Source organism: Bidens hawaiensis, unplaced genomic scaffold, assembly GCF_021521415.1.
Source record: "Bidens hawaiensis isolate Kalapana, Puna unplaced genomic scaffold, B.hawaiensis_p1.1 tig00012639_1, whole genome shotgun sequence".
NCBI lineage: Eukaryota > Viridiplantae > Streptophyta > Magnoliopsida > Asterales > Asteraceae > Bidens > Bidens hawaiensis.
Genome location: NW_027492043.1, coordinates 202,180 through 274,268, shown reverse-complemented (window position 1 = coordinate 274,268; position 72,089 = coordinate 202,180). Strand labels below are relative to the sequence as shown.

Genomic DNA, 72,089 nt, shown 5'->3' with positions numbered 1-72,089 from the left:
ATTGTTCCTCCAAATAAGATCGAATGAGATCTTCAGGGACTTCTTCAACCGTTGAAATAAACGAATTAAATAATCCATCATAATCAAACATCCAGTCAGGACCAATACCAGTTGGTGGAGTGGTATAACTTTGGCAATCAACGTGATACCATTCTTCCACACAACCCGAAGAGATATTGAAGACCCGTTTCTTAGGAGAATTGTATCCAAGAAATACCCCTCAAAGGCTTTTTCGTCAAACTTTCCAGCCTCTCTCTTCAAAACAGTACATGGACACCCCGAACGGTTCCAAATATTTTAAGTTCGGTTTACGATTGTTTAGAAGCTCATAACTCGTTTTCTTGAGCTTCTTTACTGTTAGTACGCGATTCAGAGTATAGCACGCTGTGTTCACAGCTTCGTTCCAGAATTGAACGGGTAGCTTCGAATCCGCTAGCATCGTTCTTGCAGCTTCAATCAGCGTACGATTCTTTCTTTCAGAAACACCATTCTGTTGAGGAACATAAGGTGCACTGAATTCCCGATGAATTCCTTTCTGTATGCAGAAGAAATCCAATACATTATCCTGAATTCAGTTCCGTTGTCACTACGAATCCGTATCACTTTTAGTTTGTAAAGTGATTCGATCTTAGTAATTAGATTCTGAATTAAGAAAGGTGTTTGATCTTTCGATCCCATAAATAACACCCAAGAGTAACGTGAGAAGTTATCAGTCACCACCAAGCAGTACCAATCTACAGCAATACTAGTACGATTCACTGGACTAAAGAGATCCATATGAAGTCGTTCCAGAGGAGTAACAATCGTGTTAAGTGACTTGCTTGGATGTGATTTCTTCATTTGTTTCCCCTTCTTGCACGCGACGCAGTGATCATTGAACTTGAAATTCTTGAGGGACACACCATCCACTAAATCATTTGCAATAAGAAAGTTCATCTTTCGTAAGTGAATGTGTCCCATACGTCAATGCCAAAGATTAGAATCTTTTTCAGTCGCTTTTGACACGAAATAAGTCGCTGAGGGTGAAATAGATACATCATAACTCATATCCATTACATAAATATCATTCGATTGAGGAGATCGCATGACAACCATATCTTCAGGAATCGTATATCCTGGTTGAAGGATAACACATTCTTTGTCTGTGAAAACGGTGGTAAACTCTTTATCACATATCTGAGAAACACTCAGTAAATTGTGATCCACCTTCTCACAATAATTTACTTTTTCAAACGTTACTTTGCCGTTTGATACTTCTCCTTCTTTCGTAATCATTCCCCCATTGTTAAATGGGAACACGATATTTATTATTTTAAACTTATTATCGACGTGTTATCCATGCCATGATGAGATGTTAGAACCTTGGCCAACCGAACATTAACAAATCAGGGTAAAAATCAATGGGCCAATTGGTTTTACCAACATCTTCTACACGAAGCTCGTTGTGGTTTCAAGTTCTTCAAGCCACATGTGCCCACTCATAAGTATATCAACGAGATTGATACACGCAGTGGCTGGAGAAAAATGGTGTTGCAGGTAAAACCGCCAAAGATGATGAACAGGGTTCCAGTTAAAACTTTCTCTCACAGTTTATTTAATACGCTCAACCGTTGGTATTACAATAACCGAACGGGTGAAGCGGTAAAGTATTGGGATTGGGGTTGAAAACTGAGTTCATCCACGTGATCGATCCTATGTGATTGGTGAATTTATCTGAGATAGACAACGATGCTTTATATCACAACCTGATTCGTTTTGCAGAAATCAAGGACTACAATCTTGCAATGCAGTTTCAAAGAGTTGTACGTGTGTGTTATGCATTCAAGATTCATAGTTACAGCGATTGGAAGACGAGGATGTTCAAAAGTTAAAGTATTTTGAAGATTATAAAGAGCACGAGACGAGGGGGAGTTTGTTGATGCATGGTTCGACATCTCGGTCTTTATAATGTATTATTATATTAGTTTAATGTATTAAGGGCATTTTGGTCATTTAATGTAAAGCCCATTCGCCTAATGTAAGGCACATTCGTTAGGTTTAACAAATGTGTCCATTCGTATAATGTAAATCACATTCGTTAGTTAAGGAATGTGATAACGAATGAGCCTATTCGTTAATGTAAAAAGGTACGAATGACTTAGAGTCATTCGTGTTCATTTAATGAAACGAATGAAGATTCATTCGTATATCTTGTACATTATTCAAAAGTAATGAGAATTCCTGTTTTATTGAAATTGCAACGCTACTCTGCTCGATTCTCTCCAGACACACACTCATTCATCTTAACCGTATTCTCGTACTAATTGTATCAGTTAACCGTATTAACTCGAATGAACATGTTGTAATCATATGAACTAGATCCGTATTGGCGCAATTGATTTCTTAGAAAATAGGAAAACAAGCATATCTTTGCAGTTTCAAATCCACTTCTAGTACCTCTCTCATGTAGATCATCAATAATGTTTTCAAGTGGATAATCTCTATATATAGCAGTTTGCATTATTGTTCTTGTGGTAATTTCAGCATCAAGATTGGTAGTTTTCATATATGGTTCTTCATCTGAGTGATCTGAATTTGATGATCTTGAAGGAATCTCATTTTCAATAATTAGACCAATAACAACATCAGTAACATCTAGATTATTCTGAACAAGAACTTCATTAATAATTTCACAATTTTCTTTAGAGTTGTCAATTGTTACCTCTTTATCATCAAGATCACCTTGCTTCTTCTTAGCAACTCAAATTCTAAATCAACAACTTTGGACCATGTTTGGTGCAGATCCAAATTAAATTCTTGAGTTGCTTCAGGAAACATTGTTTGATAAGAACTTGGATCAATGTTTTTTGGATATATCTTGAAAGATTTGATGAGCTTCTCAAGGTCAAACAACTAGCTTGGGCCATCAAGAGTGTTGAACTGATTCTCATTGAAAACAATATCAGATAATTCAATCACACTCAAATGATCATTCACATAAACTTGTAAGCGTTGGAAAATATCCAACAAATAAGCATTCAAGAGATTTAGCTTGGAACTTATTAAATAGTCCTTAGTGTTCAGAAGTGAACATTACAGCAAAAGGGCTTTAAGAACTTGATGTTGGGATTCCTTTTCAACAAAATCTCATAAGGAGTTTTGTTATGATGCTTGTTGAGAAGTAGCCTATTTTGAACATAGCGGGCTTATTGATAGCTTCAGCCTAGAAAGAGACCAATAGGTTAGCATCAGCAATCATGGTTCTTGCAGCGTCAATTAAAGTTTTGTTCCTTCTTTCAGCCACACCCTTTTGTCCTGGAGTTCTAGAAGCACTGAGTTTCTGTAAAATACCCTTTTCATTACAAAATTCAAGCATTACTCCATATTTTAACTCAGTGCCATTGTCACTTCTCATAACCTTAACCCTCTTTTCTAGTTGATTTTCAATCCTTGTAACACGACTTTTGATTAGCTCATATGAAGCATCTTGGAAGTATACCCATGTGAATCTTGAAAAATCATCAATGACCACAAGAAAATAGAGCTTCTTTCCAATACTTAATCAATAGAGTTTATGAGCTTAGTCTTGTGTGATGATTTGTGTTGTTTCCCTTTCAAGCATGGGGAACAATTGACTTAAGTTTGGAATTCTCTAGTAGGTAAACCAATCACATGCTCACCTTTAACTAGTTTGTTCATATTCTTGAAGTTTACATGATAGAATTTCTTATGCCAAAGTCTTGTTTCATTCTTTGTAGCCTTGGAAACAAAACATACACCGCCTCTTGAAATGGCATCTTCCATTCTTAACTCATACAAATTACCATTCCTAGGTGCCATCATCATTATCATTTCAGGAGGTATAACAAACTCTTGTTTCAAGATATAACAATTATTATCATCAAATCTCCCTTTATGTCCTTTACAAACTTGTGAAATGATCAACAAGTTTGAATTCTTTAAACATAATACACATCGTCAAATAATACCTTGCCATTTTTCAGAATTCCTTAGCCTATAATCTTTCCTCCGTTCTCATCACTGCCAAATGCAACAGGACCGCTATATTATCTTCATAATTCACTAGTGACCTCGTGTCACATGTCATGTGCTGGAATAACCACTATCCATTTATCATTTATCTTCTACTCCATGGATTTTTCCTACACAAAAAAGGAAAATAATTAGTGTTTGAGAGAAACACAAGCTAATGAGGCGTATATCCGAAGCTAGAATAAATGAATCATCGGGCTTCACTTCTTCATAAACATGATCATCAATCTTCAAACTCTTTTCAAAATCTAAAGCAGATTATGGCCTTCTATCACCATTGATAATGTCATCCATCCTTTCTTCAAGTGTTTTCTTTCTCACCCAATTGAATCCCTTAGGATCCTTGCCGTAACACATCAGATAGTTATCATGCTTTCTGTCATTATTTGAATTGATAGACTCAATAACCTTATCACTCTTCTTAGCAATCTTTTTCTTCAAAACCTTCTTCTGTTTCTTAGGTTTCATAACATCTTCCCTTTTAAGAAATTTCAACTGTTCTTTTTTTGGTTCAATAGCAACAAACTTCTTTTCACTTTTATCATTACCCTTATCTATCATTTCTTGCCTTTATCAAGACATGCCATATACTTCTTCTTGTAAATCCAAAAATCCTGACCAAGCATCTTGGAATCAGGCAAATAAGATGATTTTGGTTCATTTTTATACTAGCAGGAATCTATGTGATGTCCATAAAGATCACAAAACTTACACCACACTTTCCCATAAATTCCCAACACATCATTGTTTGAACTTGTGCTTTACCCTCTCTTGTTCTTGATGTCCCTATGCCTAAAAGATTAAAAAACAGTGAAAGAGGGAAAGCCTCCTGTTAAGAAATTATATAAAAGAAGGGGGAAATGAAGATTGTTGAATCAAATGAACCCAGGATTGAGGCACCGGAAGGTATTGATGAGGATATAATTTTTGTTGAAGATGAGGAAGTGAGATCTCCTCAAGTTCATGTGTATGATGAACATAGAGAGAATATTCAAGCCTGTCATGATGAAAAGAGAAGATCATATCCAAGGATTATATTTCTTTTGAATTGTGGAGTAGACTTTGACACGGTCAAAAAGTAATCTGATGCTGATCTAGATTATTTTGCTGCTAAAAAGGGCAAGGAGAGAAGGGAAGTCAAGGAAAAGAAAATAAAAGAGTTACAAGAAAGTATAGAATTTTTAACGAGTTTGGAATATGACCCAAGGCATTTAGAACTGATGAAAGGAGAAGATGTTGTTAACCTAGCTGAAGGGTGGAAGAAGAGAACCTTTAAAAGGAAATACTTAATTGAGAATAAGTATGTCATTTCTTTTCTAAACAGACAAACATTTGAAGAGATAGGTAAACTTTACAAGAAAAAGGTTGACTTGGAAGAGGAAGATTTGTAAAAAGGGCTCAACAGACGAGTGAAGATATGAAGAAGAAGTATAAGGGTGAAGTGAGATTCTTAGTTGAACATGGATATGACTTTAATGCTATCAAAGATCTCTCAAAGACCATACTGAAAGAAAAAGTCAGATTAGTGAAAGAAGCTCATGAAGAACAAAAAGAAAAATTGAGGGCTGGAAGAGAAGCCAGAAGAAGATCGACAAAGAAAAAGCCAGGCTGATAAAAGAACAAAAGAAGGCTGAGGTTAAGGAATGGTTTGAAGATCCCGAAAGAGTTGAGATCTTGAAGAAGCTATTGTTAACAAAAGGCTTGACTGATGCTGAGATTGAAAATCTATCAAAAGAGGAGATGATTGAAGTTTACAACAGAGAGCTGAGATTATATAACGAGGAGAAGAATATATTGGAAGAAGAGAGAATAATGGAAAAGGTAATACAGCCTGTTTAGGCTAATCAAGAATGTGTAGAAGATCATTTAATGGATGTTGAAACAGCTGAAATGGTTAGTGTGTTATGCAAAAGAGGAACAAAGTACATGGAGCTGAACTTGAAAGCCAAATCAAGGATAAAAAGATTGTTTGATGAGTCAGAAAAGAAATATTCAAAGAAACCATCAACATCATCATCAAGAGCTCACATGCAGAAAGTGAGATCAGAAGTGCAAAAGCAACGGACTGAAAGGACAAAGTTTAATTTGCCTACCAATTTGTACTTTGACTCTAGATCCAAGACCCTGAAAGTTATTACTGAAGATGGTGTGGAAAATCTAATTGTGTTTAGAGATGATTTCTGAGAATTTAAAAGGGAACAACTAGAAGAAATGGCCAGGTTGGATCTGTATGACTATCTTCAGAAAGACAGACTAGCAAGCCAACAGAAGAATGACTTACCCAAATACTTGCATGAACGACATTCTAAAGGATTTCCTCTATTAGAAAAAAGCGAAAATGACATTATTCTGAGGCTGAAAAAGCAAGGAAGGAGAAAAGATTAAGAGAAGTAAGAATATCAGAATATTCATTTTTGAAGGAATAGAAAAGGGGGGCTACAAAGAAACAAGGACCATCATCAAGCTCCAGCACACAAATGAAAATATCTAGCTCTAGCTCTACTCAAAGAACACTCAGAGACAACCTTGCTATGAGGAGGGAGATGTTGGTACCAAATTCTCAAGTTAAGAAAAATGGAAGAATCACAAGCATCACGTTCAATAAGAAGAGTGAGACCGTGTCACTCAGAAACTCAGAAGGAAAGGTGATTGCCATTGTGGAACATGACTCACTATTGCAGTTCATACACATCCAAGATTTAACTGACATTATGGGAGTGGAGATACCACTGGACCCTCACTGGATGGTTGTAAGGCCCCGAACCCCGGGAACCCCACAGTTAGTAATCATACAAAACACTTATAAAATACTTAAACAAAAAGAAATCAATCGTTCCATTAAGCAACCATTTTCAAAGTAAAATTCAGCGGAAAAAGTAAATAATAAATAAGTTCCCAAAGCCCGGGAATTTTGTAACGCCCGTTAATTCCGGTTTCAAGAATTAAAGCTTGTGGAGTATGTATAATTCTCGAGATTTATCCGACGTTTCTCGGAAGCCTTTGCGTCATCTCGGTAAGTTAAACCATTTAACTTTCCTTCCATTTTGCCTTACACTTCAATTGGGAGAGGCCTGGATGTAAAATTTTTATATTATAATAATTAACAAAAAAAATCCTAACCCTAACTCTATTCTCCATCCCGATCGGCCAAGAGCAGCCCCCCCCTGCGAAAATCTTCTGTGCAGCCAAGATTAAACGGTAAAACTTCAATTCAAGGTCGGTTTTATGATTCCTCATGTCTTTTATACCTTAATTGATCATATTAACGCGCTTATTGGTCATTAAGGTTGAGTTTTGATGATAACAGTTTGCTGACAGATTCGTATACGTTTATTGTAGGGTATGTAACGTGATGATAATCAATTTTTTTTATCAATTCTTGATTCCATGATGTTCTACTTTGAGTCTAGTTTCCAGAAAGGTATAATAATACGTAATTTTTGGACGAGATTTGGATGGTTTTTATGAATTTGTAAAACCGAGTGTCAAAGCTGATGCGGGATGACGGATTCTGGTCTGTCTTCCCGATGTCATAACCCTTTTTCGACAGGTCCAAATTGGTTGGTTCCACTTCTGGAAGTTAGTATTTTGAGTTAGGAACCAAACCCAATTGGAATCATTTAATTTGGCAAGGTAATGATTTTTATAAAAATAAAACCATTTTCTTGCGTACTGAAATAGCTGCACATACCTTTCTGTGTTGGAGGAATTTTTATGAATTTTGTGTCCGCTAGAAAAATATAATAAAAATATTTTTATAAACCTAAGAAATTTACTAAAGTCTGGTAAAAATTTAATAATTTATTTCAATGGTTATCCTATGTAATTAAATGCATTTTCGCATGCTAAAAGCTACACGTTTTGCTCGTTATTAATCGATAAGTTCGTGTTACGCTTAACCGGTGGATTTGGTTAGTTGAAAGGTTTTTGGGGCTGAGGTAAAGTAATTGGGTATGGGTTGGGCCTTGGGCCAAGGTGTTGGGCCTTGGGCCAAAGTGTTGGGCTTGAACGGCCCATTAGGCAAGAGTGTTCTTACGGTCTAGTTTAGTAACACGTTGTGTACTATTTACAGGCCCTTACTTGTGAGTGTGCACTTAGGGGTTTCCTAGCTCGTTGCAGGTGTTCGATCGATTTCAGGTGAGTTCATGATGCCCATTTTACTCTTTTTACGTTTTGGGCTATCATACACACCGAAATCCAATTTTATACGATTTTACCCGTTACAACTATTTGAATGGTACTACATGGTCTCACTTGTGATTGTGCATTTTGAAAGTTATATTTGAATTATTTTATAGGCTTTAGGATATGTTAGACTCGTTTTTGGTCTTATATCCTTTAAGGTTACATACATTATTGATGGTCTAGACTCGAGGATGTTAATAGACTTGGTAGAAATTGAATACGAGTAGACCTATTTTCTTGGTTCACGTTGGGATGTTTATATATATATATGTGTGTGTGTGTGTGTGTGTATGAAGGTATGTATGTATGTATGTATGAGTATGTGTTACCTTATAGCCTACGGTTGTGCGATGATATTTAGTTCCTCGTGACTAAGAATGATGTGAGTAGGCTTATTGATGTGTGTGTGCATGGTGATCACGTCCGGGTCAAATACATTACTCGGGTTTTCAAATCCCGTGGTGGAGAGGCCCGTGTGGCGTGATCATCATTCTGGCGGGTCAAATATATTACTCGGGTTTTAAAATCCCGTGGTGAAGAGGCCCATTGAATGTTGAATGTTAAGCCGTGATCGGGTCAAATATATTACTCGGGATGTACCCGTGGTGGAGAGGGTTGTACCCGTGGTGGAGAGGCCCGTATCACGTGCTTGGATGTGTGAGCCGAGATCGGGTCAAATATATTACTCGGGTTGTACCCGTGGTGGAGAAGCCCGTATCATGTGCTTGGATGTGTAAGCTGTGACCGAGTTAAATATATTACTCGGGTTTAACCCGTGGTGGAGAGGCTCGTGTCACATGCTTAGGTCTTACCGCGTCCGGGTCAAATATATTACTCGAGTCTTGACTCGTGGTGGAGAGGCCCGTGTACGTGTGTTCGACGATGAATGTATTATTTGGTGAATTATATTAATTATTTTATTATTATCCTCTCTATTGTTTAGAACTATAATTTTGAGATAAAGTATGAAATATTGTTTATGAAAACTTAAACTCACTCAGCTCAAGCTAACTTTGTGTGTTTGTTAGTTTGACTTTCAGGTTAAGAAGTGGATGCTACCGCTTGGACGTGCTGGATGCTACTCGGGAAGTTGAAGGCATTTCTGGTCAAGGATTTCAAATAAAACGAATATTTTATTTATAATTGATTTTGGACACCTGTACCCGTGTTTTGGGATTTTTAATACGTAAACTTTTCCGCTGTTATTTACTCTGAACTGGTTTTAAATACAAAGAATTGTTGGGTTTTAAATTTTTGTGAAATTATGGTTGTGATTACCAACTGTAGGATTCCCGGAATTCGGGGTCTTACAAATTTTGCCCAAAACCAACTTAATTGTCTTTAATAAAAATCTTTAAAAGGAAATGTTTAATAATAAAGTCTTCAAATTCCGTATGCCCTTCACCGTCCAAATAGCTTCGTGCACGTCCAAGCGATAAGGCATCCTCTTCCTAACTTGAAACTCACGCTAACATGCACACAATGTCAGCTTAAGCTGAGTGAGTTCAAGTTTTAAATAAGTAACAAAAGTCTTAATAATCATTCCAACGGTTTTAAAACTGTAAACGGAATTACATCAGTTAGGTCATCACATTTAATAAATAATCATCCTTACGTATGAACATCTCTATACGTGCATTCCTATATATATAAATATATATATATATAACATTCAATATTAACATTCAAGGTCGAGCAAAAGTACAACCCAAACACGTAACATTCAACGCATGCAAACACAAAGTAAGCATACGCAACATTCAGTAGTCGAGACGTCTACAACATTCGCCAATATTGGCCATTCTATAATATATATACATACACACATTCTATAATATTCCAAGGCCTACTAATACTAGCAAGCCTATGCAAAATAGTTTAAAACGTTTCATCAAGCAAAATCGCTTAGGTGTGCATACTCGCCCAAAACTTAAAAAGAGTTAAACGGCGCATCAAGAACTCACCTGAGGTCAACCAAACACCAGCAACGAGCTAAGGACTCCCTAAGTGCTCACTCACAAGTAAAGGCCTGTAAATTGCACACAACGCGTCACTAAATTTGACCGTAAAAACACACTTGCCTAATGGGCAGTTCAAGCCCAACACTTTGGCCCGAGGCCCAACAACTTGGCCCGAGGCCCAACCCATACCCAATTACTTTACCTCAGCCCCTAAAACCTTCCAATTAACCAAATCCACCCTATGATCATGGTCGGGGCTAACCATGATGCACAACTCACCCGCCGGTAATCAAATCGAGTCGAATACGTGCGTAATAAATCTTAAAACCAATTGCCAAACAAATCAGCCCCAAATGAACCAAATTCCCATCTTAACCTTTTCATACATCATAATTATGTCACCCGAGTTGATAGGGTTGACGGTTCCTTTTTACAACTCTCAATTTAACATTTAAACGACAATTCGCGCACCGCCGACTCGATTGACCAATCACCAACCAAATCAGCCCCGAGTATCAAAAAAATAATTTTCCCACAGCCCTTAAGCTCCCCTAGGGCCATGCAAACTGATTTGGTTTGTCATTCAATCGATTAACGCATCAAACTCAACAATTGACAATTCTACACCCGATAAACCCTAGTTTTCGAACTAAAATCGATTGACATACGTAAACACCTCCAATGGCAATGAAATTTTAATATGATGTAAATGCCATACCTGGGACTCTTTCTACACCAGAAACTCTAATTTTTATCCATGGGAAATGGGTCAATTACACTTTGGCTGAAATCTGTCCAACGAAAAGTATCGGCAAAATTGAGCATCAAAACGATTAGGGGTGAATGAAAAGAGTGTTGGGGATTGTAGTACATACCTTGAACTACTTCTAGGAGCATGGAATTGATCAAAAAGTCGAAGCAAAGAAGGGGGGAGGGGCTGGTCTTGCGCCGATCGGACAGAAGCTAGGGTTAGGGTTTATTTTTTTTGTTTATTGATATAATACAAATATGTTTCATCCAAGTCCCTCGAATTTGTAAGATTTGGCAACTTGTATGGAAATTTAAGTGTTTTAACGTAGCGGGATGACGAACAGGTTTCCGGGAAACGTCGGTTAAGTCCCGAGTGTTATACATACTTTACATGCACTAAATCATTAAACCGGAAGTTGACAGGCGTTACAATGGTGTAGAACTGGATATGTTCAAGCAAAGAGCCGCGACTGTTAGAAATGTAAAAATGAACAGGGCTCGGAGGCTGGAGTAAGGATAATGAACTACAATGCTTGTGCTGAAAGGGAGTATTTTTGTGAATTTTTGTAGTTTTTATCTTTTTATGTACTTTGATTTGTATTTTGTAATTGATAAGTTAATGCCTTAAAGGCAGAATTCTAATTATGTAATGTAATGACTATTCATTTCATATGATTTGTGATTATATTTGGACAAATGTGTAACTAAATGCAGGTATGTTTTGGTGCATTTGAGCTTTTCCAATCTAGGGGGAGATTGTTGAGTTGGATATTTACAAAGGAAGATTGGAATCTTCTCAACGGGCACGTGACGTCATGAATATCATAAGCATATGATTATTACAAACATACTAGTATTAGGATACCATTAGTGTTCAAAAGAGTTTTACAAACCACGAGATGTTTTTAACAAGATACATATACATAATAAGAGATCTCTCGTATATGACCCAGATATCAATCGAGTTATACATCTGAGACTCTCCAAAATAGGTATCCTAATTAAGCATCAAGGTCCCAGTTCCATGATTTCCTTATAAGCTTGTTAATTCCCTGAAAGAAACATATATTTTAAAAGGTCAACACAATGGTTGGTGAGTCCACAAGTTTTAAGACTCGAAATAAAATCACGTTGTTTATAAAACGTTGAATCAGTTCACAAACTAGTATACGATAATATGCTGAAACAAATACGGTAATCCTCCGTAGAGTGTTCTAATTCTATTAATTAACATACGACCCATGAGCCTATAACCAAACCACGACTTATATCCTTTTTGCCCTGTTCAAATCTCGCAAATGGAATATACGCACCCCGATTCGATGCAATATCTGAGGTTAGCACGACTAACCTAAAATAGGGGGAATGTCAAGGCCAATAGTACTATTCGTATATTCATGTGGCTAACTGCATTAGCTAATGGCTATATTATGCAAGCAATGGACTTATAGCACTATATAGTTCAACTCAAGTTCGTATAAGGATCGTTTGTTTTGTTTCTAATTATCGTATAAATTTAGAAAAAAGTATAAGGTGGGTAATTGAAGAATCCACGAATTACGAGGAATCTCCCTTTTCCACAAAATCGTTATAAATATTATGAAATAAGTAAATTGAAGTATCCATGATTTATCATGGAACTAAGTAAATAGCGCATATTAAATTAATATTGAAAATGAAAATGAGATGGGAGATAATACAAAAAAAATAAGAGAAACGTAAGGCAAGAAATGCATGAACCATCATGACTATTCTAACAACTAACGAAGTTATCATTAAAACGTTCAAAATTTTCAAGATGTATTAAAAGTCAAAGTAGGGAGTCGAAATATTTACGAACCACCGTTTAATTTCAACTAAATAACGAAACTTAATCAATAAATAAAGTGAGTGATCAAGTTATACATGGATTTCCATGGAGATTCAATCAAAAAGTCAATTTAATGATAGAAGTTAAATTAATTAATGGATTATTTAATTTAATAATAGAAATTAAATTTGGAGGATGAAAAATTCAGTTTAATAATAAAATTACAATAATTAAATTTTAAATAACAAAGACTTATAAGATGAAGGATAAGTTGTGAAAAATAACATGAGATTGAGGAAAAACAAGAAGTAGTAAAATGTTTATAGTTAAAGTCGAGGGTAAAAATTGAAATGCACTTGATAATTTAATGAAAAAAATGGAGAGAAGATATTTTAAATAACATTTACAAAATAGTAATTGTAAAAGGAGCATGACGAGTGTGACTCAGTATAAGTTTTCTTGTTCGGGGCAGTTTGGTTTTGTTGAGGTTGGCGGTTGTTTGGTTAACGGCGATCGTGAGAAGCAGATGAATGACGTTGGTCACGATGATGGATTCTTAGGGAAAACATTCTATGAGGACCAAAAATGAAATTCCACGAGATGATGGGTAAGTTTGGAAATGAGTCAATGTGAGATAATAGAGAAGTGTATTAAAATGGTGCTAGTGATGACTCGAGGACGAGTCGGGATTTAAAATAATGTGAATATTTTTTAGGCATTTAATTAAATAAACAATGTTTATAAAAAATTTTCCAAAAGTAAAATGCTATTAGGTTGGGCTTTCCATGAGCTTCCCATGGTAGCTTGAGATCCTAAATAAAATAACAAACATATCTAATGAGTTGACCATCCATAAGTTTTCCATGGCAATTTGAATGGCCCGACTAAATAAAGCACCATAAATTTTGTGAATTGTGCCTCCCATGAGCGTTCCATGGCAATTTATTGGCCCAATTAAAATAACGAGTAACCAACAATTGAGTTGGTCAGCCCATGAACTTTACAGGGCATTTAACTTCCCAACTAATTAACGAATTATCAAATCAATGGAGTTAGTCGGCCCATGAGCGTTACATGGCATTTAACCGACCCAACTAAATATCGAATCAACGAATCAAATATGAGTAGTGGGAGAATCTCAAGAATCACCACGGACGATACGTTCCAACCAAAAATCAAATTGAAAACGGGTTGAGAAATGATAGTTGGAATGCCCATGGATTTACATGGATTTTTCACCCAACTAAGCATTTAAAATAATTAAAAATACAAATTTGGAAGTTTTCCCGAATTTAGCCACGAATCACCGTGAATTCGGTTTATAAAAGGAATGTAACCGTTTAGCCGGTTACGTTTAACCACTTAGGGTTCCGGTCGTATGGCACCTTGTTCTGTTTTGGCCTAGAGGCTCGAGTACTGTGGTCAGGTTATATTCCAGGCAAGGAATAGCGTCTTACCTTTAGTTCTTGGAACCGTTTTGCCAAGGCCCAACTCAAAGTTTCTCACACCCCCTACAGTTACTTACCAAACATGTCATACTCCCATGCCTTAAAGAGAGGGAGTAAAAACAAAACTCGGGAATTCTTAAGGAAATTTCCCAAAATAAAAGATAATCTACCAAAAATAAAATATTTAGAAAAATATTTTGAACGTGAGGCATAGCGTCGGAATTTGTGTGTGTGTGTGTGTGTGTGCAATAAATAAATAAGATAAAATAAAACAATTAACTTAAATAAGCTTTAAACAACTTTAATAACACATAAGGCAGTTCAGATAAGCATGTATAGGGTCCTATGCATATGACTAGGACAATTCCTAACGACCTATCTCAAAACATTTAGCTCTAATACCAATCTATCACACCCCAACCTAAGGCGGAAATGCCGGGGCGTGAGCATTATTGTTCACAGCTCAAAGGTACTATCATAATATAAAAATGACAATATCTATTAAGTTAATTATTTTATTTGAAAGAGTACACATAATATTCAAATATGACAAAACAATTCAAAGAAGTAAATATAATCCAACATAAATTTAAATAATGATTGTCTTCATTAAATCCTAAAGTCTTGTCTAGGTGTCCAAACTTCAATCTTCAGTTCATACGTTAACCTGCATATACGTAGAAAATAAAATAGAGTTTGTCAACATAAAGCTGAGTGAGATTATCACCAAATTTGCAATGATATGATATAGTATGATAAATAAGCATAACGTAGTAAATTGCGGCAAATGAATCAAACCATCAGCAAGTAGTTAGACCATTGCCAAGCGAATCGGGCATTGGTCAATAATATGATCACCCTATACATGAGAATATGTTGGACCCCTCCGAAATACAAATGAATGAATATTAGCACAAGTAAGCATGTAACAAGTATATTCGATTAATCACACACAATTACACATTTGCTATATTTGAGATATATATATATATATATATATATATATATATAATATGAAATGCGAATAATACGCATATGCCCCAAAAATGTTAGAAAACTTAGTAAAATAGGGGAATGATAAAACTCACCTTAGATTGAAAGGAAGTGAATAAAAATATGAATAAACAAGTTAATAATTAAGCGAGCCGTCCACTACGCGTCGAACAAGATAAAACAACAGAACCTGAAACTTTGAGATATGATAATATAAGTAAAAACGAACTCGTTGCCGTTGGAATCAATCCAAACGGATATTTAGAACTCCGGTTATCTATATCTATATTACATTATAATACATATAGGCAACCTTTCGCCATCCTACCTTCTCTATCCTGAGACGCCGTAATATTAATGACTACTTCACATGTCCGGCGACTTACAACTTTACATCTGCCGATACATATCTTCCGCCGGCGAGGTTTGATTGCTCCTTTAATTCATACTCTCAGCGTCACCCCTCATTAATAACAGCTTTGAATTTTTAGGTTTTTGAATCATCACCTTATTAAGTCAATGAATGGTTTCAATTGAACTCCCCAATCATCATTTTAATCATCTATGATTATCTATATTATCACCATTCAAACGTCCCTTCTCTCTCGCTCTCAGTTCAATGATCCTTCAGTTCACCACTAACGACTTCAATACTTTCGTTTCAGACGACTATCAACTTCACTCTAGCCTAGAACCACCCTTGTTTATTATTTGCTGATTTGCTCGGGTACATTCAATCTTTAATTGAATGCTTTCGATCAATTAACGGTTTCAACTGAGCTCCCTCAAAATTATCTTTCCAATCCTCTGTTCACAATTGTCGAAATCATCTGTGCCCATGCCAGCTCCGTATTCCCGACAAAAAATGAAAGATAATTATACGTCGGCAGCGCAACGCTCGTGAATTCACAAGATTTCGCCAAATTGAGTTTCATTTTTTCCCTATTTTAGTGTTATTGTAAGTTGTAACTACCTAATTTAGGTATTGTTGCATTTATGATATTTGGATGTGATTGCGGTCTTTATTTTGTTAATACATTTGCATGTTAAAATTTTGATTGTGATTTGTGTTTCATTAGATCATCCGGTGGGTTTTTGGAAGCAGTTTATCGGTACTGAATAATTTAACTGGTGAGGCGTAGGCGACGATTTGTGTATGGAGGTAGAGTTGGATTTGGTAACGAGTTGCAAGGTATTGTTTTGATTTTGTGCAGTTATGATTTTGGTGTATTTGATGTTTTTAATGTGTATTTGCTGTGGTATTATAGCAATAGGATATATGCTCAATTACTTCATCTTTGTGTTTATCAATGGCATTCAAATTAATTGTGACATGTTTAGTGCTTATTTGAACTTAATATGATTGGTACTAGATATTAATAGTTCTAACTTTTTTTGTTCTGATGCCCAAACTTATATGCTGCTACATTGATGATGTTCAACTATGATGCATAAAAAGTTTGGTGACAATTTTAATTATTCATAAGGCAGAAGCTGGTGGTTAACTTTTATTGCATGCGATTCACCTTTGTTATATTGTTTATTAGTTATGCTTCCATCTTACAGCATCCTGTGTATCTTTGAAGATGAAGATTTAGCTAAAATGTTCAATCATCGAGAGAAACAATAGCTTGCAACATCTACCACGGGCGAGTTAGTATATATTTTATATGGTCACAACTTACTGTTTTCTATAGCTGGATTCGGTCTGTTTTTGAATACTTAAATGTGTGTATAGTTGTGTGTGTTTTTTTGTTTTGATATTATGTTGTATGTAGCATTTTAAAGAGGCTGCATTCACAAAGATGGTTTGAATTAGTTCTAGAGGATGTTACAAGTTTAGTCGACTAGAAATGGTTAACTGGCCAGCTTTTAGACATTTACAAAAGGGTAATTTGGATGTTCTCTGTTCATTTGCAAGGTTCATTTTGTGTAAAAGAAGTTCAAATCCGAATTACAATATCATCCACTTGCTTTTCTTTGTGTGTATACTGATGAGAATTTGAAGACATAAGTAAGTTCGTCTTCTTTATTTAGTTTTCTGTTTATAATCTGAGCAGCCTTTTGAAGTTTATGTGCTTGTAATTTATTGTGTGCTCTCATTTGGTGCTTAAGCTTATCTGTAAATGTTTGACATAATGATCAAAATCGAAACCTAACATCATTGCTAATTGTTATTACAAGGGTTTTGATGATGAAATGAGAGCTTTGGTTGCAAGAAATCTTGAAGGAAAATGGCATAATGTTGCACCCACGGGCAAGTTTTGTTGGACTCAGTCTGCCCAATGCACATATTATAATTGATGTGGTTAGTACGTCATGATCCAAGTCGGGTCATACCCAATAACAAGCTAGACAAACACCTATTATATTTGTTTATATATGATATAATCATAAGCAAGTAAATGTTGACACTTATGTTATTTGGAAAGGGTTTCTAAATACAATGTACTTGTGAAATGAATAAAAATCATATGGATGATTTATACTTTAAGAGAGAGAGCATTCCATAGTGTTATTTAAGATGGTTAAGTAACAATATGTGAAAAAATGTTACCTAGCATGTTGCCTATATTGTGTTATATTTATAAAACAATGTAAGTTATACAACACAATATAAGTTATATAACACAATGTATAAATGGAAAATTGAAAAATAATAATAATATTAAGAAAGGAACCCCCCCCCCCCACCCCCTTCTCTCCTTCTTTTCCTCATTTTATTATTATTTCAAAACATAGCGGGTACATGCAAGGGATCCTATTGGGAGACTTGGGTGGTATATTGAAAGACCATTTTTCTCTCTTCTCTCTTACACACATAACACAACACAAGATACAAAACTCTTTTCCTCTCTTTTCTCTCTTGGAGATTTTCGGCCAAAGAAAGGAACGCAAGGAGGAAGATTTCAAGTGTAAAATCCTAGCTAAGAGGTGTATTGTCGGAGGCTTGGGGTATGCTAGCTTGAGGAGCTTTCATATTCAAGTTCTTGCCCTTCATTCTTCATCTACTTCATCTGGGTTTTGTTTACTTGAAAGATAGTTTAACATGCATGAACTTATAGTGACATGCATGTGCTTCTAAGTATGTTTTTTGTATTTGGATTCGGGCTTGGATTTTGCATGTGTAAAATCGGTTTTATATTCATCAAATTAACAAGATTTAAAACTTATTTCCGCTGCGTTTTTCATAAAAATGGTGTTTTATGACTTTGATAATCTTGTTAAAACCCAACAAGTTTGAAGTAGGTTCCTTGTACTTCTTTTAGTTTATTTTGTTATTGATTATATTTGTGACACTTTCTATCTTGCATCTCTAATTGATTTAAGTTAATGCATATGACTTTTACTTTTCCAGTAGTATAATCTTACTGTTTTCTTTACGCGTAGTCGTGCAGATTACTCAAGTTTATGGGTTTTATGACGAATCTTAGGAAGTGAGTTTGTTGGTCTTGTACAGTTTCCAACAATAAGTTCCTATATTTAATTTCATGTGCATGATTTAATTCTTGATTTGCAGGTAAGTCAATGCTAATGTTTGGAAGACTTTTACAAGTATGTTTGACTATTTCTCTTTGCCTGCTTTGGTTAGTGACAAATTTTAATGCAACATTTTATGCATCAACAAGCTGATGGTGGTTATTTTATTATGGTAGGTTGAATGTGAACTATTTTTTCATGGTGGGTTATCACCTTTGATTGAAACTCTAGATAATGTAAGAAACTTTGACCATGTTCTAGGGTCAATTCATGTTGTAAGAAACAAGCCCGAGCTCAAGCTTAAAAATAAGCTTGTTTAATAAACAAGCCTGAGCTCGAGCTCAAGCTCAAGCTTAAAAATAAGTTTGTCTAATAAATGAGCCCAAGCTTCACTTTTCGAGCTCAAGCTAATTCGCGAGGCTAAACGAGTTTATGGTTTTCGCAAAAGAGGAAGCAAACAAGTCATGGTTATATTATTGCTAAGTTGTGAGATGCTCTTTATCCATTATTGGTCATGAATTAAACAAGGGTTAATATTGCTAATTTGCAAGATGTTGATGTAGAAGATGGGTTTTGCCAAGGAAGAGTTGAAGTAACGGATGGATGTTATCAGGTTAGGAAATCATTCAACAATAGAGTTCAGTGATTGTTTGGTACTAGTTAGGACTTATAATTAAGGATTAGACTTCAATAAGCTATTATTATCATGAATATGCTCAACAATAAGCTATTATTGTATGATTTTTAATCCATTTTCAAATTCTTGTTGATGTTATGTGGATGGACGTTCCAAACTGTGTTGTTGCTTAATATCAAGTTGGTTATGTTGTTGTTAGCTCATCTATGCTTCGTTACGCTTGTGTTTTTGTATAACTATTTTCTCGTTATTAGAAACTTTTAGATGATTACCAAATGCTGATCATTGCAGAAACGACCAAGTAGAACGGGATATTCTCTATCATGAGTTAAGGTAATTTATCAAACGGGCCATGTTATGAACATTAGAAAGAGAATATTAACGTTTGTGTTAAGCTATATTTTTTAACGGGCCACATCGTGAACTTTTGGCAGATCATTACGCTTGCATACCTAATCGAGTCCGGATCTAAATCTAAAATAATTACTATTTGTTATCAATTTTCTATATTTTCTAAAAATAAAAATGTAACAAATTTCGAAGGTACTTTTTTTCTTGTATATATACTATAAATGTAATAGGCATCACTTAGGAAGTGAGTAACGCTTTGGTTTCGGTTTGGTTTTATGGTTTGGGCTTGTTGCGCTTTTATACAAAATGTACAAAGTAAAGATTACAATGTAAAGATATATATATATATACATCGTTTTTGCAGAATTTAAGTTTTTAAACACAAACTTGTAAAATTAACAATGCCGTCTAGAAACAAGCATAACACAAGCTGCCCAAAATTGTTAAAAATTGCAGAAGACCAGATTGAAATATTGATGGATTGAACCCATTTTTTTTCTTTACTGTTGTACTATTTGTACATATGCAAAATTTAATTTAATTATGCCTCGTAATATAATTGCATAGGTATATCATATAATACTTACAAAAAGTAAATATAACCAAATCATACGGCCCGGTTCGGTTTTAGACAGTTTGTTTTTGGTATAAATCGTAAACCAAATCGTTCGTCGCGATTCGAATTTTTAGAAACCGACTGACCGAAAGTTAAGAAAAAAAACCAACCGTGAAACCAAACCAATCACCGGTTTGGGCGGTTTTACGGTTTCGAACCGAACCATAAACACTCCTAACACGCGAGCATCCTACTTGTCAATTTACAATGCCCTAAATAAAAAAAAAATTTTCACAAGTACCAATCACTTTTATAAAACCATCTATCCAATATATATATGCATACGTCAGCATGCATGTGCACAATAAAAATCATGTATGCCCACCACTTTATATCCTTTGTACAATTCGTTGACCGACAATTTTATGACTTTAATTGAGCATTTCTTTCATCTTCAAATTAAATTTCCACTCTAACTACTCACAATTAACGCACATTCAATCCTTATGTTGATTAAAAATCACAAAACCGACAAACCTACGTTATTAATAAATATTTCACAAAACATTATGTACCCAATATATATGCATATATATGCCAATATTTAAGTAAGTACCCCCGCAGAAAAAACATCCAACAAACCATATGCATACGCGAGAAAAATTCACACGAACTCGCGGCAACGCACGGGTACATATGCTAGTGTTAAATTAAAGATTTAAGCGAGTTGATACTGACCAGAATCCGAACAGCGAGTTGGAAGTCGGGTTTTGATCAGTAGCCTCAAAATTTCGTTACAAGAATAAAAGTCTTCTGAACCAAACGTTGGTTTCGACCAGAAGTATGAGAAAACGAATAGTCAAACTTGTTGACTGTTTTGCCCTTTAATGGGTTTTAATGAATTGACCAGTCAACACCCTTCAATCTCATAAATCATTTGAAAGTTATTGACTAGGAAATATGTATGAACGATTTCTTAGTTTACAACTTACCCGGAAAGTGAAAGGATCAACCAAAACGAAGAGTCAAAGGTCCAAAAGTAAGCAAAGTCAAACGTTTATGCTTGTATCTTCAACAATAATGAAAAAACCGACGGATTTTATGAGCGACAAAGGAGGGTGACGGCTGAAGATGCTCTCTTAGGGTTTAGGTAAAGTTTGTGGCAGGTTATAATTAGTTGTTTAGATAGGGAACACTAAAACGAACCAATTATGGTTAATTTGCTCATTTAAGCAACCGAATATGCATTTAATGACTAAATTAGTAAAATAACCACAAGATTTTGTGCTTGATCAAGAGGTTAAGAACATAGACATGTATTTTAGTTATATTCCTTTACTTGTACCTTAATTTACTCGATTTATGCCAAAAATAAGCGATTTACATACTAAAAACGAACTAGGAAAGGATATCAAACAACAAACTGATCAGGATTACCATGGCGGTGTGCGGCGTTAAGAAGGGGGCTGTCCGTGCGGCGATCCAGGGGTAGGGAGGGTAATTTTTGGTTTTTGACACTTACGGTCCTTGAACTTTATAAAATGCTTAAAAATTGATTATTTAAAGTTTAAACAAAGAACTAACAGCTTTAAAAACATAAACGGTATAAAATGAAAATTCTAAATCTTAAATAAATATAATTATTTGATTTGATTACTAATAAAGATCCGAAAAAATGTTCCCCGACCGGGTTATGTGTATACGAATATAAGTTCGAAAAATCTGACATGCTACAGCTTCGACATGCCTTTCAGTAGCTGGCACCATCTCATTCTTGGCATCAGTTAAAAGCCACCGGAGAGTCTTCACCTCATGACGTCGCTCACCTTAAGTTTTTCTTTTTAGCTTGAAAGCTAACCCAGTCAAACTGCATTTTGTCCCACTTGCGAACAAGCTCTTGCCTTGATGAAACGACATTTGCTAAGCTGCTGATATAATGGTCAACTAGAAAACCGCGATCCCGATTCCGCCAATACACCCGCTCAGTGGGAGGAATCCCAATAGTCAAATAATCATGACTAATGTTGTAACATTTCAGATTTTTTGTATCTCATATTCGTTTACCCAAATCGTGAATGTAATTCGGATCTATCATATTAATAAAAACTAGTATTTATTAGTATTGAACTTAGTGTAACCTATTTTATATGCTCATAACTTTCAAGCTTGTCAAACTGTGCTTAAAAACCCTTAAATCTCTTAAAACGGCTAAAAGTCGCATTTATAGAAGTACAAGGACTATTTTTGCCAAAAATAAAGAAACTTAAGCCCCAAGTTACGTCTAATAATGTCATAATAAGTCCAAATTCGTTTTCTTGTTGTCATGGCCGAAATCTTGAAGTTATTTGGCTTGATTATGTAAGTAATTACTTATTTTGTTTCCTAATCGAGTTAATTACTTCATAAATGCATTATAACTCTCAATATTTAATCAAAACACATCTCTCTAAACCCTAAAAACTACTGATTTCCAGTCATCCTCTCCATATCCCATGAAATTCCCCTTCCCCATTGTCGGTTTCTTCAAGATTATTCAAGTTCTTCAAGCCTTCGTTGACTTTCAAGTTTCAAGACTCTTTGACCTCGTTTATCTCCTTGTTCCTTAATCTTTCTAGGTAAGTTGTCTTTTGATAAAACGTGTATTTTTATCTCTTCAACAAAAGCCCCCAATCAATTTCTAGTATTGAGGGAGTCTCGGTGGTCAAATTGATCTCGGCCCATTTTAGGGCGTAATAGTCAAAATATTTGACTATCCGATTTCTCTATGTTCTAGTCAAAACTAGCTTTCATACCAGAAGACTTTTATGTTTGTTTTGAAATATTGAGTGTACTGGTCAGAACCCAACTCCCAACTCGTAGTTCAGATTCTGAAAAGTACCAACTCACTTAAATATTAAAAACCTCATAACTTGAGTTATGCACATCCGTTTGATCTGATTCTAGCGGCTATGTTCACTTTTTTAATTCTGGTTTGATGTCTAAAAGTTCCAGTTCAGTTCATGTGGGATCAATCAGCGAGCTAAAAGCCCGGGATTCGTTTATTATACATATTTTATTGTTTAGCTCACAAATCATTAAGGTGAATAATCATTCCCCTATTTTACCGCTTTTAAAAATGTTTTAGGGACTCATGCGTACCTATTCATACTTTACATATTTTATTGGTATTTAACTTGGTGTAACCTATTTTATATCCTCATAACTTTCAAACTCGTCAAACTGTGCTTAAAAACCCTTAAAAACGTTTTAAACGGCTAAAAATCGCATTTATAAAAGTACATGGACTATTTATGCCAAAAATAAAGAACTTAAGCCCCAAGTTACGTCTTATAATGTCATAATAAGTCCAAATTCATTTTCATGCTGTCATTACCGAAATCTTGAAGTTATTTGGCTTGATTTTGTAATTAATTTCTTATTTTGTTTCCTAATCGAGTTGATTACTTTATAAATGCATTATAACTCTCAATATTTAACAAAACACATCTCTCTAAACCCTAAAATCTACTGATTTCCGGTCATCCTCCCCATATCCCATGAAATTCCCCTTCTTCATTGTCGGTTTCTTCAAGATTATTCAAGTTCTTCAAGCCTCCGTTAACTTTTAAGCTTCAAGACTCTTTGACCTCGTTTATCTCCTTGTTTCTTAATCTTTCCGGGTAAGTTGTCTCTTGATAAAAACGTGTATTTTCATCTTTTAAACAAAAGCCCTCAATCAATTTCTAGTATTGAGGGAGTCTTGGTGGTCAATTTGATCTCGGCCCGTTTTAGGGCGTAATGGTTAAAATATTTAACTATCCGATTTCTCTATGTTCCGGTCAAAACTAGCTTTCAGGCCAGAAAACTTTTATGTTTGTTTTGAAATTTTGAGTGCACTGGTCGGATTCCAACTCCCGACTCGAAGTTCGGATTCTGAACAGCACCAGCTCGCTTAAATATTAAAAACCTTATAACTTGAGTTCTGCACATCCGTTTGATCTGATTCCAGCGGCTATGTTCTCTTTCTTAATTCTAGTTTAATGTTTAAAAGTTCCAGGTCAGTTCATGTCATATCATTCAGCGTGTTAAGATCTCGGGATTTGTTTATTATATATTTTATTGTTTACACCAATCATTAAGGTGAGTACTCACTCCCTTATTTTACCGCTTTTAAAACTTTTTTGGGGACTTGTGTGTACCTATTCATACTTCATATACATACTATATACAACTAGGAAACTATGAATATTGTCTGTTGATCGATTAAATGATTATTCAAGTTCTTCAAGCCTCGTGATGTCGTTCGGTCTAACGAATGCTCCTACAGCATTTATGGACATGATGAATAGCGTATGTCAGCCAATGTTAGACAAGTCGGTTATTGTTTTCATTGATGATATACTGATTTATTCGAAGAGCGAGTTTGACCACGCTAAGCATCTGAGAGAAGTGTTAGATGTCTTGAAGGACGAGAAACTGTATGCCAAGTTCTTGAAATGCATGTTTTGGCTACGAGAAGTGCAGTTTCTAGGGCACATAATCAATCCCGATGGGATTACTGTGGACCCAGCTAACATTGAAGCGATAAAGAACTGGAAGACACCGCGAAACTCGACTCAGATACGCAGTTCCCTAGGGTTAGCTGGCTATTATAGGAGATTCGTTCTGGGCTTCTCCAAGATAGCCGCACCGTTGACTAGCATGACCCGGAATATTGTAGTGTTCAATTGGGGTAAGTATCAAAAAGAAGCGTTTGAAGAATTGAAGAAAAGACACACAGGATCCAATCCTTGTTCTGCCTAATGGTGAGGAGCATTTGGTAGTCTGTACTGATGCTTTGCATCAAGGGTTAAGTTGCGTGTTGATGCAACGAGAGAAGGCATGGCCTATGCGTCTAGACAGTTGAAAGTTCACGAAAGCACATACCCGACGCATGACCTAGAGTTAGCAGCTGTAGTGCATGCTCTCAAGAATTGGAGACATTACTTGTATGGTACTAAGTGTACTATTTATACAGACCATAAAAGTTTGATGTACTTCTTTGAGCATAATGAGCTAAACATGAGACAAAGAAGATAGTTAGAGTTGATTAAAGACTATGATTGTGATATCAAGTATTATCGGGGAAAGGCTAATGTAGTCGCTAAAGCCTTAAGCCGAAAGAATGAAGAAGATACCGCTACAGTGAAGTCTTATAAGTTGATCATCAACTCGGACTTCTTTGAAGAAATCGGTAGGGTACAGTCGGAGGTACTTAAGGATGAAGGGTTGATGAAGAAAGAAAGGATTTTTGAGCAGCAAACTAAGTTAATCGATAATACTCATGGCGTAAAGATCAGGTTCAATCGGATGTGGATTCCGCAACATGGGAATCTTAGAGGACGAATTCTGGACGAGGCTCATAAGTCTCGATACTCGATTCATCCAAGATCCACCAAGATGTATCAAGACTTGAAGAAAGACTATTGGTGGTCGGAAATGAAGAACGAAGTGGTAGATTATGTCGGCAAGTGCTTAACATGTTTACAGGTTAAGGCCGAGCACTAGAAACCGTATGGGAAGATGCAGCCTTTGGAAATACCTAAATGGAGATAGGAACACATCACCATGGATTTCATAACTAAGCTAGCGGTACAGCTAGAAATCATGATACCATCTGGGTAATTGTGGATCGTTTGATGAAAAGTATTCATTTTCTGCCTATACGAGAGGCTATCTCGTCAGAAACATTGGCAAACGTATTCATTAAGGAAGTTATAACAAAACATGGGGTGCCATTGTCTATCGTGTGCGACAGAGATACCCGCTTTACTTCAAGATTCTGGAAGAAATTCCATGAAGCTATGGCAACAAGACTGAACATCAGCACGACGTATCATCCTCAAACAGATGGGCAATCCGAGCGGACTATCCAAACCCTTGAGGTTATGCTACGTGCATGCGTGTTAGATTTTGGAGGAAGTTGGGATGATCATCTTCACTTGGCAGAATTCTCTTACAACAACAGCTACCACTCAAGTATCAGTATGCCTCCTTTCGAGATGTTATATGGTAGACGTTATAGATCTTCTGTATGTTGGGGAGAGATTGGTCAGAAAGAGATTGTTAGTTTGGAAGTCGTGTAGGAAACCTCATCGAGGTTTGATCAGATTAAGGCAAGAATGAAACTGATCAGGATCGTCAGAAGTCATATGCCGATAAGCGACGACGGCCGATTGGGTTTAACGTTAGCGACAATGTGATGCTCAAGGTCTCGCCTTGAAAAGGGATTATACGTTTTAGAAAGAGGGGAAAGTTGAGTCCAAGATACATAGGACCGTTCAGAATCATGGCTCGCGTGGGAGAAGTGGCTTATAAGTTGGATCTTTCTGAGGAACTGGAAGGAATCTACTCTACCTTCCATGTTTCTCATTTGAGAAAGTGCCTAGCTGATGATACGTCTCACATACCTCTTCTAGACATTGAGGTAGACGAGCAGCTGAATTACGTCAAGCAGCCTATTGAGATAGCTGACCGCAAGGAAAAGCAGCTTCGTCGTAAAGTTATTCTGCTAGTAAAAGTGATATGGAAGCACCGTAAAGTATTGGATGCTACTTGGGAAGTTGAGGAAGAGATGCGCAAGTTTTACCCATTTTTGTTTAAGTAATAGTTAGGTTTCAGGGACGAAACCTCTTTTAAGGATGGTAGACATGTAACATCCTACTTTTGTTAATAATAAATAAAGGATATTATGTTAATTTAGTGTGTTAGTGTTTGGTTAGGAAAGGGTTATGGGCCCTAGGGCCATGGACCCCCTATATAAACCTCCTTAACCATCAAAAAAATCCCATTTCTCTTTCCATCCCTTTTCTTCCACCCAAACACTCAAGAACACACACACATGTTCTCTCTCGAACCCGGATCCAAATCTGAGCCAAAGGGAGGTGAATCTCATGTTTAAACATCATAAAACAACAAGAAATTCGTTTAGACCTGCGGGTTGATCCAGATCCGAACCAAACCCGAGACCATAAGGAGAGATTTGTTAAAAAGGTTAGGTCTTTGAGGTCGGTTTTAACATGCAACCGGATATAATGATATCGGGCTGTAAGATGTAATAAAAATATAAACTTTATGTGTCGTTCGGGCTATGTAAAACGCAAGTAGACAAAGTCGTTACAACCCAAAACTTACCAAAACAGTAAAACGGGTCGCAAAGATGGGTTCTGGAGGTTATTAAACGAAAATATGGTCAAACGAAGAAATCGAGATTCTGATCGACGGAAAAGAATCACATCTCATAGCCATGCGATGCGATTCATTTGCTTCCATGCGATGCGATTCGTTTTGCTTCCATGCGATGCGATTCGTTTTGCTTCCATGCGATGCGATTCATTTTGCTCCATGCGATGCGATGCGATTCGTTTTGCTACCATGCGATGCAATTCATTTTGCTCCATGCGATGCAATTCATTTTGCTCCATGCGATGCAATTCGTTTTGCTACCATGCGATTCGTTTTGCTTCCACTAGAAACATGCTTGCCCACAGGGAATGGAAGGTTCGACTGATGGTGACAACCTGTTCAAATCATCTCTACCTCTTCCGCTATAAATAGGATGCAAAACCAACGGCAAAGGCATCGAATTTCCTCCACTATTATCCTTAACATCCGACACTGATTATCACACCAAAGGGTGGTTGCGAGAAAAACCCCCTATTCCCCTTCTCGTAACAGGTGTTTGTTAAAATTCAAATTAATTATTAATGCAATAACTTGCACTGAACTTCCAAAATCATTGATATAAATTACCAATAATAGTTGGTGCACTTTCAGTAGAGTATGGCGGAACCAAACGTCAAAAGAAAAGGAAAAAAACATAAATACCAAAATGCACATACAACACCCGGAAATAAATACAAATAACCAAGTAGAAGCATTTCGTATACCGAACAAAAGTTGTTCAACCAAGGTTTTCACGAGGAGATGAAGAACCCAATAGTTTTGGTCTCTAGGGGTGTGGTTCACCTAATTGCAGACCGAAAGAAATATCTTGGTCCTCAAATTTTAATGATGAAAGATTGCTTGCATTTGAGATTTCATTAACAGGAGATCTTGCCGAGAAGTTGTCTATAAACTGACGTTCTTCGTGCACAAACTCTCCTTTTGGGGCTTCCTCCAGATTTATAATTCCAAGTGGCTCGTGATCTTCGGTTTTTTCCTTTCGAGGTGATGACATAGTTATCAAATGCGTTAGGCGCACTCAATGCGCATAGCCCTCTCCGAGGGCCTAGGCGCTAGGCGCAGAAAAAGCGTGGGCCTCGAAAAAAAAAATCGCACTTAAATAAAAAAAATCAAAAATATTTAGTAACGAAAATACCACTTTTTTCATATATTCCAATATATTTCAAGCCATAATCCTCTAACATAAACAACCAAAATCATCTAAAATATCAAAATAACCAAACATATATCATCAAAGCAGACAGTTTATTCAAAAACGAATGATCTGAGCATTTTCAATCAAAATTCAGCAATCTAAATTAAATTAAAGTTTAAAAACATGTTAACATGTTGCATGATGCAAATTAGTAAATAAAACACACTGCATTAAACTTTTAATTATGAAAAGGATGCATCTTCAAATAATTAAAATAAAAATATAAGAGAGATTGAGAATCAATCACAAGCTCTGTTAATCGTGTTTTTTAATTATGTTAACCCAATCAATTTTAGGTAAGTTGTTTAAATGGGTTAAATGATAAAGTCAAAGAAAATCAAATCAAATCAAGCAGAAAAATGAAAATAAGATAAAATCAATCAGAAAAATAAGCAAGGGCCGACTTTTTTCCTAAATTAGCGCCTGTAATTAAGGAAGGCGGTGAACCACCGCTTCGCCCAAAAAAACGCCTAGGCGGCCAGGTGCTGCGATTTTAATAACTATGGGTGATGATTCAACAGTAGAATCAATAAAAGCTGCAGATGGATGTCTTTGCTCTTGTAGTGCAGCTATTTTTTGAGTAAATAAAGATAAACATGTCATTATCAAGTTATGAATGTTGATGTGCAGTTTAAAAGTAATTATGTGAGTTTAAATGATCATAATAGTTTGATAGTCAGTTGCAATAAATATGATATTTAGTAGTACGGGTTTCTAAACGGGTCGTCTTCGTGGGTTGTCAAACACGACAGGAACCTGAACACGGCATGAACCCGAAAATCATGTCGGACACATGAACCTGAACATGACGTAAATACTTGCAGGTTGACATTAGCACAAAGCGTTTAGCCCAAAATTTTTTTATTCTTTTCTTTTTAGTTTTTGCATATTAATACTCTAAAATTATAGTTTGCAACAGAATATAAAAATGTATATATAAAACAATTGCATTCAAACTATACAAGCGGATGTCAATTTCTCTTTTAATCTTCAACTTTTGCCATAAATACCCAACAGAGCATTTTCAATTATGACTATATATATATATATATATATATATATATATATATATATATATAATAAATGGGTCAACCTGTGAAACCTCTAGGCCAACCTGACCCGTTTAGCTAAACGTGTTTGAAGGTACCACCCAAAACTAACCGAACCTGATTAGTCTAAACCCAAACCCGTGAATTTCATGTTAGATTAATGTCGTGTCAAAAATCCGCACCCATAAACAAAAGCCTCTTAGATTAGGTTTGAAGAGGGGTATTTAGGTAATTTTATTTTGCTCTTTGATAATCAGTTACGTTGAAACCCTATAACTAATTATCAAAAATAACATTCTTAAATAAATAAATTATCAAAGATAAATATACTACTAATCCCCTCATTGAATCACACAATAAATCCCAAAAACATACCCAAACGCTCCTAAGTCCAAAACCATAGAGTCAGTTTTAGAGTAGTTCAATTCAGTTTATCTTGTATTATCAGTCCTGTAAACGAACCAAAAATTCAGTGAACCATTCGGCGGAAAGTAAAGTAATGTCTGTTTATTTATTAAATGAACGAACAACACCACATGTGTTCGTTCAATTATGTCCGTGAATGGCTACGTTAATTCATTTAAATTCATTTAGGGTCCGCTCATTTTTGTTTGTTATGTAAGTTTGTTTAAGTTCGTCCATTTAAATATTCATATAATTTTTAGATCCATTACAATTTAGTCCAGTTTTATAAAATTAAAAATCACCCTTTAACATTAATCTAGCTTCATGATTTTTTAGGTCCAACGGATAGTTCAGTCAGTTTTGGTTGTTTATGTTTTCATCTGTGTTCAGTTACGTTTGTTCGTGAATCGTTCGTTTATACTATTAACAAACAAACACAGGCAAGAAAATCATGTTCATTTAATTGTGCATGTTCGATCGTTTGTTCGGTTACAAGCTTATGTATTACAGGCATTTAAGAATAAACACGGGTACGCACCTTGTAAACTTTCGTTAGTTGTAATAATATCAAGTTCCAAATGATCAAGAAGGCGTCCAAGATCAACTCCACTGGTCCAATTCTTGGGAGGCTGGCCCACTTTGAGCTTTAACCGCCCACGATTGGCGGTCCCACCCCAAATGATCCCAATGGGCCGTGGCTTTTCATCCTTATTTTGCCCTGTTAAAAGGATTAGACTTCCACTATCACCTTCAAGGTCAAATGTTTCTTGGTTTTCACCAACAACCAAGAAATCAGTGAAAAAACAAATCCCTTTTTCATCATTGTATTCTAACGCGTACGCCAGTATCGTCCCGGTAGTTAAACCAGAACTTCTACCAACTTTAGCCACTTGTTTCCCAATTATACTGTTGATTGATGACTGCAAATCTATAACTTTAACATCACCAATTTCCCCAATGCCTTTTACAGATGTTGTCACGTTTGATACGTCTAAGTCATCATCAAATGCAATGAACGCCCCATCGGCTCTAACAAAGGTTTCTATAAAATAAAAATGTTATAATATGGACTTTGAAGAAAAGATAATAATATTGATTTTTAGTAGTTGTTGTTACTATTATTATTATTATTATTATTATTATTTATTGTTATTACCTGGGTTTGTCCCGGCAAATATCCCATACCAATGATCATCTGAGATGAATGATGTGGCCCTCTCAACAGCCCCTAGATACACCCCAGGTCCGAGGCTAGGTGGCAAAGGATGGAACATTTTTTGACTCGGGTAATCCAAGTTGACTGCCACGTGTCTGTTTGTGAGGAAACCCACCTGGCGGTTTCCTGTTCGGCTCCTTACAATGGCACCCAACGTTCCATATGTTTCCTGGTTTGCAACCTAAAAAAGCAACAAGTTACTTAAATGGTGTATCAATAAATTTTGGATATTTTAGATAAATTCCAGTATCCGAAATAATGTTTTTAATAAAAGTTATCATACAGTTTTCTTTTTTAAAAACTATTAAAAATAATTATCTTTTCCTGAATTCGGCATTCCATTTGGATATTCGAATATGAAATTTTCTATTTGGATATTGAAATTCACTATCCGAAAATTCTGGCCGAGTATCCGAATACCTGAATTTGAATACCCATAACTGACCTTGAAACCTCCAGGTCTACTTGAAGACCGCCCACTTAGCAAACATGTTCGAATTTACACTTGAAACTTATGTGAACCCACTTAAAAGAAATAGATCTGACATGTGTTTCATGTCATTTTTGAAATTCACACCCTAACGACAACTGGAGAACTAACACTAACAATTGTAGTAGCCGCACCATTGTGTGTGTGATTTAATTAATTTTAAATTTTATGTAGTAAGTGTTCATGTACATGATGATGCAGTCTAAAATGGGTCAAACTAGGACTTAGGACACCACGCTCTACGAGGGGCCATTAAACCAAGGAAAAAAAACATGCATAAAAACGTTAAATCACCAACGCGTTGCGAGTCCACACGAAATCAGCCTATATCAGGTTACGACATCGAAACTAAACAAAAGAAATAAACCTGTCAATGCCAAAATACAACAAAATATCGTATGTAGAACCAAAAAAACCGGCACGTTACAGCTGCGAACCAACGCAGTTAGTATCGACGGTACCAGCACAAATTTGTAAACATGAATTAGTAAGCCAAAAAACATACTTTAAAGGGGGGTTATCAAACGTCGAAAGGCGGATATAAAAACGTGTGACGATGGGATAATTTTAAATCATAAAAAAAGTTTCGGTCATTGTAAAGACGAACTATAACAAATACAAAAGCAAAGCTTAAGAAAATCATTTAACCGACAAATAAAACATGTAAAGCCGACACTTGCCCAAGTTTAAGGTTTAAAATATAGATTGTTAAATAAAGGGAATAAAAACTATCTGATAGTGTACCAATCTCTACCGTGTTTTTAGAACATATATAAATAACAAATAATAGAGTAAAGGTTAAGTAATAAGAAACTAAAATACAATATATGTGAATGGCAGTTCGAGTTGATGTAAATCTTTGAGAGAGAGAGAGTTTGTGTTTTATACTTTTATTTCTAGTCTACTGCTTTGGTCAGTAAAATATTAAAAAAATAAAAAGTAAATTGAATAGTAATTACATGAGAAGAAGGAAATCTCCTTTTTTCTATATATAATAATTAATCAAAATGATGTGTCAAAAGGGTTGAGAACCACCTACACTCCTACAGCATACGTTTAATGCATACAACCTCTTTTTATTGAAAGAGTGCGGTGAATACTATAACTTGTAGTCATGTTTCACACTTGACTAACTTATAAATGAAATTTCACAAGTGCTACAATGCACCCATACACACACACACACACACAAAAAAAAAAAAAAAAAAACATTTTGACCTTCTCCTCCTCTGAATGTAGACTTTGTGTCTTTAGATAAAATCATTAACAACCAGTATGGAGTTCATAGTTAATGAGCAAATGACATATAAATATATAACATTTTCTAAAATTTTGATACCACATGCTAGCAATTTATCAACACAAATTACAGATAGAGAAAAAGCAATAAACAAATACCTTGAAACACACACGCACACATAAATATGGTAACTGCAATTAGAAACACTTAGGGGGTGTTCAGCTCACCAAATTTCTTTGAGGGAATTTGAATTGGATTTTTTTGGAATTGGAATGGATTCTTTGCAAATCTCATCATGTGTTTGGTTAGTAAACTTATTGATGGAATTGGAATTCTCTATTCTCCCCACAATCTACAAACATTCAAATCACAAAATATACAAAAAAAAGTAAAAAATTAATAAAATAAAAGAATATATAAAAATCGAAAAATTAGTTAAATATAGCGGATGCAAGAAATCAAAAGAAAACTCAACGTTGGTGGAAATCCCAATATTAATAATCAAAATTAGCTGTAAAAAAGTATATTTGATGCAAGAAATCAAGCCAGAAACATAAATAAAACAAGTATTAAACCCAATCAAACATGAAATTCAAACAAAAGAACAGACCTTGAGAACGGTGGTGGAGCACGGCGGTAGAAGATCATGACAGAGGATGAGCACGATGGTGGTGGAGCGCGGTGGAGGAAGGCGGTAGAGAAGAAGTGAAGAACGATGAAAGCGTGGTTAGGGTTTAAAAGAATCCGGACTTTTTTATGACTTTCCTTTGAAAAGAGGTGGGATTCTTGAATTCCAGCAACGGTGGGATTTTACTGGAATTGTTCAAACGAACACCAACTCATGCGATTTACAATACCATTCCTTAGAATTCATTCCAATTCAGTGAAACAAACAGGACCTTAACAATTTAGTAAGGAATACAGGCACCCACTTTTTAGCCTTTGATTATGAGACATAAGAGAGATCTCAACCATCCATTAAAACATGATCCAAGGGCTAAACATGGTTCCTTTGATTCCTAATTATTTAACAATTCTAATTTAAACCTCAATATGTAACATGTTATGGGTCAGTCAGAAAGATTACCTGGGAGCCTGAACCAATGCACAAAGCACCGCCACGTAAGTCATCAACAAGCTCAGTGTACAATTGTTCTTTTGGAGTTGCTGCAGGTGCTCCATAATAAGAAAACTCCACAACATCCACATCACACCACACGCCTCCCGGTCCCTCAAGAGCAGATGGCAAACACCGAATGTGAGTCAGCCACTGCCTATTAACCTTTCGAGCCACAAACACAAGAATAGCAGGTATATCTGTCAGCACCCCGCGTCTAATTCTGAACCCAATTGCAGTCCCAAGACTCCACCTGCGCAAGATTTTGCTATGAAAAGCCCTGATTGTCATGAGTTCAAGCAATGTGGTGGCTTGTTGTCCGGTTGGAAGTCGGTTAAGAGTTTCAGGTAAAACTCCTTTTTGAAGGTTTCCAAAATAGTTAGCTCGGTCTTCAGCATCATCAATCAACCGGCTTGAAGTAGGCCATGAGAAATATGCAGCATTGCTCTCTGATAGTTGACCTGCAGACGTTGTGATAAACGATTGCACAGGTGGACTTTGCGATGTTAGGTTATGGTGATTACAACAAATTCTTTCCAAATCCATTGCTGATTCTTCTGATGGCGTCGAGCCCGAATGATGACACCTTGAATCCATGATAATAACAACAACAACAACAACAACAACAACAACAATAATAATAATAATAATAATAATCCACCTGAAAGAAAACACACAATTCAAATCAACTTGCAATTTCATCACCATTAATACCTAATGAATCAATTTATGTAGACACCAGGGTGAGCAATAACTGAGCCGAAATTAACCGATAACCAAAACTAACTGAAAATAGGTTATCGGTTATTTTTTGTACCATCGGTTAACCGAACCAAACCTTTCATATTTTCATATATTTCTAGCTTTTATACACCCATTTCATGTTTTAAGCCCCCATTTCATGTATTTATGCCTCCATTTCATGATTTTATGCATTCATTTCATTTCATGTATTTCTAAGTAAAAATTATAGCCCAAATTTAATTTCAGTTATTAACCAAACCGAACAGAACCAAAAACCAAAACTGGAAAATTAACCGAATAAACAGTTACAGAACTGAGTAACGGAAAATGGATTGGTTAGTTTGTCTGAGGCTAATAACCAAGCCGAAGCGTGCAGACCCGGCAAACAATTGCCCCAAATTCAAATTACAAATTTTGATCTAGGGCAATTGAACATGGCAATACCTTGATTTAAGCAAATAAACAGATGGGCATTCATGTTTTGTTAACAATTACAAGTTCCAGATATATAACTATTATATTAAACTATCAGTAAAATCAAAACCGTTAGAAAACAACAAATTAAATTAAATTAAATAAGAAGGCTTACAGCAGACTGGAATTTAGTTCCAATATTACGAGTGCGATGATGTTGAGATAAAATTGTAACTTATAGAATGCATATCGATCGGACGGCGGCTGGCAACGGTAATTTCGCGGCTGGTGGAAGGAGAAGCTAACTATAGAAAGCAAATAAAAGAAAAGCTGAAAAAAAACAATCTCTATGAGGGGGTGTTTGGATTGCTTATGTCTTCCCCATTTTTTTTACTACCCGTAGCTTTGATACATTTCGAAATCGAGAGATGTCTACCGGGGGTTCTATCAGACAACAATTAGCAAATCTAGATTTACGAATGACCCATGCATAGGTGCAATGCCATCTCATTTCTATCCTTACGTACCCACAAACCATAGATTCACCGACGGCACCTACCACACGTATTCTAGAACTTTTTATGTTTTTGTTTTTCGTAATAATAATTAATTACTCATTTATTTTTTCCAATTGTCACATATTCTTCATACCAAAGGTTTGCCATGAATTGCAATTTGACAATCTACCCATATAGGTAGGGATGGGATTGCTTTATGGCTTAGAACCCATAAAGCTTACCCTTGCATGTACCTCTTCCCCTAAAATAAGTTATAACTTTGTAATTTATAAGTTATTGTGACTTATATAAGTATAAGAGAATTTTGTTTCGGATTAAGTCAGAATGGTTTTTTCGATTGTTTTATACTACAAACTTTGTAAATTGTGATTTAAACTTTTTTGTGATTATGTTTCGATCTACAAAACCGATTCGTTGCTGCAAAGAAGGGAGCACGCGTAGATATCTTTGTCAAATTACAACTTTAATTTTTTGGGGTTTTTTTTTCGGGTACTTAACAAACCGAATCGACACCGAATGAATTCATGTCGCGTACCCGCCGCAACACGAGGGCTCATGACAAACTAGTTGATGTATAGCTAAAATCCTTTTTTAAACTTTCTCTGTAAAAGTTACTAGATTCGTTTGTGGCGACTTATATATTATACACTGGTTTGAGACCCGTGTATTACACGGGTAATTGATGAAAATTTAAACTTTAATCATTAGGTGAAACGCAGTCAACAAAAACAAAATGATCATATATTATTAATACAATTACGATTTACATTAAAATTACAGAAATTACGTAACTAAGATTACTCAAATATGTTATAATAAAATTGATGTATGCTTTATTAAAAATACGTCATTCGAGGAGATATATCATTTTATTAAAATATTTATTATACAATAAAGTGTATTCGTTTAACAACAAACTTTATTATACAAACTTTTACACACGAGTAAGGTTCATTTGCCAAGTCCAGGTACGTTCGTGAAGCTTCAGCCTTTTAAGGGTACTATTCCTGAAAATATTTTAAAAATATATTTTTATTAGCTGTCGTTAAGTACATATTTTTTATTTCAAAAAATATATTTTATTTGTATTAGAATTTAGTACCCAAATTTCTCCCGAAATCCTCATATTTAATCTTCATTACTTTTTGAAAATTCAACACCCGGATTATTTATAAGCTCATTTTTAATCCATGGGAGTTATTAATTCCCCCTTTTATTATATTTGGTGTTTAACACCCGAACTCTTATTTCAACGCCCAAAATCTTTCTATGCCAATAATCATAAGTTTTGGAGTTTCAACTACCGTAATTCTCAGGATTCGTAACACGTTAATTTTTATAAGGGGCTTATCATCATATTACTTTCAAAATTATATCCTCTTTTTAAGCCATCCTTTCACATACTTGGACCCATAATCTCAAATAATCATGTATTTGCATACTTAATAAGCACGCATGATGTGTTTAAAAATAACAAAATTACGGTTCCGTGTACTTACCTTTTGGTTTTAGTAACTTGAGTGTAAACGGGAACCAGTTATTTATTACAGTCAAAAGTCAAAACAGTCTCTGTAATACAACTAGAATACCTATGTTTTGTTGCGCCGAAACTTAAACCCACACGTATTCGTCTAGCCACTTTGTTTTCTTTTGTTTTTGGTTTACAAAACTTCTGTACTCATAGAGCTCATATATATATATATATATATTTAAAATTTTATTTTCAGTTTAAGGAATCTTCACAACTAAGATTTCCAATTCTATAATAATGATAACAAGTGATTTCTCGTGCGTTGTGGAATTCTGTTGGTAAAACTTAAGCGTTGCAGTGACAAACTAATGCAAACTCTGTCTGTACCAACTACGTTCATTACGTTACCGAATTAAAACTAAAACACAGATTCTTCAAATTAATATATTTAAAAAAAACAAAAAAGTGTAACTGCACTCATATAGCTTATTTTATAAAAATTTAATCAATATAAAACCAACATAATTTCAGTTGGTAAAACCCGAGCGTTGCGATAGTGACGCGACTTGTATTCAGCTGGTATCGATTACGTTTTACGGTACCATAACTAAAAGCAAAAGATAAGTTCGTGAAATTAACATATAAAATGACTATTAAGCATAACATATAAAAGAAATTAAAATATATAAAGTGGCGTATTCGGTCGGTAAAACCTGGACGTTGGTAAAACCCTAGTGTTAATCAGAGTGTTGTCGGTGAAGCTTGGGTGTTGGTAAACCTTGAGATTTGAAACATGGACATTGGTAAAACCTGAGCATTAGACGACAAGCAGACGCAAATATGATTAGCATTTGTTACATTCGTTGGGTACAAGCATAATTTAAAAAACAAACAAAAAAACACACATATTTTGAAAAGAAAAATAAATAAATAAATAAATAAATAACCAAAAATGAATCTTGTGGCACCGAAACGTGTCTTTACTCTATATCTATATAGATAAAGATAATGTGGAAATTTATAAACTTACAATTTCGTCTAATGTTGTGCACAATTTGGCTCTCTGCTTTATTGCCAGCTGTTCTGACCATTTCTCTTTGCTTTACACGTTTTCAATCGTGTGTTCTTCTTGCAGACACACATAACCTTCTGGTATCACAACATAACCACCTTCTCTCTCTGGTGCTTTCTCTTGCTACCACCGCTTACCTCACCACCTCCTGCCACCATCTTAATACATCTGGCATCTCCATTTTCAAACCCTGCTGCCGGGTTTTGTTTGGAAACCCTAGGCGGCAGTGGTGTTTTCCGCTGGGTGTACGCGGCCATCCTACTGCTGCCAGGTTTTACTTGCCCTAGGTGGCGGCGGTGGTCCAGTGATGTTTTACAGCGGCTGTAGTGGTCTGGTGGTTTGATACTTGAATTAGTGACAGCTAATAGAAAACCCACACCGTCTTATATAGTTGCTCTTATAGGTATGCATGTTAGCAATTTAACCGTGAAGACTATTTTTCAACATCTAACAGATTTGAATTAGTTTAGGGATTTTCATTTTACTGATGTCAGGTTTAAAGTTTATGTTAATCGTTGGAATTTTTTTAATTATAAATTTAGTTGTGGGTAGCTTCAAATCATTATGGGTTTGGGTCAGAAAGTGTAGAAAAGGTTCATGAAAGGACTTGAGTATGCGATTTTTGGATCATTAAAATGAAATGGGTTTTGAATCTGGATGTTATTCTCTACTCTACTTTGTTTGGTGGAGTTTATGAAGTTAGTTTCAATTTAATGTTAATGAATATTTAGTAGTAGTTACCTTTTATCTTAATGTTTTGACTTTATAGTGGATTTATGTCTGTTTGGTTTTGGTTAAAGATTATGAGTATTGTATTTGTTTATGGAATATCATCTGTGTTGGTCTGTGGTTGGCGGGTCACTGTTATGTGTTTTAGTTGATTCGTTTGTTACATTGTTGTTTGGTAGGTTTGTGTGACAGTTGCTACTATATTGTTGTGTATTGTTAATGGCTCAGTTTTCTTTTCTTTTTTTTTTTTTTTTTTTTGCTGTTTTTTTGATTGCGTTGTTCATGATGATGTTGCCTTATTCGTTTTGATATTTCAGTTTTTTGTTTTTTTTTTTTCAGGTTTTCATTTTAGCCACTAACCATCAAGCTCCCAATTAAACACTTGCCACCAACAACACCATCAACGGTTTCCCAAAAAAAAGGCAAACCCGGACGTGACAGGTAAAAATCTTTACGATACCAACATAAAAAGGTTTTAGTTCTGTGCACATTAACTTCTAAAAGTACTTATTTGATTTGTTGTTTAATTTGATTTGTTATCATTTTGTATGTTAACGATCAATATCATTACTTGCTGAAGCTTATCCGCCTTCTTCAGGTGAGGCTAGGCAGTGATGGTAACCAGGAGAAGTTAACTTTTCTTGGGCAACTTAAGGTAAGCATACACAAAACACATTCAATATGCCTACTGTCCAACACTAACAAAGATGCATATTTCAGGCTACACAACATAGAAGACCTAAGTTACCGGGCAGCTACATCCAAATAATAAGACCGACTGACAAAACAATGTAATTTGGTACCACATAACATAATCTTTTGGAAAAAAAGTCACCGAACGCAAGCAGCAGCATAGCTACAAGTCAACGTGCATCATCCTGTTTTTGAACAGCACCTCAATTGGCATATCTAATTCCACTTGCTAGGAAATCTGATAATATTGTTGTTGGCACCTAAAGGATGTCTATTGTTGTGTTTTGGAGAGTTGATACTAATGAATTGTTTTGTCATTGTGACACTAGGCTGGCAAATCAACTACGCCGCAACGCGGCGGGTGAGCCACCTAGTTCTATACTATTTGATACGGATCCAGACCTTGAAGCCGACACCATGGGCCTGCATCACATTGACCGAGCCAACGACCCGAATGTCAATGCTTGAGTCACGCTTGCATGATATCTTTAAACATTGAAGTTTATCTTTCTTTTTAGTAATTCAATAATACCCATTTAATGGTTGCTTGGGACTTGATTCCATTTAATGGTTGGTTGGGACTTGATTTATTAGTTAATGGTGAAGCAACCGTATAAGGTTTTATTTTTGCATGAGAAAATAACGAATATTTTGAATAAGAAATTTGAATACTCTTTTGAGTCCTTCCAATCCTCTTTGTTTGTGTTCTTTGCTCCAAGATCCCTATCAAGTGGTATCAGCTTTCAGGTCTGACGATCATGGCTGGCAGAGGACGACCACGCAACGCCGTCCGCGACGAGATCCGCATGATGTTGAAGAAATTGAACGCCTACAACAACGGATTCGAGACTTAGAACTACAATATCATGATGTTGAAGAAATTGAACGCCTACAACAACGGATTCGAGACTTAGAACTACAATACGAAGGACACCCATAGGAAACCGAGTCAGATACCATCGTCTCGTACGAGGTTGAAGATGGAGAGGAGAATCCTTTTGGTCGTCGTCAGCGTCCTTAATTCCAACCATAAAATCACAATGACCTACGTACTTTAGGAGTGCGCGTTGAGATTCCGGAATTTGAAGGGAAGGCACAACCAAACGAGTTCATAAATTGGTTGAGCACCGTCGAACGTGTTTTTGAACTCCACGATATCCCCGACCATCTTAAAGTGAAAGTCGTGGCCATCAAATTGCGCAAGTATGCTTCTTTGTGGTGGGATCATGTTAAGAAAAAGCGGGTTCAATAGGGTAAATCTCGAGTTGAAACGTGAGAAAAAATGAAGAAATTACTTCGAACAAAATTCTTACCCATCAATTACAAGCAAGATGCTTTTCTTGAATATCATAACTTAATACAACAAAACTCTTCTGTTGAGCAATTAAGAGCAGATTTTGATTGTTTACGAATGCGTTGCGGAGCTTATGAAGATGAAGAACAAGTTATAGCCTGTTTTTTGGGAGCTTTACGTCCCGAATTGACGGATATCGTACAGTTACAACAGTTTTGGACTCTCGATGACGTGTACCGCCTTGCTCTTAAGGTGGAGAAACAACTCAAAGGAAGAACACGTAGCCTACCAACCCATGTTCCACCGTCATCGCGACCTTCTGTGCATCTAGTACTTGACAGGGGATAATGCCTATAAGCCGGTCCGAGGGAACTTCTACAGTTGAGAAACACCAAACGGGGTCACAAGCCCCTCGTTATAAACACGTAGGGTATCGTCTGCCGTTTTTTCGACGAAAGCAGAGAGAACTCGTTGTACCACCAATGATTCTCCTCGATCTGGGTAAACGACTTCTGGAGTGTCATGGGTTGTTTCATCTTCCCCGTCGGTGTCATATGCACATGTTGTATCGTTCACGAAAGTAACAAGTTTTTTATTTGGACACTCACGGGGGCTACCAACCCATTACTTCGTGGTCCACTCCAAAAACGTTGCATGATGTTCGTAGTTTTCATGGCTTAGCTTCCTTTTACCGGCGATTTATTCGCAACTTTAGCACCAATCATAGAATGTATGAAAGGTGGCAAATTTATGTGGACAGAGGCTGCTCAAAAGGCCTTTGATAATCTCAAAACAACATGTTACTAGTGCTCCTGTATTGGCTCTTCCAAATTTTAATGAGGTTTTTCAAGTTGAGTGTGATGCATCGAGTTTGGGCATCGGTGGAGTTCTTAGCCACGGGAATCGCCCTATTGCATTTTTTAGCGAGAAACTCAATGAAACGAGGCGCAAATATAGCACTTATGATAAAGAATTCTATGCCATCATTCGAAGTCTCGAATACTGGTGTCATTACTTATTACCCGGGGAGTTTATTCTTTTTTCCGATCATCAAGCGTTGTGGTATATTCAGGGTCAGGCCAAACTCAATCCTCGCCATGCAAAATGGGTCGAGTTACTCCAAGAATTCTCTTTTGTTATTCGACACAAAGCTGGCTCATCGAACATTGTCGTGGATGCTTTAAGTCGCCGCCACTCTCTATTGACCTCTATACATCTTCAAGTGCATGGGTTTGACTTGTTTCGTCATCTGTACCAAGATGACCCAGACTTTACAGCCGCATGGAAGGACTGTCCGAACCGTCCTTATCATGAGTTTGCAAAACATGAAGGGTTTTTATTTAAAAATAATCGTTTATGTGTACCACGTTGTTCACTCCGAGAATCCATCATCTTGGAATGTCACCAAGGCGGTTTAGGAGGACATTTTGGTCGAAACAAGACAGTGGGCCTTGTACGAGATCGATTTTATTGGCCTCACGTAGTGAAGGATGTTTCCTGGATCTTGGAACGTTGTCGTGTATGTCATCTTGCAAAGACGCATCATACTAATGCTGGTCTCTACACTCCACTCCCGGTTCCGAATGGACCTTGGGAAGATGTTAGTCTCGATTTCGTTTTGGGCCTCCCACATACACAACGCCAGAAAGACTCAATCATGGTGGTCGTTGATCGGTTTTCCAAAATGGCCCATTTTGTGCCATGTGCAAAAACTTACGACGCTAGCCGAATAGCTCGCCTCTACTTTAGCGAGATCGTTCGACTGCATGGTATACCAAAAAGCATTACATCTGACAGAGATATGAAATTCGTTGATCACTTTTGGCGAACCTTGTGGAAACGATTGGGTTCACAGTTAAAATTTAGTAGTTCACACCATCCTCAAACGGACGGGCAAACCGAAGTTACTAATCGAAGTTTGGGCAATCTACTCCGTAGTCTTATTGGTGAAAACCCCAAACAGTGGGATCTTGTCTTAGCTCAAGCGGAGTTTGTATACAATAGGTCGAACCATGGATCAACCAGAAAAAGCCCCTTCTTTGTCGTTTATGGGCGGAACCCTTTTACTCCTCTTGACCTCACCCCATGTCCCGGGACTGATCATCATAATGCCGATGGGGAAGCACGAGCTGCTCAAATTCAGGACCTCCACATGCATGTGCGTGATAAGATCATTCAACATAATCTGCAATACCAACAAAGAGCAAATCAACATCGAAAACGTGTCGTCTTTAATGAAGGGGATCTCGTGTGGATACATTTACGTAAAGACCGTTTTCCGGGAGGTCGTTTTGGGAAACTTCAACCACGTGCGGATGGACTTTTAAAGTGCTCAAAGGTATTAATGATAATGCTTATAAAATTGAACTACCCGGTCACTATAACGTATCTGCTACTTTTAATGTTGGTGACTTAACTCCCTATGTTCCTGTTGATGATGATATTGTTGTGGACTTGAGGTCGAGTCCTTTTCAAGCCGGGGAGGATGATACGGATCCAGACCTTGAAGCCGACACCATGGGCCTGCATCACATTGACCGAGCCAACGACCCGAATGTCAATGCTTGAGTCACGCTTGCATGATATCTTTAAACATTGAAGTTTATCTTTCTTTTTAGTAATTCAATAATACCCATTTAATGGTTGCTTGGGACTTGATTCCATTTAATGGTTGGTTAGGACTTGATTTATTAGTTAACTAGATTATATCCCGTGTTTCATATGGGTGAAAATTATAATAAAAATAAAAAATAGTATATGTAATACGTAAATTCAGTTATTTCATATAATAATTTTTATTTATGACTGTTATTTTATATTCATTTAAATCAAATTATAACTTAAAGTATTAAAATTGAATTACATGTATATAAAAAAAATAATAGATTTGTCTTGATTTTCACCATTTAATAATTTTTCAAGATTTTCACCATTGTATTGATTTATATAGTCAAACCTTTATTTATTGATTTAAATGAATATAAAATAAAATTAATGAAGAATTTTTTATTGAATTGTAAAAGGTTAAATATTAGTCTTTATAAATTTATATGAATAGCTTAATATAATTTTAGATAATTAAATGAAAAACAATGGATAGAGGATTTTATGCATTTAATGAATTGTTATACATTTTAATGAATGCTAATTAAATGCTAATTAGGTGGAAAATGTATTTAAGAGAATTGCATATGTGGAATCCAATGTGGACACTCTATAATAATGACATGTGGAAAATTATCTTGCATTAATAATGTAGTTAGATTAGATTAGATGGTGAAACAACCATATAAGATTTCATTTTTGCATGAGAAAATAACGAATATTTTGAATAAAAAATTTGAATACTCTTTTGTGTCCTTCCAATCCTCTTTGTTTGTTTGTTTGTGTTCCTTGCTCCAAGATCCCTATCACTATTACTATATTTGTCTTACTACATTTGTCATAAATAAATTTGATCTGCTTCAAGATTATTAATTCCTCAAGTGACAGCTCATCTTCAACTTATTATTATTATTATACACTAGATCACACGAGAACTTTCATAAATTTTTTATTTCTTTTCTATAATAATAACAATAATAATAGCTCATTTTATATCTTTCAATCGATAGTCGATAACACAGAATGCTCGTTTAAACACCTCATATTTCAGTAAGTCATATTACTCACCAATGTTGTAAAAGTTGTTAGGCGGTCCTAGGCAGTCGACTGAAGAGTTGCGAGTACTCGGGAGTAGTTGGGGATTACTCAGAAAATACCTAAGGAGTACTCGGCCGAGGCGGGGAGTACTCGTTCTAGGCGGGGAGTAATCAGGGAGTACTCGACCGCCTACTCGGGAGTTTTACAACATTGTTACTTACTCCTCTAATTAGGCCGTCTCCGAGAATTTGAATACCTCGGCCAAGCCGAAATAAAAAGGCTCATAGCCTTAACGAGTAAATAAATATACAAGCTAATTTTTTTAAACGAGACTTAATGTTATAACAATAAACATTGAAAAATATATTATTAAAAAAATACCATAATAACTAACGATTAACCAATAATTTTTGAAACTCTCCTAACATTGGAAAAAAAAAAAGCTTGGTCCTTGGTGGCAAGCTTGGTCAACCGTGGAGAAGCCTGGTTGTTATCAACGAACTAACAGTGGAGATCGGCTAGGTTGGTCGTTGTTCAACATTCGTAAAGAAGGAAGGAACCAAAGAGAAATTTCAATCGACCGCCTTTTTCTTTTATTTTGCATTGGGTTTTTATATAATTTTTGTAGTTTTTAGTTTTAGTTTGGGCCCAAAAATTTAAACTTGATTAAATGGATTATGGGTAAAAAGAATTTAAACTTAGTTTTTAGTTTTAGTTTGCGCCTAATAATTATAAAATGGTAAAGAACAATTCATATTTTCTAAGTTTTATATTTTTAAATGTATATATAAAATTATAAATACAAAAAGTTTTGGTCCCTAAAAATTGCATGCCCCAGCCGGCGGTCCGACCGGTGCCACCCTTCAGCCGGCCATGCCTCTAATAATAATTGAAACTGAAACACAAATCTTAAATATTTTATTTTTATACACAAAACATGATGATGGTGGTGGTGACGGTGTCAGCGGCGGCCATGCCATTTTAATGGTGATCTGATAGAAAAAACACGCAAACCACTAGGGTGATATGAAAAAAAAAAAATTAATAATAATAATAAGAAAGAAAAAAGAAACCCACCGCAGGGTGCAACCATACAAAACGGTATTGACCACAATCATACAAAATAGTATTGACCACAAGGGTGATTTTTGCAATTAACTCAAAACATAAGTATGAAAAAATTTTACCTTTAAATGTGGATTGGTAATTTTAATAAAAATATGAAGTCTTAAAAAATGTAAACGAGTCTAAACTCTAAAATAGTAATGAGTAGGGATGTAAATAAACGAACCGTAATGGGCGAGAACTTGTCCGTGTTCCTTTCTTAAGCTTTTGTCGGGCAAACAAACGGTTCACAAACAATCTACCGAACCAAAAATCCATGCCAGTGTCCAATCTTTAAGAAATTGAGTTTATTTGTGTTTGTTTGCGTCCGTTTGTTAGTATTGTAAATGGATGCTAACAAACACAAATGGACAAACGAACACTAACACACACTAATGGACACACGAACACATTAAAACTAATGGACAAGCTAATACACAGACACTAATGGATACTTATAACAAACACTAACGGATACTTATGAACATCAATGGATAAAGGAATATAAACGACTCTTACGGACAAACGAACATAAAACATTACATTAACTCAAAGAATAATCAAAAATCCACAAGTTAACCCACAAATCCATAATTACACCACATGATATCCAAAAAACTTAACAGAGTAGTCGCAAATAAATAAAATATGTTAGCACACAATTTACCGGTTGATAGACATAAACGAACGTAACTAAACGAACGTAATCGGACGGATGTAAACGAACACATTACCGAACGTTCAAGAACACTATTAAACAAACGCGGCATCTATTCGTGTTCATTCTTAAGCCCGAACGAAATTTTTTGTTCATACATGGTTCATTTATTAAATAGACAAACATAAACAAACTTCTTACCGAATGATTCGCCGGACGTCCGGTTCACTTGCAGCTCCAGTGATGAGATTTTAAATGAATAGGTTAAATAGAATAAATAAATACAAATCCAGGCCCACCACATTCACAGGCTAAACAAGTGCGGCCACAAAGTCCGGTTCAAATACATTTGGATGCAGTATTTACTCGAAAAGGATTATAATAATAAGCGTGTGCAATATTAAACTTGAGACTGGTTTTGGTTTCACCATCGTTGACAGTAATCAGAACCAGTTTGTACACCACTACAAGTTATACACGTTTACTAGGTAAACAAAGAAGACCAAAACATGTTGTGTAGTCCCGGCGTAAGTTATAGAATTGTAGCAAGTTAGGAACATTTTTTCAAAAAGAAACATCCAACCGATGCGTCAAGGCGTCCACTAGATTGTGATTTTATTCGATCTTTACAAACATTCTAAGATCCTGCTATAAAGCATTAAAGCTCCAACGGTGAAATACTAGTTTTCTGATTCGCTGGTCATAAAGTAAAAGGTTACAGAATTTAGAACGAATTTAATAGAAAACATATCTGGAAAAATGTTGTGGAACCTAATATGTGTATAGTGCTGCTTCTAGATTTCTGGTAGTACGTTACACTAACTCTGCAAAATCAATTGAAACATAGGCTGAATAGTATGTGACCAGTGCTAGAGCCTAGAGGCTAGAGGTGCGCATCTAACCGGTTCTAAAACAGGTCCACTTTGGCCAAAATCTGTTTTTGTGCACCTTTAACCAATGCATAGCTGTTGCCCAGATCCTAGTACTTGATAAGGCTATCAAAACATGTCAAACACGACCTGTGGTGCTTAACACGACACTAATTATTCTATTCATTTTTTTTTCCAAACGCAAACACGAACATGTTTAGTAACAGGTTATCATGTAAGTTTGTAATGTAGGAGTGTAAGACCTGTTACCAGACATGTTTAAAGACAAAATGAATAACATGTGTAACAAAACAAAAAGTTTCAAAACAAGCATAAAAGTTTTACATTACACATAATACATCCCATATTTGAAACAAAAAACCACAAATCCATAACATACTTGAAACAAAAAACCATAAAACAAATCATAACATCCGCTAAAAATATAATATCAAGTTCTGACGGGTTAGGAGTGTATACTTATTTACTTTTTAAAAATTAAAAATTTACAAAAGTCACTAAGAGTTAACAGGCCTTTTAACCTGCTAGAACACAAAATTAAACATGTCTTAAACAAGTCGACTTGTTTAAGACACGAAACCTGTTTAAAACTTGTTTCGTGTCGTGTTAGCAGGTCTGTGCCTGAAATTCACAGCCCTAGTATTTGGTTACAGTTATTAAGCACACATTATAAATTATAGAAAAAATTAGAAGACGGGAAAGAAAAAAAGATGACAAAGCTTCTACAGATCAAAATTTGCTTAGGCCCAACTAGATGTGCAAAAATTGAGTTCTGGGCTCAAATGGGATCGGATTAAAACCAGTTCACGTTTGGCCAAAGAACCCAAACCGGTTCGATTCTGTTTATTAGATTAGAGTAAAAGGGCATTTCAATTCCAACCACAGGTTAGGTTCAAATTTACACAGTTTCACAGATGAGAGATGCAAGAGTTTGAAAAGTTCGACTTATGGTTAGAAAATAAAATGCTTTGATGGTGGTATTCAGGACTTAGGATTGAGTCGCACTAGACACTTCATTTAAACTAATAGAAGTTACCCAATAACATTGAAACTAAACCCAGCATAAATTTAAATAAATAAAATAGAATCAGTCGGATCTTATACGACCTGCTCTTAGTAAGCTCAAACCAAGCCATTTGCTACGGTTAAGAAGCCAACCGTGAAAGCAAACTAATGAGGGGTTTGGCTGTTTCACAACGGTGTTATGTATCAAAGTTGTCATTAAAGCTTAAAGAAAAGAACATACCAACATGTTAAGGTCAAACTGTTGACTTAGTTAACAAGCAGAAATAGTGCAGTAACATAAGTATTTAAGTGATGAAAATGCTGATAAAAGAAACTTAACTAAACATTCTTCTTCCTTATCTTGCCCTTGCCTCTGTACTTCTTTTTGCTTAGTTTGAGTTTCTTCTTCAACTTTCTCCCAATAGGTTTTAACGATTTTGCAGTTTGATTGCCTTCATCCATCTCCACATCTGCATAACCATGAATAACCCTTGTCGACAATATTCAGAACCAAAAATATTTCTATCCTGATTAATATTATCGTACAAAAATGAGTTTTACAAGCCCCATATCGAACAACAATTTCTTTTGAGCTTAATAATTTTCTTATAATAATAATAATAAAAGCAATAAAGAAGTACCCATATCTGCGGCGGTGGCATCCATGGACGTTGATTCGTGGCGGCTGGTACGAACAGGAAGTTTAGGGGCGTTAAGTGCAGCCTCGAGAGCGGCGAGCTTGGCTTCTTCTTTCTTCTCGTATAACGGAGCTACGATCTCTCGTTTAATGGCTCTCAATCGCTTTTCTCTCTTGCATCTCATTGATTTCGCCATTTTTTCCTTAGGGTTCGGCTTTGGCTTTCACGGAACGGCTAGGGTTTTATAAAGTGTTTTTCACAATTGCTCAAACTGCAATACTGGTCCCTGTATTTTGACGACTTTCGCTTTTTTTTTCCTTCTTTTATCAACTAAATGTTACACTTGTATTGAATCCTGGCCTCTTCTTCTTAGAGGCAGCAATTCTTGGCATGACACGAAAAAATATAGAATTTGAGTCCGCTGACATACCCCGTTTCTTAAATGGTCAACCCAAACATTACCTACTAAAAAGTGGGTTAACACGTTAACCCGTTTAAAAATTTTAAAGACGTTAACATTTCATTTTTAGAGATAAGAAGTGTTTGATTTTTTTGTTAATTTTTAGTTTTTTTAATTTTTCATATGTCTATTATTAACTTTTAAATGTAAAACTATGTCTTTTCAAAACTACTTTTATCTACTCTTTCACTTCCGGCAATTTTATTTTATTAGTTTGAACTGTTTATTTTCTTATTAATTCTATTCATTTGTTCTTATCTTGAGTTTTTTTAATAGACAATGAATCCTCCAAATAGGCTGCCGGCTAATTTCATCACATCAGGATACACTCGCCTTAAGTTATTGTCTTGAGTTAAATAAGTAAAACCAAGTTTCTTAATTAGGAATGAGAGGTAAATACACAAAAACAATTAGATTTATCACAGATTACCAAAATGGTTTATATGAATAAGAGCAATTATATGTTTAAATTGTTACACTAGATACTACTTATATTCGTAAATGAACGTAAAATGGGTTGGGTTGGGGTTGAAGAATCTTAGCACGCCAACCCAAAACCTATCAACCCGTCAACACACCAACCCGAAACGATTAACATTCCAACTATTCTACACCCTAACTACACTATCACCCTACCAAAGTGGGAATGACTTTGTGTTTATTTTCTGTAAAATTCTTGTTGAATTTTTCACATATTTTTCGATTTTAAAAGGAAGGAATGCACACTTTTGTTGATTGATTTTAATATTTTGTTAAACTTGTATTATTTCTAATGACAAGAACTAGAACAAAAACCTACTGATTTGTAAGGCTCCGTTCCCGGAAGCTCTACTTTGGCGTTGGATTTACTCATAAACACAGTTCTAAAATCAGAGTTAATTAAAAACTTTTCACGAAATACATAATATTAAACATTCTTACATAACATAAGTGCTTGTTTTTAAACAAAATACATTAAGTCTTAAAAGGTAACGTAAACGACACGTGAATCTTCTTTTCTTCGATGCCAGTCTTCACTTTGTTGCCACGTGTCTCCCCTCAAGCAACCCGTCGCATCCTATTCACCTGCGTGCATACTAAAAGTCAGTTACGCTGAGTGAGTTCTAGTTAATCAATTAACATACAATACATTCGTGTTCTTACTCATACGTGTCCGGAGATACGTATTTCGGACTTTACTTACTATTACTTCTTTCATACTTGCTTTACATACATACATACATACGTTCATTCGTGCTCTCATACTTTCTTTCTTAATCCCCTATGGTATAACATAGGCTACACCATCTCTACTATCACAGATATTTTAGGGTCTGGTCCCTTCTGTCTCAGATATTATTAGGGTCTGGTCCTTTTTGTTTCAGATATTATTAGGGCCTGGTCCCTTCTGTCTCAGATATTATTAGGGTCTGGTCCCTCTGTCTCAACTAACCATACAACCATACCTGTCTCTTCACCCTTTCATACATTCATTTCTATACGTGCATACTATACATATCTTCTAATCATGTATATAAATATATATACACACACACATACATATTCATTCGTATAAACATTCTATCATAACATTTAATACTTAATCATACATATGTCATACACATATCATATGCGTATTATACACTCACCACTTAAGGTAAGTGTATTAACAACTATCACATTGGGTATGCACACAGCCCCGAAAACATAACAGATAAGGGGCTAAAAACTCACCTGGAGTCGGTTTCTCTCGCCGTCAATGGTAATGCCCTTCCTTAGTTGTGCACAGCTAACTGCACAATACATTACGCGTGTCAATCATCTGTTACTTATATCTATGCTAATGAAATCCTCAACTAACGGGGGTCATGGAATTTCGCATGGAAGAATTTCTCATGGAAGAATTTCTCTTCTCATGGAATTTCTCTTCTCATGGAATTTCTCTTCTCATGGAAGAATTTCTCTTCTCATGGGAAAAATCCATTTTTTTACATCTCTTCTTTTTTTGTCATTTTAAAGCTATTTTATCCCGTGACTCTTTATTAGGACCCGATTTTACCTTTTTTATGGGTTTTGGGTTGTACCAACTTTGTATACTCGTGTTTTATGAGGTCCGAACATCACCTTTTTGTCCTATAACATACCCGTGAGGTTATAACTCACCAACCTTATGTTTTTCTTACATTTCACAGCCCGATCTATCATCCTATCAGTTTGCATGTCGAAACCGACTAAAAACTTAACCATTTAAACTGAAACCTACCTTTTGCTTCGGGTTCGGTTCGGATCCGAGACGACTCGAGGATCTGGACGTGATTCTTGTTATTTGAAGACACTTTGAGCACCAAGATCTTCCTTACTTTAACCCGGATTTGGATTCGGGTCTTGAGAGAGTATGTGTGTTCTATGGTGTGTGTGAAAGTGTGTGGAGAGAAAGAAAATGGTGAAAGGGTGGAGGGGTTGGGTTTATATAGGGGGTTATGGGCCCCACAACCCACTCACACTTCCAAGTCCAAATATTATCCAAACACTAAACACGCGACTAACTTAACGACACACACGCAACAATAAATCCTCTTTTATTGTAATCTCGTAATACGGATGTTACATGATTAACGAACTAGAACGATCTTACATAATCTACAGGATATTTCTAAATTCCTAGACCAACAAACAAGAACTAAAACATCAATCTCACCAGTACACAATATTCAAAATCTGTATCAAATCAAAATCACATAAATCAGCACATTCAGTCAATAACGGAAATCAAGAAATCAAAACATAATGTCTAGTTCATTAACCTAAGCAACTTAATAACGAGCTACTTGTATTATTCAGAAACATCATCAAAACAAATCTTCAAAAACCAATTCAACATGATATCAATGTATAAATGAAGTAATAAAACCGAAATCAAACCGGTTTAAGCTCCAATCTCAATCCTAACAGCTTAAACCTTTTCAACAACCGATGAAATCGCCTCTAATTAGGTCTAGAAGTCGTGTTATCTCGAATGAGGGTTTAAACTTGATTATATAGTAATACCCTAATTTTTGCAATTCTAGCCCTCTCGCGTGTTGCAAAGCCCTTAACTTGATCCCTCACGTGTCGTTAGCATTTTGTCACACTATTTTGCATGCTGCTAAGGAATGAAATAACATATTTTCAATTTCAACCCCTGGACTTTCCTGCGCGCCAATTTCTTGATGATCCATGCTCGTTTTTGTTCCATTTTCACACCAACTATAGAAAGACCCCAAACACATAAATAACTAAAAACAACTAATAATATAAATAAAGTGCATATAATTTGATAGGAAAATAGATGTGTTCTGCAACACATCATTTCTAATTTGGAAAGTTCGGTCATTTGATATGTTTTGGTTGTCAACGACTTTGGGATTAAGGTATGTAATTGATATTAGTAAGGTTGATATGTATCTTGATAAGTCTATTTGGTTTTTATAAAGAATAAGACAATGCCGGTAGTTGTAGGAGAGTATTGTCGGTGTTAAGCCTTGCGATGTTTAAATTGCCTATATTAATCAAAGTACTTCAAGTTATTACTTTATTTTAAGATAATATTCTGCTATAATATTATAAATTAGCTTCACTAATCTGGAAATTCAGTAAATTCTCCATGTTTCCAGTTTTTGTCCTTGCTCTTCGGTTTAGTGGCTAAACATTACTGTTTTAAGGCTTAATAATCACTTCATGGGTTATAAAAATAGTTTATTATTATAATATAAGTTATTTTTATCCTAAGTTACTGTAATTATGTAAACCTTTTATGTTTTATAAGGCTTTGAACTCCAATTTATTCTTTGTGCGGGTGGCAAATGGGTTGGGCTGGGTCGAAGTAGGTAATGAGTCGGAATGGGTTAGGGTCGAAATGGGTCAATTAAGAAACAGGTTGTTTTGGTTCGGGTCAGAACAGATCCGGGTCAGAACAGGTCCATGTCAAAATGGTTTCAGGCCAGTGTTTTTTTTTTCTTTTTTTTTATAATGAGGACAAAGGAAAAAACATTTTAGTTATTTTTTTTTACTTTTTTCGCTTTTGTTTTATATTTTCAGTTATGATTTTTTTATTATTTATTTGGATTTTTAGGGCTTTTATTAAGCGAAACCCCTCATAAAAAGATTAAAAAATAATAAAAAATCATAACTCAAAATATAAATAAAAAACAAAAAAAATAAATAAAAAAACTAAAATTTTTTCCCATTGTCCTCGTTCGGCAAAAAAACCCAAGAAATGAACCGAAACCGAAAAATATCGATGAAAACGAAACAAAAATCTAAATCAAACTGATCGAAATGGAAAAAATCGATCAAAACGAAACTGAAAAACTGAAACTGAACATGAATAAAACTGACCAAAACGAAATAAAAACCGAAAATGAATCCGAAATCAACAAAAAAGAAACGAAAGAAACCGAAATCCACCTCGTCCTGTCCGAAAACTTGTGTCAACTCGAAACCTGATCCGAGCCGAAACCTGATCCGAGCCAAAACCTGAACCGAACTCGTTCCAATACAAAACCCGTTTTGTGTTGAAACCTATTGTGTGGAGTCTAAAACACATTTTGACCCAAACTTTCCATATTTCCTTAGGACATTAGCCCACATCGACCCATTTCTTTAAATTTGTCGACCCATTTTGACCCAAAATAAGGAGGTAGAATTTCAAGTTGACCCATTTAGTTAAAATATCTTAACCAAACTGTGAGATCGTTATTATACATTATAATGAGCCCGAGATCTAGTCGCAATTGAAACGTCAATTCGTAAATAATAGACGTGACTATATTTAATATTTATTGTATATATATCTTGTATTATGGAAACAATATTATCTCCTATTAAGGAGATTTCGTATGGATTGTATATATATGATTGAATGAGAATGAGAATGAGAATGAGAATGAGATAGGCAAGCATCCAAAAACAATTATTCTATCATGGTATCAATAGCCAAACCCTAAAGCCGCCTCCATCTCTTCATCATCGGCTTTCTTCCCCTGTCTTCGATCCACTTTTTTTTTCCTGCTTCAACAATCTGAGAGCATCCCTCACTGTCACCGGATCGGATTTTCACATGGAGAACAAGCTACACCCCGCCCTCACCATAACAAATATAAAGAACTTCATCCCTGTCACCCTTGAATCCGAATCCGGGCCCGTATACGACATGGTCGGAGTTGTTTAAAATTCACTGTCGTGCCTTCTTGGTGTATGACCATCTCATCTCTCCAACAAAACCCACTGAATCGTCCTCTTCTACAACACTGAAAGATGCCGATCCTAAAACACCACCACCCCGCTGACTCTCGACTCTTGGGAACGGATCGACGCTATAGTGCTCCAATGGATCTATGGCACGATCTCGGGTGATTTGTTACATACTATTCTCAAGAAAGATGCCACGGCTTTCGATGCATGGACGACTCTCGCTAATCTCTTCAATGATAGCAAAGCCACACGTGTAGTTTACCTTAAAACCAAATTTGCTAATACCCGGCTTGACAATTTTCCAAACATGCATGCCTATTGTCAAGAACTGAAAGTTTTGGCAGATCAACTTGCCAATGTACATGCCCCGGTTATCGACACCGATCTGGTTATTCAATTAGTTACCGGACTAAATGAACAATACGAAGGAATCGGTGCAATTATTCAAAATACAAAACCACCTCCATCCTTTCATGCAGCCCGGTCGAAGGTAACTATGGAAGAACAAAAGAAAGCTCACCAAGCCGCTTATGCCGCATCCACTGCCGAAACCGCTCTTCATGCCACAACCGCGAAAACCGATCAAACTAGCTCCTCTGAATATAGATCTGAAACGTCCTCCGAATGAGGACGCGGTCATGGTCGCTCTCGTGGACGAGGCCGGGGCCGTAACACATGTGGTCGGGGGCGTGGTTCTAGTTTCAATAATCATAACTCCATGACCAATGGATACAATAATTATAACCCCACTAGTTATGGTTTTGGGCAGCAACATATACAATTCCCAAATACTACCTGGAGCAATCAGACCATATTACCCAACCCCCTTGCCCCTACCAAACATAATCTCGGCCCACTAGCAACAGTCATAATCAGCCCGGTTTACTTGGCCCACGACCGAATCAGGCGTTTAATGCAGCTTACGCACCCACCAATATCAAACAGGCATTATACACCATGTCTCTCAACCCTCCAGATCAGTGGCATATGGACATCGGGGCTACTTCTCATATGACGAACAATCCGGATAATTTCCAATCTATTTTTAATAGTGGCATTTTACATAATATCATTGTCGGGGATGGTACAACCATTCCGGTAAATGGACAAGGCAATCAATACTTACCACCTCCTTACCCACCCCTTAAATTAAATAATGTCCTATATGCCCCTAAGTTGGTCAAAAATCTTATTTATGTCCGTCGTCTTACAACTGACAATTGGATTTCTATCGAATTTGACCCCTTTGGTTTTCTTGTGAAGGATTTCAAGACCCGGATCCCTATCCTCCGATGCAACAGCAGCGGTGATTTATATCCACTACTTCCACCGGAGTCTACCGAATACACATCCCCATCTACTTTTGCAGCTATTTCGAACCAACTTTGGCATCAACGTTTGGGTCACCCCGGACCTACTTTATTAAGTTTTTTGAGAAATTCCAATGTTATTTCATTTAATAAGATTAATAAACATGTTTGTGAATCTTGTGTTATTGGGAAAAGTATTAAATTACCTTTTTTGCCTTCATCTACATGTACGTATTTACCATTTGATATCACTCATAGCGACCTTTGGACATCTCCAATTGTCAGTACCGGCGGACATCGTTATTACATCCTTTTTCTAGACGACCACACTGATTTTTTATGGACATACCCATTGGCCAAAAAGTCACTTGTTTATAATACTTTTTATACCTTTTCCAAGCAAATAGAAACCCAATTCGAACGCAAAATTAAAACCTTCCAATGTGACAACGGAACCGAATATATCAACTCCTCTTTTAAACAATATTGTGATTCCAATGGCATGATACTCCGTTTATCTTGTCCTCACACGTCCTCTCAAAATGGGAAAGCGAAACGCAAAATCCGCTCCATAAATAATATCATTCGAACTCTTCTTGCTCATGCCTCTCTTCCCTACACTTTTTGGCATCATGCCCTAAACATGGCCACATATATTCTCAACATCCTTCCAAATAAAAATCACAATTTCAAAGCACCAACCCAACTCCTTTATAACCGACACTCATCCTATGACCATCTTCGGGTTTTTGGATCCTTATGTTACCCCCTCCATCCTTCTACTCTTATTCACAAACTCGCTCATCGATCACTTCCATGTGTGTTTCTAGGCTACCCCAAAACCATCGAGGGTATAAATGCCTCGACCTTAAAACACATCAAATTACCAAATCCCACCGTGTAGTTTTTGATGAAACTATTTTTCCATTTGCAACAAACCCGTCTCAACCTAATCTCTCCTTAAAGGATTCCTATAATTTTCTAAACACTCCACGACACGCTCATCTTTGGATTCAAGCACTAACAACACCATCTTTGAGCTCGACTCAAACCACCCCACTTAATTTCTCTCAACACAACCATACTACCCCACACACTTCCTCCGTTACTGTTCCTACATCTCCTCCAACCCATTCATCTTCCTAGGCCCAATCCACCTATGCACAACCCACCCCACTAGCTGCCCAATCAACCCCTACCCATTCCACCCCTTCGTTCCCTTAATCCCCTCGGCCCAAATCCCCACCTCAAAACAACATTCAAGATCAAGCAGTAGCATCACCCCACTCTCCTACACTAAATACTACTATGAATCCACCACCTCCTCCCACCCATACCATGCGCACACGTGCCATGGATGGTATTATTAAACCTAAGAAATTTCTTAACTTATCTGCCACCACTATTGTTCCTATTCCCAAAAACCCATCACATGCATTGTCCACCCCGGAATGGTTAAATGCCATGAATGATGAGTATAATGCCATGATTAAAAACAAGACTTGGGAACTTGTTCCTCGTCATCCACAAATGAACGTAAACGGAGTATGTGGTTGTTCAAACATAAGTTCCATTCTAATGGAACCTTAGAGCGGTATAAGGCTTGATTAGTTTGTGATGGGAGATCTCAACAAGTTGGTGTAGATTGAAGGGAAACATTTAGTCCGGTAGTAAAACCGGAAACGATTAGAACCGTTTTATCCATAGCCTTATCCCGGTCATGGCAGGTACATCAACTAGATGTCACCAACGCATTCTTGCATGACACACTAAATGAAACGGTTTATATGTATCAACCGATGGGGTTTCGTAGCAAGACCCATCCAGATCACGTGTGTTGACTTAAGAAATCCCTATATGGACTTAAATAGGCACCACGGGCATGGTACCAATGGTTCACTAATTATGTTTTGCACTTGGAATTTCAACAGAGTCAATGTGATAACTCATTGTTTACTTTGCACTCTGGGAATCATATAACGTATTTACTGTTATACGTGGATGACATTCTTCTCACCTCCTCATATGAGGCACTTCACCAGCGACTGATGTCAAGTTTGGCTGATGAATTTGCTATGAAAGATCTCGGTCAGTTAAGTTTCTTTCTCGGAATATCGGTCACTCGAACTGGGGATACTATGTTTTTATCCCAAAGCTCTTATGCCCTTGACATTATAAAACGCGTTGGCATGCAAACATGTAAACGAGCACCCACTCCTGTTGATACAAATGGTAAACTTGGTGCTGAATCGGGCACTCCGTTTGAGGACCCATCACTTTATCGTAGCATGGCTGGCGCTTTGCAATACCTCACATTCACTCGACCCGACATTAGCTATGCGGTCCAACAGGTTTGCATGCACATGCATGCCCCCCGTTCTACACATTGGGATGCACTGAAATGAATTTTGCGGTATGTTCAGGGAACGTCTTCGTTTGGTCTCACTCTTGGTAAGTCAGATTCTCCCTTGTTGCTTGCATATACAGATGCCGACTGGGCAGGGTGTCCGGACACTCGTCGGTCCACGTCCGGTTATTGTGTTTACTACGAGTCCAACCTTATATCATGGTCTTCAAAACGACAACCAACGGTATCTCGTTCTAGTGCTGAAGCTGAATACCGAGGTGTCGCCAACGTGGTTGCTGAAATTTGTTGGCTTCGTAACTTACTCTTGGAGCTTCACCGTCCTTTAACTCGAGCCACACTTGTTTATTGCGTTAACGTGAGTGCCATAAATCTTTCCAGAAATCCAGTTAATCACCAGCGTACGAAACATATTAAGCTAGACATCCATTTTGTTCGTGAACAAGTTCGGTGTGGTCAAGTGCGTATTCATCATGTGCCCTCTCCTTATCAAATAGCAGACATCTTCACCAAGGGACTTCCTCGTGCTTTATTTGAAGATTTCAGATCCAGTCTCAGCATCCGATCACCTCCCGCTTCGATTGCGGGGGTGTAATAGACGTGACTATATTTAATATTTATTGTATATATATATTGTATTATGGCAACAATATTATCTCCTATTAAGTAGATTTCGTATGGATTGTATATATATGATTGAATGAGAATGAGATAGGCAAGCATTCAAAAACAATTATTCTATTAGTAAACGAGACGATATACGTTAAAGGTTGATCGATACTTTATTGATATATTACATACTGAATACGTTAGGCCTGGAGAGAATCCGACATGGTAACGTTACATTAGGAATAAATATGACAAAGATCTCTATGCTAAATGAACAGGATCTGCCTATTTATAGGCCTAGGCTCATTCGTTAAACATCACTAACGAATGAGCTCCCATTCGCTGCATTCCATAGCGAATGGGCATCCTTAAATAACGAATGAGCCTTCATTCGCTAAATCCATAGCGAATGAGCTCTTATTTTAACGAATGAGCAGCTAGTTTAACGAATGGATCTCATTTGCTAAACATGCTTAGAGAATGAGCCATTTTACATTAAATATAAAGACTAAACTACCCCTAGCCTTTTCAAACAACTGCGGACAACAAATGCATTAACAGACTCCCCATTTTCCGTAGTTTTCGAATACGTTAACGTCAAATGCTTTAATGACGAATATGTTAACGTTGAATACTTTAACGATCAATACTTAAGCTTTGAATATGTTAACTTTCAATACTTTAACTACCAATACTTTAACGTCGAATACGTTAACGTTCAATACTTTAACGACGGATATGCTAACGTAGAATACTTTAACTACAAATCATTAGTTGCCATACTTTAACTCCCCCTTGACTGATGGTTCTCGGGCTTGTGCAGAAAAACAGAAGTCTAGGTCTTGTAAGCAAACCAACAACTCGTAGCTTCTTGTATCAGATCTCCCCCTCAAGTAAGCATATCTAGGTGATTATCCTGATCATCCAACTGGCATATGATATGGATCAATCTTTCAATAATCAGCAGCAAGGCATCAGTTATCCGTCAGCACAAGTAAAGCAAAAATATCTTTACACTTGACCTAGTCACATATCTTCAAGAATAACCCGATTATTCAACATCTTTCACTTCGGTTTTCTCTCTCTTGATAACGTCTATCCCAAAATATCACTCTTTGAAGCTCTTTTACATCCCATTCTCTTGGATGCACTACTGTTATGGGTATATGATTCAGAGATCCAACCTCCAATAGTCAACCCTCAACAATCTGAGTCGTCAATCCGATGATAAGACTTGTATTGCATTCTTCAACAATATCAACCCATTCGAGAATTTTTCCATTCAACAGATGTAATCCGCCGAGTACTTGTCACACCCCAACTAGCAAATTGCGAAAGCGTTAAACGGGAATGTAACAGACACTTCTGGTATCAACCACATTGTTTATAAAGAACAAAACAAACTAATTTACAATATTTTACATCGTTCTAACTTCTTTTACAAACTAGGTGATACAAATCAAAACCAGCGCGTTAAGCCGCTTTAGTTTTTACTAGCACACTTGCATCAATTTACCCATCATTGATCGCAAGTCCAACACGTAGCACATTAGCTTTCTAATCCAAATCTAGTACACCTGAAAAGCACGTTAAAACGGGTCAACTACAAGAGTTGGTGAGTTTCACGAGTTTCAAGAAATCAGTTATGCGTAATCACAAGTCATAGTTTGTATATACGCATGTAAATATATATGTATGTAAGTACGTTTGCCAGTACGTTTATTTGTATGTTTATGATGTAGTTATGCTAAGCTATAGTGAATTCATGACTGCTCGTTCATGCTGCGTGCCTCCATTTCCCACGCGCAATCAACCACTGTGGCCCCCTTTCCGCCCACAACATGCCCCGAGTAGCTATGTCTAACATTACATATCGTGTGTTTGTATAATTATGGTCACATGCAAACGGTGTTATGTCTCAGCAAACCGTGTAGGCTCTGTTTGGGTTTGTCAAACCAATAGTACTATTCACAAGCCACCGGCTCGAAGTTAATTACTGTGTTCGTTTGGACTTTCGTGTGCTAGCACTTAGATAATTCACATCATTAAACAATTCCAAGCATATAGATATGTATCAACATGCTTTTCACCCAAAAAGTTCGTAAAAACAGTTTAAAAGTGGGGTCATGAAACTCACTGTTTAGTGGATATTACGGCGTCAGCTCGTGGTTTGTTTGACTCGCTATCACTAGTCCCTATAATCAATATTATAATAATATTAATATTTTAATATTAGATTTAAGTGCCATTTTAGTACCTGTTGTTTGTCCAATTACGCAACTTTAGTATCGTATTTGAATTTATTGCGAATGGTTACCTCACTTTTCTAAAACTTGCAATTTTAGTACTATTTTCTAACCCCGTCTATTTTTTTCGTTAAGTCAAGGGTAAATTAGTAATTTCAATTATTTTATTTATTTTCTCTTTTAACTAAGTGCCATTTTCATACCTATGGTTTGTTCAATTACGCAACTTTAGTACTTTTTTTTGAATTTATTGCAACTTGATACTTTGATTAGTTTTGGATAGATAGACAAACCAAAAGAGACATTACATATTACAATTAAAAGATAACTAAATATATGATACAAGATGAAAAAAAACCATGAAATGTATAACATCTTTTTTAGCCTTTTGGTCTTGATTGCCAATTTAGTAGCTCAAGATCCGAGTTCATCTTAGCCATTTTTCTTGCATTTTCTTTATGTTCTTTGATTTTTTTTTTCAAAAGTTCGGGTATAATAGCAGTAGCTCTTTAACACATCGTAGGATCAAGCCAAATAACAATCACACAACTTCGCATCTCTTAGTATAACATCAATTGAACTTGTGGATGAATGACGGTTGACGAATCACATGGACAAAACAAAATATCGTAATTCATTGAACTTAAAAAGATGAACAATGGTTAGGGTTTGAAGGATCAATGAGCGCGGGAGGGGGGTTGATCAGTTCATTTAGGGTTGGAGATGATCTATTAATTGTAATATGTAATGCCTCTCTTGGTTTGCCTGTCTATCCAAAACTAATCAAAGTATCTACTTGCAATAAATTCAAAAAAAGGTACTAAAGTTGCGTAATTGAATAAACCACAGGTATGAAAATGACACTTAACTAAAAGAGAAAATAAATAAAATAATAGAAATTACTAATTTGCCACTGACTTAAAGGACAAAATAAAGGGGTTAGGAAAAAGTACTAAAATTGCAACTTTTAGAAAAGTGGGGTAACCATTTGCAATAAATTCAAAGACGGTACTAAAGTTGCGTAATTGGACAAACCACAGGTACTAAAATGACACTTAACTCTTAATATTATAATAATATCCATACTAAATTGGGATGCATATCTAGTCAGTGTATAGCTGTCATGCCCAAAAAGTGTCAATAGGCTTAGATTGTGATATTGTTCAATATCTAATATTTAAAACCGAGCTTGGCTCAGTTTCCCGTTTCACCATCTGGGCCAAGTTGATCGTTTATGCGTTTAGAAAGCAGGTATGACCATATAAACTCGGGTAAACATTTTGGTTCATAAAATGGTTAAATTTATAAAGATAGATCCTAGATTAGATGTCTGGATTCGCTACGAGGCTCATTTCCGTTAATTCAATCTGGTTTGGAGAAAAACACGCACAATTCATCCAAATTGTCCGGATTTCTCAAAAAAAAGTTCATTTATACTTAATTAACCCAAAATTGTGATTTTTTTATCACTCTTGATGTTCTGATATTCCAACAGGTTCGTTAATCACGAACTCGTCGGTTTTTATCAGAGTTGAATTTGTTTAACCTTCAATTTAGCACAATTAATTCTCCTTTTAACATTAAGTTATAAAAATTTGTACACTTATCAATTAAAATATGCATATTTTTATAAAAATATTTCTGGATTTATTAACTGATTTTTTAATTTATAAAAATTCATTTTATATGCTATATTTAACCCAAAAATCGTCCGTTTATACCAACCGACTTCTGAAAAATCCAAACAATTCCTGGTTGATCCAAATGCTTCCCAAAACACCCTGTAAAAATTTCTAGAATCTAACACATTTTCCAACTTACCCTTTTGAGCTAAAAACGACTATAAAAACTCGAATAAACGCGAATCCAGAAAACATAACTAGGTTTTTCCAAATGACCCCAAATTTCTTATGTGATCACATTATACCATTCTTGGATTCTACAAAAAATTTAATAATTTTTCAAGCATATTAAGTATTTTTCCCAAATAAACGCCCCTAATCAGTAATAAATTCGCCAAATATTCTCGGATGGTCGAATAGTAACCAAATTTGGACAAGGACTCATTCATATGGTCCCTAATGTCCCTAAAAAATTTCACAATATAAAAACAAGCACGCCACAATCTAATCCTAAACAGCCCCTAAACGAGTGTTTCGGCATTACCTTTGCGGTTTTCGCTCGTTTCAACTTTTTTCCTCAAATTTTCGGGTTCTTGTACTTCTAAATATTGTAACTATATGTCCTATATCATAAAACCAAACATGTATCATCACAATATCAGCCTTGAAACTTAGGGTTCCGGTTAGGGCTTTAAACCGAACTTTTGAACCGTAAAAACGCGCGCTTTAAACCAATTAATCCGTGTTTATGGCCAAGAAACTTATCAAACCATGTTATTAACCATGTGTAAGATCAAAATATGTTTTTTGTAGAATTTTTAGGGTTTTTGCATGGTTAGAAGTGATTTTTTGGTAATCAAACTATGTTTATATGTAATTAAACATGATTAAAACAAGTTAAAATTGATCAAAATGATAGTTTACCAAGGGTTTTTGGCTGAGTTTCTTGTAAGATCAGTAGAGAATTTCCAGAATTTGAAAGAAGTTATGTCAAAAGATCTAAAGTTAACATAATATAGAAAGGAAAAGTTCATATTGGCGGCTTCAAGATTTGGGGGTCCCTTTGGGCCTCACTTTGGTTTATTTTGCCACGTTTTGCATGCCGTATGTGAAATACTAAGTCCAAATTTATTTCAGGTCTGTTTTTTAGCAGGAAAAATATATCGGGTGCGACAAACAGCGTGAAAACGAGTGTTTTTTCGCCACAGTTTTGTAAATTTAGAAAAACATACCATTTGTTTGTAAAAGTTGAAAATATTTTTACGGATCACTTAAAACATCCCAAATAAGTGTCTGTAAGTCTTTTTCAGCTTAACGGATGATACAATTGTTGATACATGTTTTGTACGTCTCTGTCTTTATTTGTTTATTAATATATTATGGTTTAAATGTAAAGGGTATTTTGGTAATTGTATCTGCACATTCGTTACCTCGTAACGAATGTGTCACATTCATTCTAATGTAAGCTCCATTCGTTAACCCTGATTAACGAATAGGACATAACTGTGATACTAGACAAAATAAAAAGTATTATTATATTCCATAAACGAGATTAAGACATGTTTAGACTGGGTTAAGTGAGAATTAATACCCTTAAGTTAAATATAGTATTTTATGCTAAGAATGAAGAGAATATATATATTTTAAAACGCGCAAGGAGTCAAGCGAAATAAAGAAATTTTGGTGATAAGTTAAGATGACACGAACGTTTTCGGTTAAGCGTATAAATATTCAACCCGACATTTGATAAAATGTCCATGGTTGAATCCATTTGAATAATGTAGAGGATTGAAAAGCAAGAACTCTGGTGAAAACGTGACCCAATTCCAATTACAACGAAGCGGGAAAATGCAAATTAGTGTTTTAACAACGGTCGTAATACCACACGTATTGAGGAGATAGTAAAATATATACTATTATTAAATTCGAGGATTATTATTTGGATAAGATAAATCGAATAGACACCATAAGTTTGGATGGGTTTTACTAAACTAGTTTTATTAAGTTTGGAGTAACACGGTGTTGGGTTATAGTGGTGATCAGTCAAAAATTTATTATTAAACCCGGTTCAATAATATGTCCAATAATTAATTTAATCCAATTAATTAATATATACACAGCGGAATAAAATGAGTAATCAGCACCGAAACTAAACCCGACAGGATCCGGTTACAAAATCATACAAGCACAGCAATAAAACTATTTATTATTTAACTACCGATGAGATAAATAGTACCTCGGTTAATGAATAACTGGTCGAGACACCGAGGGATAACGAACGGCGCTAGTTGACAAACAAGTAAGTGGACAGCGGCGGCGAAAACCTTTGTCGGTAGCGGCGGCGGTTTCCGATCAGCAGCAGCAAGCAACATGAACAGCAAACGGCGGCGTGGAAAACGACGGCGTTTGGTGTGTTGCGGTAATGATGTTCGGCTTTTAAACGGAGTGGCAGTTGGTTTGTATTCTTACATGAAACACCAACATGCATGGAACTAAAGCTCCATGTTCTTTGGAGCTTGCGACGGCTGTCTCTTCTTCTTCAAGAGATAAGCTTTTAATTTTAGGTTATAATTATATATAAGTGTAATTATTAAAACCTAACCGAGCCTCCAAAGTCTAACTTGTTTAAAGCCCGAACAAGTTTATTTACTTAGTAAATAAACTATACTATTTATAACTATTACAAATAATAATTCCGTCATAGTTATATTCGTCATTTACCGGTTAAACAATGTAAGCGGATTTTAGTTCGTTGCCCAAGGTGTAACTTTTACGGGTCATAACTCGGTCGGCCGCGTCGGCTTAACCGAACTGGTCCACAATATCCAACACACGGAACCGGCACCGACACCGGAAAGCGATCGATAATAACTTATTAGCGGAAATAATAAGTTAATGAGACAAATTTAAGTTGGGAACGGAATAAATATTTTGGGTGAGGCCTCACACTTCACCAGTTTGAATCAACAAGGGCGCCAAGATGTCTAACTGTTACATATCATGTAAGAGAACATAATCCCATCATGAATACATACAACTCCCACTGAACTTCAGATTATTCCCAACCAATGCCTTTATAGCTGGCAGTTACGCAACAGCGGTTGACACTAATCAAAGAGTAGTCTTTAGTAAACGAAAGTTCCAATATGTATCTCAGGTCTAAGGATACTAAATGAGTATACCGGTATCAAAACATCTTATGACTAAGATCCATGAAGATGAATTGATGCGAGTTACATCCAACGTCATTCATAATGAGGTCTATGAGTTTGGAAGTCAACCCCTTGAGTTCAAAGTCAGAATAGTCTTAATTCAGAGTCGTTCCCACGAGTCTGACCGACTACAGATAATTTAGAATACAATATTCATGGATTAAACGTTAAAACCGAACACAGTTATATTATTCAACATTTGCATTTAACCATTAAATCAAAAGAGAACTCAAAAGTATAACTGTTTAAATGTTCATACATCCGAATACTAAATCAAAACAAACTACTAGCTAATCTAAGACCGATAGCATCTCTGTGATGATCATGCTTGTCCCGAGTCATCAGTTTAGTGAACGAGTTAGCTAGGTTTTGATCTGTGTCTACTTTGCTTATTATGATGTCTCGTTGTTCCAGTATATCCCGTATATAATGGAACTTACTTTGAATGTGCTTGGCCCTGTGATGAGATCTGAGCTCTTTGGCTTGAGCAATGCCTCCTGTGTTATCACAAATTACGTCGATCGGTTTCCAAAAACTTGGAACCAGATCGAGGTGGGCTATGGACTTCTTCATCCAAGCAGATTGTGAGCGAGAATCATCTCGGTCAGTCTGGAAGCTAGCATTAGTGTAACACCTTATAGTGAGCTCATCTTCCACTCCTCGAAACATTAAGAACATGTCCTTGGTCCTTTTCAGGTACCTTATAATGTTCTTCACAGCAGTTCAGTTGGCAATGCCAGGATTCAGCTGAAAACGACTAGTTATGCTCAGCGCATACGAGACATTAGGTCTAGTACATAACATTGCATACATGATAGAACCAATCACTGAAGCATATGGAATTGCTTGCATGTGCTTAGTTTCAATGTCCGTTACCGGAGATTGCGATTTGTTCAACACGGTTCCTTTAGCCATGGGGACGACTCCTTTCTTGGAGTTATCCATTGAGAAGCGTGTCATTACCTTGTCTATGTATGTACTTTGACTTAGCCCTAGAAGCCGCTTAGACCTATCTCGATAGATCTCGATTCCAAGAATATAAGTAGCTTCACCAAGATCTGTCATTGTGAAACAAGATCCCAACCAGTTCTTAACTTCCTTAAGCATAGGAATGTTGTTTCCAAATAATCAGTATATCATCCACATACAGGATGAGAAATGATATAGTGCTCCCACTAGCCTTTCTGTAAACACAAGACTCGTCTTCATTCTGACAAAACCAAACTCTTTGATTTTCTAATCAAAACAAAGATTCCATCTACGAGATGCTTGTTTGAGTCCATAAATGGACTTATTCATTTTGCACACCTTGATCAATTTGATCATAGCAATGGACGAGAAGGTTTCACCAAAGTCAACACCTTGAGTCTGAGTAAAGCTTTTCGTTACTAGCAGTGCTTTATAGGTATATACATTTCCATGCATGTTGGTTTTCGTTTTGAAAATCCACTTGCTCCCTATTGCCCGACATTCTGGGGGTAGCTCAACCAAGTTCCAGACTTGATTGTCATGCATTGTAGGTTCCCAGCCGGATCTACACGGAATATCTCGTTCTACATAGGTGCGGAATCCCTACGTAAGACGATACGAGCGTAGAAGACGATACACGTAACACGATCAAACACACGTTACAATAAACAAAGACACGTTGTATTGCAACTGGAAACACGTGATTCACTAATCACCGATTACACAACTCGTAAACTCGTTACCTTTTATTCTGTTCAACTAAGCCGTAACCTAAACACTTATAAAGCACGACAACTTCGCCTAGCATGTTTAGGCGAAGTTGTTCCTAACTTTGCTTGTTCCACAAGTTCGCCTATATTAGCGAACTTGTGAGAACTTCGCTTACATCCAAAACACAAATCCAACTAACTCGATTACAGACACTAGACACTGAACTACTGACATCATGTACCAACAGACTCCCCCCTGGCAGTAGCTTCATATCTCTATCTTCAAGCACGTGTCTTGTAATCTTCAAAAATCTTGTATCTTTCATCTTCACGAATGAACTCCTTCTCGTACACAAACCGAAACAACTCTTTGATATTTCTTCGCTTCTTCTTTCCAAGCAGGAATATAAAATATTTTCTTCTCGTTCAGCACCTGCAGATCAGCTTGAGACAAATTCACTAAATGCATAGGATCATATACTCTCATCAGCTCTTGTTCATCTTCATCCTCCATTACTGCTTCAGCTGTTTCACAATCAACGTACCACCATTTCAGATCTTTGAGCACATCCTTGGGCATTTGTTTCATCGGCACTTCTTTTAAACACCGGATCGGCTTATACTTCATGATCATCCAAGGCTTGCCATCTGCTCCCATTCCTCTATCTTTGTCTTCAACGAGCTTTCCTTTCTGTGGTTTCAACAGCTCGAACTTCTTCTCCTTTATACTTTCCTTCCATACTATCTTCCCAATGACTCTAGCCATGTTATCATCAATTCTGTTTATCAACCCCAATCTGGCTAAGTCCTTCACTTCACATTCTGGCAATGTATTCAACGATCTCAACAGCCTTTTGAAGTACTGAACCCCATCATACCTTTTAATCACAAAGAGCCTCAACTGCTCATCATATAACCAACATATAATCCCCTTTTTCGATTCAGCATAACCCCTGATGTTGTAACTTTTCTTGAACATAGCAGGGACCGCCGGTTTCTTCGTTTTTACGAACCACTGAGCGTAGCCTTCTTTCCATCTTGGCTGCTCCTCCCATTCCGTCTCATCACTTCCCATATCTTGACCTATATCTGACTTATGAACTTCCGGAATCTCGTGCTCAACATTCTCCTCTACAATCTCTCCCTCTTCAATCTCACTATCTATGACAATCTCTGCCCCAATCTTCTCTATCTCTTCAACCGGTAACACATCCTCATCACCTACAATATCATCATACACCTCTTCAGCATCCACGACCACCACATCATCACCCGAACCGCCAACTGCACTCGTTGACTCCCCCTGAGATGTGGAAGTCCCAAGAGCTTGTTCAGTTCTTGGAAACTCTCCACCTGCACCTTTCGATGCATTGGGATCATCGTCTCGATCATTACGCTTCTTCGTCCTCAGCTCATCACCCTTACAGCTCGTCTCCCCCTGAGATGCCAAGAACTACTTCAAGGCATCAATTATTTTGCCATGTTCGATCAGCAGGGACGACTGTATCTGATTCTCTGCAACGAGGCGCTGAATAGCATGGGTCCGGATAAGATTTACCCTTGATTGTTCTGCCACGACCCTTTCAAGCGCTGCTATTCGTTCCGAGTCGGATAAGGTTGCATCGAAATCAAACCTCAGATGTGATATATCTTGAGTGTACTGAGGAGGGATTTCCATTGTAACCGGGACCTCAAAAGTAGACGTAAACGTAACCGCAGGTGGTATCGTAACTGACAACCCTGCAGTAGCTACAACTGTTGACTCAATAAATCTTGCCACGACCTCCGTTGGAGTAAGAGTTGGAGGTGGCAAAGATACAATCTCCGGAGTCGAGAGTTGGAATGTAGTGGTGGGAGGCCGAATGAGGATGAGGTAGCCACCACGGGAACGTCCGTGGCGCTTGGCCTTGTAACTTGCAATGGTGTAGGAACCATGGTCATACCGGACAGTGCGGGTGGAGTGAAACGTACCACCCATGAGCTCTCACCAGCTCCCGAACCTGCACCTGCCCTCTCCCTTCTTGATCTACGGACCAACTGATGTACTTCTTCCTCAAAATCGGACTCACTGTCATCATCGACTCTCTTTCTCTTCCCATGAATCCGTTCTTGTGTTACCAAAATTCGTCTCGCTTCAGCCACATCATTATCTGACGAATCAGAATCAGCCACCGTCGTAGCTGCCCTAGTAACATTCACACTAGAAACCTGTGCAACCGAGACTTGCACATTTTCCTCTGGATCAACACGTTCCATATCAAAGAAGCCTTGACCACCAAACGCTGCATCAAGGTCTACATTTTCCTCCGGTGACACAACAGGAGTAGCAGGTATAGCTTGAGGTGCTCCAGCCTGTTGTGGTGCCGGATCCCGAAACTCGTCCCCACGAGCTGGAACATACTCTAGGTTGATCAAGTACCCAAATAGTGGAGTATGTCGAGGACGGAGCTCAGGCTTGCTTCTTGCACTCGATGATCTACACTGAGCGAAGATCCTTTTGCTTACACTTTTCACGTATCTAATTGGGTGGCGCTGAGGTAACGTGGGAGCAACATGATTCAAGATCATTTGTAGGAATCTTGGATACATAAGAAATCTCTCACGCGCCACCACTCTTCTCTGACGATCTATCTCGTAAAATACCATCTGACTAAAGCTGTAACGCTTATTGTAAGTCAGTGCACTCATCGCCGACTGCATGGTCGCACCCATCCCGTCTGTACCAGCCTTTCTCCCCGACATACACACGATCATCACGTGCATGAGAAAGCGCCACTGGTCTAGCAAGAACCCCTTACGTCTCTGAGTATCCCCCAAAGGACCAGAATATCCCATCCTCAGAAACGCACCATCTCGGAATGGAGCTACAAAGTCTGTAGGATCGTCTCGCGTTTCATCCCCAAACTGTAAAGCCACCCTGATCTGTTCAGACGAGAACTGAACTATCTGATTGTTAACCGTTGCACGCATAACCGGGGGCTCGACTCGACAGTCATATTCCACTGTCTGCCAGAAATCTTCAATGTTTGGCAAAGATATCGGCAGTGTTGTGGTAATCGCGTGGAATATACGCGAGCGTAGTATAAACGTGATGATATCGCGGAAATCATCAACACCGCTCGCATCCGGGTCCAATGTGATGTACATGTTATGCCCCGGGAAAAACTGTCGGTTGTTGTCTCCACCTTCATCACCACCTGCACCACCTGCTCCAGCAACAGCTGCCATTTCTGCAACAAACAGTCTAAGTTAGAGAATCGTCAAGGCAAATCACAAGTTCGCCTGTTACCATGAGCGAAGTTATGATTTATTCTGTGTAGGCGAAGTTAGAGGTGGGGCGAAGTTGGGAACAACTTCGCCTCAACTTGAACTTCGCGTAATAAATGTTAAATAAAAAGGGCAAAGCGAAGTTAATGATAACTTCGCCTAACCACAACTTCACCTCATATACTGTTACATAATTAATTATTAGGCGAAGTTAAACCTCAGGCGTAGTTAAGGATAACTTTGCCTAAACTGTAAGTTCGCCTGAATATGAATCGGCAACAGTTAGACGTTCAATACGACGTGTAGTTGGTGAATTTGGAGATTGAGGATCTCGTAAAACATGTTTTTAAGACGATCTAGATGATCAATATGCTTACGACCACGTGAAAACAAGTTTGAAAATCGGGTGTTGAGGTTTCGACAAAACAGGGTCGCGAATCGGGTCGATACGACCTTTGATTTACATAGATTATAAGATACTACAACCCTACACACCTTTAATCGGAATAGTAGTCGAGAAAATCAACACAGATTTGATTCGAAAGATAAGTTCGCTTAAGGTTACGGAAATAAGTTCGCTGGTTTATGAAAATAATAAACAGTTTGACCAGAAAAATATCTTTATATAGGGGTAAGGTTATACAGGCGAAGTTATGGATAACTTCGCCTATTGCAGGCGAAGTTATGGATAACTTCGCTGATATGAAAATTTTCACAACAAACCCCTATAATTTGAACAATTTGTAATTAAGTTTTAAAACATCCTCTAAAGCGTTAAATGATACGATCAAGACCAAGTAACCAGGTATTAAATCATACAACTACATAAGTAGAAATTTTTTTTTAAAAATAAAGTACACGGGATCAAATTTCAGTCTTGACAGGGACTACCTTGTTTTAGAAAAGATCCGAACAGGAATCATACTAATTAAGTGACTGTCACATAGATCTATGTTCAGCTGTATTATGACATAAAGAAACAGGTTGTAAGCAGGTAAATAACTTAGAATGGTTTTCATTGTTTCTGTGATACGTGTTAGGTTCAATTAAGCTAAAAACTTAAATGGGCAACACCTCAGAGATTGTGATGTCTCCTATCTATTCTCAAAGCATATTTG

At 36.5% G+C, this 72,089-nt stretch overlaps 2 protein-coding genes across 2 annotated transcripts; both read right to left on the bottom strand.

Annotated features, from left to right (window-relative positions):
- Positions 1 to 29,030: 29,030 nt before the first annotated feature.
- Positions 29,031 to 34,717, bottom strand: LOC143541704 (protein NARROW LEAF 1-like). The gene is made up of 4 exons (XM_077034454.1): positions 34,089 to 34,717; positions 31,212 to 31,452; positions 30,594 to 31,097; positions 29,031 to 29,170 (listed from the first exon to the last, which is right to left on the bottom strand). Exons 1-4 carry the CDS (start codon positions 34,713 to 34,715, stop codon positions 29,031 to 29,033), a joined length of 1,512 nt encoding a protein of 503 aa, XP_076890569.1. The 5' UTR covers positions 34,716 to 34,717.
- Positions 34,718 to 48,651: 13,934 nt separating this feature from the next.
- Positions 48,652 to 49,189, bottom strand: LOC143541701 (uncharacterized). The gene is made up of 2 exons (XM_077034451.1): positions 48,994 to 49,189; positions 48,652 to 48,822 (listed from the first exon to the last, which is right to left on the bottom strand). Exons 1-2 carry the CDS (start codon positions 49,184 to 49,186, stop codon positions 48,692 to 48,694), a joined length of 324 nt encoding a protein of 107 aa, XP_076890566.1. The 5' UTR covers positions 49,187 to 49,189; the 3' UTR covers positions 48,652 to 48,691.
- Between the last annotated feature and the right edge of the window lie 22,900 nt (positions 49,190 to 72,089).

What these genes read in the sequence shown, in the direction of transcription:
- LOC143541704 (XM_077034454.1), bottom strand. Translation starts at nt 34,715, where the DNA reads ATGGATTCAAGGTGTCATCATTCGGGCTCGACGCCATCAGAAGAATCA. An exon ending in GCATTGGTTCAGGCTCCCAG is followed by an intron (nt 31,453 to 34,088) that starts GTAATCTTTCTG and finishes TTGCTTTTTTAG; the next exon opens with GTTGCAAACCAGGAAACATA. An exon ending in ATTTGCCGGGACAAACCCAG is followed by an intron (nt 31,098 to 31,211) that starts GTAATAACAATA and finishes TTTATTTTATAG; the next exon opens with AAACCTTTGTTAGAGCCGAT.
- LOC143541701 (XM_077034451.1), bottom strand. Translation starts at nt 49,186, where the DNA reads ATGGCGAAATCAATGAGATGCAAGAGAGAAAAGCGATTGAGAGCCATT. An exon ending in TGCCACCGCCGCAGATATGG is followed by an intron (nt 48,823 to 48,993) that starts GTACTTCTTTAT and finishes ATGGTTATGCAG; the next exon opens with ATGTGGAGATGGATGAAGGC.